We start from the raw sequence: 72089 nt of genomic DNA, 5'->3' as shown, positions 1-72089 counted from the left end.
CAACCGAAAGCCCCAAGGTACAGTCAGTTTGTTACGGATCAGTAAAGCCCTGGCTCGGGGAAGACTGTAGAACAAACATTTCCGCAATTCAAATTTCTGTTTTTCTTTGATTACTACCTATGCAGAAGAAACTGTTTTTCTTAAATTTGCACTGAGATCATATATACCTTGCATGATGTAATTCTACATTTTAAGTACTGTGCCAGCTGTTACCAAAATATATATCTACAGGATAAGAACCCATTACGACAACCTTTATTTTTACCTTCAGCGTATGAATTTGGACTTGGGCCAGTGGTCCTGTCTATGCTGGCCAATTCTGAGGCTAACCATGATTCCAAAATGTAAATTCTGTTCATTATGTTCACAGCGTGGCACCGGTTTTATTTATTTTGCCTGTTCTGCCTTTTCCTCTACAAGATCTTCTTGACGATGATGACTTAAACTGCTCATTGTTGATTTAAAAATGGAAATGGGACAATTGAGGCTGGATTCACCCTCATGCGTTACGTTGAGTGCATTTTTGAGGTGTCCTTTTGAATTACCTGATGTGTTGACAGATATTGTCATATCTATCCAAAGCCCTTATAATGCACATTGATTAATGAAAGAAAAGAACAGTGCTTTTTTTGACTAATACATGTCAATGTGCTGCATACTGTATACATGAACAAACACCATTACAAACATTGGAAAACCTCTACATATGCATTAATGTGTGCTAAATTGCACATTTTGAAACACAAAGGTGTAAATGGGCCTCAAGCCAAAAAAAGGGTTAGAAAGATCCCTGAAGGGTTTTCCAAAACGATGATTTTTTTCATGGATCACCTAAAAAGGGAAACAGAGTAGGAAATAGTCAGACACATTAGGGTAAAATAAGAGGTTCTTTAGGAGTCCTAGATGTGAGCATGGGAGGAGGTGACGAAGAAACTAAAAAGCGTGAAGTCTTGGGAGGAGTGGGGGGATTGTTTAGGTGATATTTTCCTTGGGGAAGGGGAGGGAGATAAAGTTGTAGGTGACACTGAAGGAACCCTTAGACCCAGTGGTGGCCGGCAGAGGCGGCTCTCTAATTAGGCAAATTAGGTCTTTGCCTAAGGCCTCGCAATCCAAGGGGCCTCGCAAAAGCCTAATTTGCCCGTAGCTCAATGTCCCCAGGATAGTCCTGGCGAATCAGAGTCCCGGAATGCCTGTGGGGTGTCTTGGTTCCCACGTGCAACGCTTCGTATGGCAGCCGCAAAGTGGCATCTCTCCCCGGCTGACACACACATACGGAGCTCTGTGCACTGACCCGGCCCCCTCCTCCTCCTGCTTTGATGTTTTCCTGGACACAGAGGAGGAGGCGGGGAGGAAGCACGGCCATGCAGCTCTGCGGGACAGCGCTGATCTGAGGTCTTTATTAATGGGCTAAAAGTGAGACTTGGGGGGGGGGAGATAAACATACAGTACACTTGGAGTGGTTTGGGGGAGAGGATATATGGACACGTTAGGATTGTAGAAGACTTGGTGCTATAAAGGGGGATGGATATGAAATCCATCCCCCTCACACCCCAGCACAAGTCTGTCCCCCTCCCAAAGAACCCCCTATCACATATCATCCCCCCCCAATCAAAGAGATGCTGTAGTGCTTGGTGGCTGCTGCAGCAATGTGAGAGTTTGCTTGTCATTACCAATCTCTGACTGTCTCCTGTTTCTATCTCTGCAATCTCTGACCGTCTCCTGTTTTTATGTCTGCAATCTCTGACTGTCTCCTGTTTTTATCTCTGCAATCTCTGACTGTCTCCTGTTTTTATGTCTGCAGTCTCTGACCATCTCTTGTATCATGTCTTCAGTCTCTGACCATCTCTTGTATCATGTCCGCAGTTTGACCATCTATTGCATAATGTCTGCAGTCTCTGACCATCTCTAGTATCATGTCTTCAGTCTCTGACCATCTCTTGTATCATGTCCGCAGTCTCTGACCATCTATTGTATCATTTCTGCAGTCTCTGATCATCTCTTGTATCATGTCTTCAGTCTCTGACCATCACTTGTATCATGTCCGCAGTTTGACCATCTATTGTATAATTTCCGCAGTCTCTGACCATCTCTTGTATCATGTCTGCAGTCTGACCATCTCTTGTATAATTTCCGCAGTCTCTGACCATCTCTTGTATCATGTCTTCAGTCTCTGACCATCTCTTGTATCATGTCTTCAGTCTCTGACCATCTCTTGTATCATGTCTTCAGTCTCTGACCATCTCTTGTATCATGTCTTCAGTCTCTGACCATCTCTTGTATTATGTTTGCAGTCTGACCATCTCTTGTATCATTTCCGCAGGCTCTGACCATCTCTTGTATCATGTCTTCAGTCTCTGACCATCTCTTGTATCATGTCTTCAGTCTCTGACCATCTCTTGTATCATGCTCGCAGTTTCTGACCATCTATTGTATAATTTCTGCAGTCCCTGACCATCTCTTGTATCATGTCTGCACAGACCTTTTTCTGTATCATATCTGCACAGCCTCTGACCATCTTCTTTATTGTGTCTGCAGTCTCTGGGGGGGGGGGGGGGTTACAGAGGAGTCAAGAGCTGGAGCACTGCTAGGATGGGGGTCACAAGAGGAGTTGGACTTGTGTGGAGTGCGTAGAGGATACTATAGGATGAAACTAGAGCCACCAAGCTGGAGCCCAGAGAGGACCGTCTGGCTGAGCCCTGTATGGTGCACCTAAGAGGAGGTCAGTGATAGCGCTGCAAGGATAGTCTAATGGGGGTCAGTGATGTAAGGGGGAGTGAATACAGTAAGGTAAGGGGGCACTGATATAAAGGTTCCCCCTTATATTAGTAAGCCCCATTTTAACTTTGTGAATTCACTCTGCGGGTGGTCTGTGGTCACCAGCGTATTCCCCACATTGGAGTTCTCATTTTAAATGCAAGTTGGAACTCCACGGACCCTGATAAAAAGGGGAACTCTGATGTAAATGGGAATGCTGTGCACTCTAATATAAGGTGATCTCTGGTCACCAGAGCCCCCCTTACTTTGGAGTTCCCCCTTACTCCAGTCTGCAGCATTGCCCCTACATCAAATTTCCCCTTGCACTGTAAGGGGGAATCTTGCAGACTCTGATGTAAGGTGGAACTCTGTGCTGGGTTATATTAACATGAGCTTTATGTGAATGAAGAAATATGATTTTTTACTTTTATTCTACTACTACACATTACTAGTAGCAGCTGCACAAATTGTATTTATATGTGTGTGCATGTAATATATATGTTTAATGATAATTTGCTAGAGAAAATTCTAGAAACTGTGAAATTATAGTTCATAGTGTTTAAGGCTTTTAATATATACAATTTATACAGTTCATTTTTATCGCTTGAATTATTTTTCCCATTATGGGTGTGAGTGGGGCCTCACATCTAGGTTTTGCCGAAGGCCTCACAAAGTCTAGAGCCGCCTCTGGTGGCCGGGCGCTGTTCCCAAAGTTAGTTTGCAAATAAGAAATCTTAATCATAGAACAATTTATTTTTAAATAACTGATAAAATTACTAATATTTTTTAACATCTTAATGTTAAAAAATGTTAGTCATATTATCATTTATTTAAAAAAAAAAATATTTTGTACAAGCATGTGATTCGAGCCTGAGGCTCTAATTGGCTTGTTTTAGGTTATCCCCTGCGCCTCCAACCCTCCCACTTCTGATTTTAGCAAATAAATATTCACAATCACTTCTGGTTTCCGGCTTCTCATCCCGGCCAATCAGGAGGCTGAAGATTTGGAACCCGGAAAGAATACGAGGTTAACACGGAAGCCACCGGGTATCAGGGGAGCCGTGACAGCTGGAGGGCTCCGTTTGTGGGTAAGTCTCAGGGCGTCCTCTGGTGAGTGCGGACCTGGAGGGGTTTGTTTGTGCCCACCCCCCCAAAACATTTTTAGCACCAGCCGCCACTGCTTAGACTTCAGATCTGAAGGCGCAGGAGAAGAACCAGTAAAGAGTCTTGGAGATCAAGGGAATGGAGGGATTTGAGGAGGAGCAGGTGGTCAACCAGGGCTGGACTGGGAGACAAAAATTTGGCCCTGCACTTCATCCAGACTGGCCCACTTTGACAGGTCTCTCCCATGCTGGCCAGACAAACCCCCCCCCCCCCCCCCCCACTAGTCATTAGCTGCTCTACATTATTTCTCTTATAGGCAGTACCAGTGGGGAAGCTAGACTTTATTTCACCCGGGGCAAAGAATCAGTTTGGCGCCCCTCCCCCCAATTGGACAAGATTAGGCAGGAAAGTGAGAAACTCCCAGGCCATAGCTGTTAAGTCAGCTGTCTGTCCCTTCCCCCATGCTCCTCTGTTCCCCCCAGTGCCCCTCTGGTCCCCCCCATGCTGCTCCTCTATTTCCCCCCATGCTGCTCTGGCCCCCCCATGTGCTCTGCTGGTCCCCCGCAAGATCCTCTGGTCCCCCATGTGCTTTGCATGCTCCTCTGGTCCCCCGCATGCTCCTCTATTCCCCCCATGCTACTCTGGTCCCCCATGTGCTCCGCTGGTCCCCCCATGTGTTCCGCTGGCCTCCACGTGCTCCTTTGGTCCCCCACATGCTCCTCTCCCCCCGCATGCTGCTCTGGTCCCCCATATGCCCATCTCCCCCCCATGCTGCTTTGGTCCCCCACATGCTCCTCTCTTTCCTACCCCCCCATGCTGCTTTGGTCCCCCATATTCTCATCCCCCCCTCATGCTGCTCTGGTCCCCCATATGCTCCCCCCATGCTGCACTGGTCCCCCATATGTTCCTCCCCCCCATGCTGCTCTGGTCCCCCATATGCTCATCTCCCCCCCATGCTGCTCTGGTCCTCCATATGCTTCTCTCCCCCCCCTGCTGCTCTGGTCCCCTGTGCTCCTCTGCCCCCACCCCCACCCCCACCCCGACGGCGCGCACCTCCTCTCCCTGGCTAGTTATGCAGCGCACCTGAATACAGACATGATGCTCAGGAGTCGTCACTGAGAAGCTCATCATACAATCGGGAAGGAGGGCTGCCAAACACAGCCGTAACATAACCTTCCTCGGCACTCGTTCTCCTGCTCTTTCCTTCCTGCGCTCTCCATCTAGATTCTCCACGGCAGCAGACAGGATGGAGAGCAGGGGAAGGAAAGAGCAGGAGAACGAGTGCTGATGAAGGTTATTTTACAGCTGTGTGTGGCCGCCCTCCTTCCGGATTGTATGATGAGCTTCTCAGTGTCAACTCCTGAGCATCATGTCTGTATTCAGGCGTGCTGCATAACTAGCCAGGGAGAGGAGGTGAGCGTCGCGGGGGGGACAGAGGACAGGAGGGAGGCAGCGGTCCGCTGTCACTGAAACCGGCCCACTGAGCCGTCGGCCCACTGGGAAACTCTTGGTAGTCCTGACGGCCAGTACATGCCTGTGGTCAACTATATTAAAGACAACAGAAAGGTCTAATAGTATGAGTATTGCAGCTGGCAGCACATATTTACACTGCTATGGGCCTGCTTTGACTGAAACATTGATCTGTTCATACTGATGTAAAACTGTCCTGCCACTGGGCAACTTCTATCAAACTCTCATAACGATTCAGGAGACCACAGTGTAAAACTGGACAGCAGTAGGGCATTTTTAATGAGCAAGAACTGGCCAAAATGTACTAGAGACAGGGGCGGACTGACCATTCGGGCACTCGGGCACTGCCCGAGGGCCCCATGCCACTAAGGGGCCCCATCAGGGTTGCCAGCCTCAATAAAACCAGGGACAGTATGTAAAAATCTGTGTTTTTTTAAAAATCCCAAGATTATAGCTACCCCGCCTCTCCAGTACCTTTTCAGTATGTGTATTCTGTGTGTGTATACTTTATGTGTGTGTGTATACTGTGTACCCCCATAATCCATTGCCTGGGGTCCCCATAATCTCCTATTGCCTGGGGACCTCCATAATCTTCTCCTATTGCCCGGGCCCAAATTTAAGAAAAAAAGTCCATTCATGTGTGATAAATCATATAGCAGTCCACAGAAACTGGAGGTTCATGGGCATATGGGGTGCCCCATCTACGCATAAAGCAGAGGCTGGGACAAACTGTGTATAAGGAGGCACTTTGCACACAGATCTTCTACAATTCCAACACAAAACTGCAAACGACGGTGGAGTGTCATACGAACTTGAGGGATCACACGGTCCCAAAGGTGTCAGGCTGGAGAAGTCCTTAAATTTGGTTATTTGTGATATGCCCTCTGACCGCACACACTGCTTACATTGACACAGGATTTAAGCTATGTATTTAGTATGTTGTCACTTATTCATGAGATATGATGATGCTATACACGTCTTAGATGTAAATGCACATCTTTATCATTTATTTTAGCACTGCATGTGTTTAGTACCTATTCATTTTTACACTGTGTACCACATTGTTACATGCTCGCAGCTACCACCTGCACTACCTTTTTGTAATAGCGCAATTATTTTTTGATTTTATCAATTTTACTAGAGACAATAAGCACAAGCAGGGAGTTCACTACAAGAATTAATATGCTGCAGAATATACAGCAGTGTAAAACTGGCCAGTAGCAGGACATTTTTAATCAGATATATTAGGTCAACATGTACTAGAGACAACTAGTACAGGCAAGACAATTTTAAAGGGCAACTCCACTTTCTTGGGAAAAAAAATACTGCAAAAAAAAAGGGTGCATATACAATTGCGGTACAAGCCATATTGTAATAAAATGTTGTTAAAAATTACCTTTCTTTTTCAATCTGTAGAGCTGCAGTTTTCTATAAAATACAGATGGTGTGTGGAATGCTCCCAGAAATGTAATTTCCTGCTTGTGTGATTGGCTGACTAATTTTCCCACTGTTTTCCCACTGTGCAATAAGATACAAATCAGGTTTTGGTCATCCTTACATCCTGTGCAACAAAAATGTCATTTTTGGTGAGTTAGACCCAAAGGAATCCAAAGGGATTCAAACACTGCTACTTTCCTTATTAGAACCCAGCAAGTTCAGCAGCTGATTGATAATTTTAAAGTCACTATGATTCACATTTGCTTAGTACATGGACAAAGACAAACAAACAGCTATTTCCTCAGAATAACAAAAAGTAGAAATCTGCAGCAAAGTTTGTTAAAATCTATTTTAATATACATAGATCACCCAGAGGGGAATGTTTTTTTCTCAGCAAAGGTGGAGCTACTCTTTAATCAGCAAGGCTAGGGTCAAATTTACCAAAGACAAAGAGCACAGGCTGGGGTGTTACTACAAGAAGATGGAACAGTGTACTGGCTAGTAGCAGGTACCATTTTTTTTTCAGGAATAATAGGCCCAACCAGTGTAAGCCTAACAATTATTTTTACTGTAGCGTTAATGGTGTGAAAATATTATGACTGATATAATTTGAGGTGGTTTAGCTGCACACTGCTTTTGCACTTATAAGTAAAATTTTTCTTTCAAATGATGCAGGTAAGTGATGTGAACATAGCCGTGGGCACAGAGTGTTCTGGGGCACACCTTAATCGCCCTGTGTGGCGCAGATTCCCCCTGTATAAACCCCTGATGTTTCACCAAAGTCCCCTAACAGACCTAAAAAAAAAAAAAACAAATAGCAAAAATTAAATTGTAAAAAATAATAAAAATAAAAACTACTGACACCAATCCCTGCCCTACTGACACCGCCAGTATAAATACACATGCACACACATGTGTGTTTGAGCTTTGAGGTGCACATCCTAATGAAATAGGCTGTGCACACCTGTGGATGTGAACAAAAGGCAGCTCTGGGAATAGTATTAAGTGAATGCTGCGCTTGTAGCACCCCAAACCTAAAATGAAGCTCCCAACATATAACAAAAAAATTGAGAAAACTTTATAAAAAAAAAAAATGAAGACCCCAAAACTCTACCTCTGGAAAAGCCTATTTTTTTTTAAAAGGAAGTCTTGCTGAAAAAATATTTATAAAGTTTGCTGTGGATGGGATAGCAGCTGACCATAAACCAACCACAGAATAAAGACAACAGCTATGAATAATAAGAATAAAAAAGCAGGAAAGGTTTTGATTGCCCAAAGAGATAGCAATCAAAATTAAAGTAATTTCCTAACTGAATATAATCTCTCCTTTGACAGCTGTTTCTACTGTGCCTTGAAAAAGTATTCATACCCCTTGACATTTTCCACATTTTGTCATGTTACAACCAAAAACGTAAATGTATTTTATTGGGATTTTATGTGATAGACCAACACATAATTATAAAGTGGAAGGAAAATGATAAATGGTTTTCATAGTTTTTTACAAATAAATATGTGAAAAGTGTGCCGTGCATTTGTATTCAGCTCCCTTTACTCTGATACCCCTAACTAAAATCTAGTAGAACCAATTGCCTTCAGAAGAGTCCACCTGTGTGTAATTTAATCTCAGTATAAATACAGCTGTTCTGTGAAGCCCTCAGAGGTTTGTTAGAGAACCTTAGTGAACAAACAGCATCATGAAGGCCAAGGAACACACCAGACAGGTCAGGGTTAAAGTTGTGGAGAGGTTTAATGCAGGGTTAGGTTTTAAAAAAATATCCCAAGCAGCTTTGCACATCTCACGAAGCACTGTTCAATCCATCATCCGAAAATGAAGAGTATGGCACAACTGCAAACCTACAAAGATGTGGTCGTCCACCTAGACTGACAGACAGGGCAAGGAGAACATTAATCAGAGAAGCAGCCAAGAGGCCCATGGTAACTCTAGAGGAGCTGCAGAGACCTACAGTTCAGGTGGGAGAATCTGTCCACAGGACAACTATTAGTCGTACACACCACAAATCTGGCCTTTATGGAAGAGTGGCAAGAAGAAAGCCATTGGTGAAAGAAAGCCATAAGAAGTCCAGTTTGCCGTTTTTGAGAAGCCATGTGGGGGACACAGCAAACATGCAAAAGATGGTGCTCTGGTCAGATGAGACCAAAATTAAACTTTTTGGCCTAAAAGGAAAACGCTATGTGTGGTGGAACACTAGCACTGCACAACACCCTGAACATACCATCCCCACCGTGAAACATGGTGGTGGCAGCATCATGTTGTGGGAATGCTTTTCTTCAGCAGGGACAGGGAAGCTGGTCAGAGTTGATGGGAAGATGGATGGAACCAAATAAAGGACAATCTTAGAAGAAAACCTGTTAGAGTCTGCAGAAGACTTGAGACTGGGGCGAAGGTTTATCTTCCAGCAGGACTACGACCCTAAACATACAGCCAGAGCTACAATGGAATGGTTTAGATCAAAGCATATTTATATGTTAGAATGGTCCAGTCAAAGTCCAGACCTAAGTCCGATTGAGAATCTGTGGCAAGACTTGAAAATTGCTGTTCACAGACGCTCTCTATCTAATCTGACAGAACTTGAGCTATTTTGCTAAGAAGAATGGGCAAAAATGTCCCTCTCTAGATGTGCAAAGCTGGTAGAGACATCCCCAAAAAGACTTGCAGCTGTAATTGCAGAGAAAGGTGTTTCCACAAAGTATTGACTCAGGGGGGCTGAATACAAATGCACCCCACACTTTTCACTTATTTATTTGTAAAAAATTTGGAAAACCACTTATCAGTTTCCTTTCTCTTCACAATTATTTGCCACTTTGTGTTGGTCTATTACATAAAATTCCAATAAAATACATTTACATTTTTGGTTGTAACATAAATGCATAGCTCCCAACTGTCCCTTATTTCGAGGGACTGTCCCTGATTTGGAGCAATGTCCCTCATTCCTCCTCATTTATTCCTCATTTTGGTCTGATTCATATAGATGTATAAAAAAATGCACTTTTTATCTATCAAAAAGTGTTTTCCATCGCTAAACCTTTCATCTGATTTCTAAATTGCTGCATTTGTAAATTCCAAAAGCCAATATAAATGAATGATAGTGGTAAAAAAAAGCCCTTGTGGGTTTAACCAATTTTGTTTTTTTGTACAATTTTCCTTTAAGGGGGCGTGGCAAAGGGGTGTGTCCTATGCCTGCATACTTTTGCTGATAGGTGTCCCTCATTCCCATCTCAAAAAGTTGGGAGGTATGCAGAATGTAGAAAATTTCAAGGGGTATGAATACTTTTTCAAGACACTATATCTTTTCCTAACGTCAAAAAACAGCCAAGGAAAAATCCAAGGAAAAATCCAAGCTCTACTTACCAACTAGCTTGCGACCAACCAAATTATCCTTTCTAACAGTATGCGTTAAAACACAGGGGTTTAGTCTGCATAGTGAGAGCACATGCATTCTGATGGATAGATGAAGGGCAGATGAGCTGGAGGGAGCCCACCCCTCCTTAAATGTACAGGGACACACTGAACACCCAGCAGTAGCACCATGGCTGCAAAGGTGTCAGTTTGTTACCTGACCTAAATCAAGCATACAAAAAGTGAGCCGCTGCCCCCATCTATAAGGCCCCTTTCACACTGGGGCGGTGGGGGCGTCGGCGGTACAACAGCGCTATTTTTAGTGCTGCTGTACCGTCGTTCTTGTAGCGGTATTCGGCCGCTAGCGGTTCGGTTTTAACCCCCGCTGGCGGCCGAAAAAGGGTTAAATTTGCTCGTACAGCGCGGCTATAGCCGCGGTATTACCGTGGTATGGCCGCGCTGTCCCATTGATTTCAATGGGCAGGAGCGGTTTAGGAGTGGTGAACACACCGCTCCTTCCCCGCTCCAAAGAAGCGGCTCGCAGGACTTTTTTTACCGTCCTGCGAGCGCACCGCTTCAGTGTGAAAGCCCTCGGGCTTTCACACTGAACAAACAGCGGAGGCTGTTTAGGGGCGGTTTTCAGGCGGTATTTTTAGCGCAATACCGCCTGAAAACCGCTCCAGTGTGAAAGGGGCCTTACTGGCCTATACAGAAAGGAGCATTGGAGGGCTGTATAGGCCAGTTACAGATGGGGGCAGCGGCTCACTTTTTGTATACTGTATTTTTTCCTAACAGCATCTTCCAATGCACTGACACTATGGCTGCTCTGTGCCCCCTTTTATAGCGAGTAGACTGGCTTATCCAAAATCCCCCTTATTGGTCCTTCTAATGCTGCTGGCCATAGTTCAAAGGTCATGCAGTGCAATATGGTTTTAAAAATTCTCCTAGTCAAACCTGCACATGAATTGACAAACTCGGTGCAGATTTGTCCAACTACAGCTGAGAAAGAAAGGTCTTGGATAATCTAGTCCAGTGATGGTGAACCTTGGCACCCCGGATGTTTTGGAACTACATTTCCCATGATGCTCATACACTCTGCGGTGTAGTTGAGGTGGGGGGGGCAGATACCCCCCACCCCAAAGCACCCTTCATGTTGAGGGCATGTAGCCTGGTATGGTTCAGGAAGTGGGGCGCTCGCTCGCAACCCCCCCCCCCCTTTCCTGACCTGCCGGGCTGCATGCTCGGATAAGGGTCTGGTATGGATTTTGGGGGACACCCCCATGCCATTTTCTTTTTTACATTTTGACATGGAGTTCCCCTTAAAATCCATACCAGACCCAAAGGGCTTTGATATGGATTAAGGGGGGACCCAACACTGTTCGTTTTTACATTTTTGTATTGCTGGAAATGATATTGTATTGCCGGGATTTAAATTTCATTTTTTGTTCTTTACATATGTCAGTTTTGCTGCAGCAGGCTCTATACATCGTATAGATATGCCACTTTACAGGCAGACTAAGAGGACCCCCAGGCACTATATTTAAAGCAATTTTTCATTTTTATTGTTTAATTTCAAGCAATATTAAAATCACTTCTGTAAAAACATACTAATTGGGACTGAGACATCACCTCGACCCACCTCACCCCAGCTCCTTCTTTCTTGTCTCTCCTGTAAAAACAATCTTTTTAAAAAAATCAAAACTGTTTGCATTGATACATGTCCCCCCAGGGCAGTACCGGGGCCCCCATACCCTTTTTTATGGCCAATAACTTGCATATAAGCCCTTAAAATGTGCACTTTTGATTTTTCAAGTTTGGGTCCCATAGACTTTATTAGGGTTTGCATACTTCCCAACTGTCACTGATTTTGAGGGACTGTCCCTGATTTGGAGCAAGGTCACTCTGTCCCTCATTCCTCCTTATTTGTCCCTCATTTTGGTCTGATCTATATAGATGTATATAAAATGCACTTTTTATCTATTAAAAAGTGTTATCCAGAGCTAAACTTTTCATCTGATTTCTAAATTGCTGCATTTGTAAATTCCAAAAGCCAATATAAAGGAATAGTAGTGGTAAAAAAAAAACACTTGTGGGTTTAACCAATCTTATTTTTTTGTACAATTCCCTTTTAAGGGGACGTGGGAAAGGAATGTGTCCTATGCCTGCACACTTTTGCTGATAGGTGTCCCTCATTCCCATCCAAACTTTTGCGATGTTCGAGAGTTCTGGCGCAAACCTAACCGGGGGGTGTACGGCCCAACTCTAGCCACCATTTTTGTCTTGGTGTCAGGAAAACGTGTCAGAAGTGATTCATACTGATAACAGAGGAACAAAGCTGCAGACATAAATCACACTTATGCCGCGTACACATGGTCGGATTTTCCGACAGAAAATTTTTGATGGGAGCCTTTTGTCGGACATTCTGACCGTGTGTAGGCTCCATCGGACATTTTCCATTGGAATTTCCGTCGCACAAAATTTGCTGGTTCTCAAATTTTCCAAAAACAAACTCAGTTGTCGTAAATTCCGATCACGTGTACACAATTCCGATGCACGAAATTCCACGCATGCTCGGAATCAAGCAGAAGAGCAGCATTGGCTATTGAACTTAATTTTTCTCGGCTCGTCGTACGTGTTGTACGTCACCGCGTTCTTGACGTTCAGAATTTCCAACCAACTTTGTGTGACCGTGTGTATGCAAGACAAGTTTGAGCCAACATCTGTCGGAAAAAAAACATGGATTTTGTTGTCGGAAAATCCTATCGTGTGTACGGGGCATGAGTGCTCTTAATCGAGTACACACTATGGAGGGATATGCTTTGTTCATATTTCATGTCTGACGTTTACAGCCACTTTAAATAGTGAAAAGGTATGCGTGAACCAGGACAGCTTCTGCTGGAGATCTGAAGTTTGGTGCTATTTGTGATCAGTTTCATATTTGTAAAATTAGATTTCTTTTCTAATAATGGAAAAGAATAAGACAAGTGTTAAAGGGGTTCTTATATTTTTTTAAAGAATTGTTCAAGAATAAATATACTGTAATAAAAAAAACTAAATCTGTCAATATGAAATGCTAGCCCAGTTTAGCATCAGGATTGGTGTGCGCATGTAACTGAAATTATTTGCAATGTATTTGTGTGGAAGGTTGTCTTTTTACACTCCTTTTAGCTTCAAAATTGTGTGTTTTTTTGTTTTTTATTAGTTGAAACAAGCAAAATTCAAGCCAAGGCAACAGCTTTTTAAAGTCTCATTCAATACCTTTTGCTCTGAAGATCAAGGAGATCAGATTACACATCCTGCAAAATCAATCACACAGGGGGGACACACACTTTCTCTCAGTACACATGAAAGGAAGTAGCCGAATTCCACTTCACTCCAGTGTTTTCTCAAAAAAAAAAAAAAAATGTATTGACCTTAGTGCTTGTGAACAAAGCCTTGCCTGGATCCCCCCTCTCTGAATTGCTGCACCCAACAATAGGGTTTAAAGAATATGTAAACCCAACATTTCATACAGTATATCTGATATGTGCCTGCTGTACCATGCACTTGTATGAGAATGTATCTTGTACTGACATGCCCCTGCCCCCCTCCCCGAACAGCCATTTACTGGGAAGATGAGTGTACTGCTGTTTCTCCCTCTCCAGCTCTCTGAGCTCCTTATGCTGAGGGTATGTGATTATTTAGAACTTATTTTTATTTATATACAGTATCTCATAAAATTTAGTACACCCCTCACAATTTTGTAAATATTTTTTTATATCTTTTCATGTGACATCACTGAAGAAATGACACTTTGCTACAATGTAAAGTAGTGAATGTACAGCTTGTATAACAGTGTAAATTTGCTGTCCCCTCAAAATAACTCAACACAGCCATTAACCACTTGGTGTCCGCGCTATAGCCGAATGATGGCCACAGCGCGGACCTGAATTTCCGGGAGGCCATCATATGACGTCCTCCCCTTTGCACACTCCCCGCGCGCGCTGTGATCACCAAGTCACTGAGACTCGGGTGATCACAGATCCGAGTAAGGGGCCGATCCCGGCCCCTTACCACGTGATCAGCTGTCAGCCAATGACAGCTGATCACATGATGTAAACAAAAGCTCGGTAATCTTTTTTTTTTTTTGAGAAAAAAAAGCCGATCACCGGCTTATGTGCAAGGGACAAAGGTCCCGAAGAGGAAGAGGCAATTCTGCCTCATGTGTGCCCACCAGTACCCCTTGCCAGTGCCACCTGCCAGTGCCCACCAGTGCCACCTATCAAAGCCCATGAGTGCCACCTATCAATGCCCACAAGTGTCACCTATCAATGCCCACCAGTGGTGCCAATCAGTGCCACCTAGCAGTGCTGCCTATCAGTGTAACCAACCAGTGCCGATCAGTGCCCATTATTGCCACCCATCAGTGTCCATCACTGCCACCCATCAGTGCCCATCACTGCCACCTCATCAGCGTACATCAATGAAGGAGAAAAATTACCTGTTTGCAAAATTTTATAACAAAATATAAAACATTTTTTTAAAAATCTTTTAAATTTTTTCTAACAAAAAATAAAAACTGCAGATGTGATCAAATACCATCAAAAGAAAGCGCTATTTGTGGGAAAAAAATGATAAAAATTTCATTTGGGTACAGTGTTGTATGACCACGCAATTGTCATTCAAAATGCATCAGCGCTGAAATCTGAAAATTGGTCTGGACAGGAGGGTGGTTTAAGTGCCCAGTAAGCAAGTGGTTCATGTCAAAATCGCTGGCAACAAAAGTGAGTACACCCCTAATTGAAAATGTCCAATCTGGGCCTAAAGTGTCAATATTTTGTGTGGCCACCATTATTTTCCAGCACTGCCTTAACCCTCTTGGGCATTTTTATCATGGCTGTACGTTTATTACATTTTTTATTTTTTTTTTTTAAGTAATTAAAACAATTCTTTTAGTTTTTTTTTATCAATAATTAAAACAATTCTTTTAAAAATTGCCTCAAAATGATCAAGTTTTTAAGAGACATGACACAAAATTATTATACTTTATCTTTAACGTTTGATTTTAGATAACACAGAGTGATGAAATGAAGGAGGCAATCGGGTGGAGGGAACAAAACTGCAACCTACTTTATAGCTTCAGAGTATTACATCAAGCCTGGTCAGTTAAGAAATCCTGACAATTATCAAGGGGCTGTGATACAAAAACTAGTGGCTTCCATATGGTCATCAGTCTGCAACACATGGATATAATTACTTTGGTCTCTGCCCTACTGAAATGAAAAACTTCAGCAAATAATGTCAAAAATATGACCTCATGGCAAATTTCATTTACTCAACCTGGTGAACTCCTCATAACCTTGAGATGTGTTCTAGATCTCGGGGCTGATAGTTTTACACAAAACATGTTTAAAACCCATAGTCATCAGAGGGGCGACCATTATCCAGGCGCTCTAAGCAAAGGACTATCTGCCACTTATCACTTTGTGGTCATTAATGAATGGATCCTCTACATCAAAGAGTTAAGAGGAAGTGACTTTTTTGACATTACAATGATTTACTTTGATGATGTTGCAGTTACGTCTTTATGGCTTATCTCAAACCTTCTGCTGTAAGCACGCCTGACGGTGTTAATGGGTCCTTGTTATTAATCAATAAGGGCTATACAAATTAGGCTTTAGGCTATGAAAGATGTTTAACACATGTACCTGTACATTTCACACCACAGCTATTTTATTCTTCATACAGGATCATTTTGCAATTTTTCAAACAGGTTTCACCCTAAGTGACAAAGTTTGCTTTTTAAACCTCATGCCAGTAGCAGCCAGACATATGTGGAAAATAAACCCAAAGATTAGAAGCTATGTGGGATCTTTAGTCCTATGCATGCCAAGGCTGATCAGATCTGAACTCAGAAACTTATCTCTATGACCATGGTGCAAAAGGACCATCCCTTGTTTACTCTATGTAATATGAACTGCCATGCCGTAGAGCAGGTAGGCAAAGACATAACATTTCTGAGTGTATAAGACACCAGCTTGTATACTAGTTTGTCCATAGCTCCCAACTGTCCCTGATTTTGAGGGACTGTCCCTGATTTGGTCCCTCTGTCCCTCATTCCTCCTCATTTGTTCCTCATTTTGGTCTGATCTATATAGATGTGTATAAAATGCACTTTTTATTTATCAAAAAAGTGTTTTCCAGCGCTAAACCTTTCATCTATATTCAAAATGTTTGCATTTGTAAATTCCAAAAGCCAATTTAAAGGAATAGTAGTGGTAAAAAAAAAGCATTTTTTGGGTTTAACCAATCTTGTTTTTTTGTACAATTCCCCTTTAAGGGGGCGTGTCCTATGCCTGCATGCTTTTGTCGATAGGTGTCCCTCATTCCCATTTCAAAAAGTTGGGAGGTATGGTTTGTCTACCATTGGAAAGAGAATTGGGTAAAAGTGGTAATTCTTTGTATTGTATCATTTCAGCAGTGAACCTAAATATAAACCATGGCCCCCTTATCAAATCAGAGTACAGTTCTTCATGCTTAAGGGTCAAACAAATCTTAATGTCTAAGCCCAATTTTGCAACTTTGACATGTGTTAGTAAAACTGTACATATCATCACAACTACTTTGTGCATCCAGGTGGATTATACCTTGTATTTTTCAGGACAAATTGGGCTTTTATTTGGTGGTAAATGGTAATGGATACCTCCTGATTTTTTTTTTAATTATCAAAGGAAAACTGGCTCAAAATAGTAAAAAAAAATGAAACATTTTTATTTTTTAATCACTTCCGGACTGCCCGCCGTCGTTTTACGTCGCTACTTTGAAAAGGAATACCGTTGTTATGGTAGCAACTAGCTACCTTAACCCCAATATCCTCTTCAAGAGCGGGCAGTCCGCTTCAAGATAAAAGTGGTCTCTGCGGCGGATTCGCCGCGAGATAACTTTTATCGGCAGCGGGAGAGGGCCGCTGCCCTCCGACGCTTACCGGAGCCATCGGTAGCGGCGGAGGCGATCGGATCCTCTCCCTAGCCTGACATGGAGATGAGTGAGGGGAAGATGGCCCCCCACCCGTCTCCATATCATTGCAAGGCGGGAAACAACGTCAAAACGTCACTTCCGCTGATAACTCTTAAAGGGACTTTTTTTTTTTTTTTTTATTGCATTTTAATGTAAATTTGAGATCTGAGGTCTTTTTGACCCCAGATCGCATATTTAAGAGGTCCTGTCAAGGTTTTTTCTTTTACAAGGGATGTTTACATTCCTTGTAATAGGAATAAAAGTGACCCAATTTTTTTTTTTTTGTTAAAAGAACAGTGTAAAAATGTAAAATAAAAAGGAAAATAAATAAGAAAAAATGTTTTAAATTTTTTAACGCGTCCCGCCGAGCTCGCATGCAGAAGCATAGGTGAGTAGCGCCCGCATATGAAAACGGTGTTCAAACCACACTCATGAGGTATCACCACGATCGTTAGCACGAGAGCAATAATTGTAGCCCTAGACCGCCTCTGTAACTCAAAACATGCAACCTGTAGAATTTTTTAAACATCGCCTATGGAGATTTTTAAGGGTAAAAGTTTGTCGCCATCCCACGAGCAGACACAACTTTGAAGCGTGACATGATGGGTATCAATTTACTCGGCGTAACATTATCTTTCACAATATATAAAAAAATGGGCTAACCTTACTCGTCTTATTTTTTAATTAAAAAAAGTGATTTTTTCTTTTCCAAAAAAAGTGCGCTTGTAAGATCGCTGCGCAAATACGGTGTGACAAAAAGTATTGCAATGACCGCCATTTTATTCTCTAGGGTGTTAGAAAAAATATATAATGTTTGGGGTTCTAAGTAATTTTCTAGCAAAAAAAAATGTTTTTAACTTGTAAACACCAAATCTCAGAAAGAGGCTCAGTCCTTAAGTGGTTAAATTAATTAGTATATTTCTTCCTATTGCCATAACTTACCACCAAAGAACAAGGCAAAATAAAGTCTCCCACTCCTGATGATCGCAGCGATACCACATATGTGTATGTTAGTTGTTGTTTGTACCTGTAGTAGAGCCCAGAAACATTAGTGTCCATTTTGCTTTTTTTATATCCTACCTAAAACACACTGACACAAATGCCGCGTACACACGAGCAGACTTTCCGGCATACTTGGTCCGGCGTACCGGAGTCCGTCGGACAATTCGATCGTGTGTGGGCTCCAGCGGACTTTTTTTTCTCAAAAGTTTGACGGACTTAGATTTGAAACATGTTTCAAATCTATATGACGGACTCGAGTCCGGTCGAAAAGTCCGCTCGTCTGTATGCTAGTCCGACGGACAAAAACCGACGCTAGGGCAGCTATTGGCTACTGGCTTTGAACTTCCTTGTTTTAGTCCGGTCGTACGTCATCACGTACGAATCCGTCGGACTTTGGTTGATCATGTGTAGGCAAGTCCGTTCATTCGGAAAGTCCGTCGGAAAGTACGCCGGGCAAAGTATGCCGTAAAGTCCGGTCGTGTGCATGCAGCATAACTGACACTGATACGAATTAAAAAAAAAACCTGTCCAAAAAATACTGACCCTGACCTTTGGTCCTGATCTTGACCCAAACACTAATAGGGCTTACACACGGTCGGACTTTGTTCGGACATTCCGACAACAAAATCCTAGGATTTTTTCCGACGGATGTTGGCTCAAACTTGTCTTGCATACACACGGTCACACAAAGTTGTCGGAAAATCTGATCGTTCTGAACGCGGTGACGTAGAACACATACGTCGGGACTATAAACAGGGCAGTGGCCAATAGCTTTCATCTCTTTATTTATTCTGAGCATGCGTGGCACTTTGTCCGTCGGATTTGTGTACACACGATCGGAATTTCCGACAACGGATTTTGTTGTCGGAAAATTTTAAATCCTGCTCTCAAACTTTGTGTGTCGGAAAATCCGATGGAAAATGTGTGATGGAGCCTACACACGGTCGGAATTTCCGACAACAAGGTCCTATCACAAATTTTCCGTCGGAAAATCTGACCGTGTGTACGGGGCATAACTCTGGCACTTACCTATATCAAACCTTAATCTAGTGATTTTTAAAATTTCTTTACATTTTTTTTTAATTATTATTATTATTTTTTTTTTCTACACACATTTTTTTTTTCTATCTCTGCAAGGAGTCCATTCACAGAGACAGAAAACATGGGGGCAGGCTTCAAAATGACTGATGACTGCGATAGCCAATAAGAGGCATGTTGTTAGAACGGGGCCTCTTGGTGAGACCCTGGTCTCTGTGCTGGGAGCAAAAGGGTAAAGAAAGAGGTGCCTTCTAAGTATGAACTGTAGAAACTTTGTGGTACAATAAATAAAAACACTCACATTGAGGTTAAAAATGATCAACGTGAAGAAAATCCTGCAGCGGTGCGTATCCTTTCTCGCTGGATCAACAGGCTGTGTCACTCAGCAACCCATAGAAAGCCGTCCGCCGGCTCTGTACACTCTGTGGCTCAGATGGTAATACAGAGGAGAGGTCTGAGGCACTTGTGGACCGCAGCGGCATCTGCCATCACTGGAAGTGTTTGCAACGCGATTTCTGAGCCTGCGCACTGTCAGTGGAATGGACAGGCGCGCTCCTTTGTCAAGCAGGATATGCAGGAATTCAACATGCTTTATATGGAGTCCACCATCTTGTGGTGATAGGGGGAAATGGCAGGTGATGATGAAACACAGGTGAAGAATAATATGGTCATACAGGTGGACATAATGGAAATAACATACTGGAAATAAGAATAAAAACAACAATAACCAATGTAATATACTACATATTGAGAATGGGAAAGACCACGGGAAAAAAAGAGAGGTATGGAACAATAAAAGGCGGCTAAACTAAAAATAAAAACAATGATAAAATATGTGTGATAAACCTTAAAATATTGGGAAAAAAGCATTTAGACTTGATATAAGTATTGGACATTCAGCCCATCATTGGGGATCATGAGGGGATACTAATGTGCTGCTAATTTAAGAAATAGGGACGAGGGGGCCGAATGGTGGACAGGTTCCATGTATAGTAGGGTGTTTCATTTTCTAATGGAAAAAAATAAACTGTAACATTTTTGCAGACTTTGATTACGCCCGAGTCTGTGATAGATAAAGATATATATGCTAAATTTCAAGAAGATTGGATAATATTTAGAGGTTGCACACTTTGATCTGTTTTGTAAAAATAGGCAAAAAAATATGATTTTCAATGTTAATTACTTTTACTGGGAAAACTAGAAATCACAAACTTAAAATATTATTAAAACTATACACTAAGATTAATAGGTAATATGATAGGCAAAACATGTGTTATATTAATCAACTTTGAACGATGCAATCCCTTGTTTTGTTCGCTTGGTGACGACTTTTCTGTGATGCTTGACTACCCTCAACAAGAATTGTTTTTGTTGTTCATCCCTGACCGATTCGTTATACTTCTTTATCAGAGCAATTCCTCTTTCTGCGGTATCATCGACAACCCTAAAGTGGAGTTCCACCCACTTTTACAACTCTTCAGCATCCCTCTCTAAACTGTGCACTGTAAACGAATTGGATATTTTTTATTTTTTTTTTCTCAGCACCTACTGTATATCTGCTGTATTCATTTTTTACTTCCTCCTCCCTGGCTGTGGCCCATCGCATCATTTCCTGTTTGCAATGCCTTCTGGGAAGGGACAGCAACTTCCTCTGACACTGCCATTGCTATGGAAACCTGACCTGAAACCTATTACACTGCTTGTGCTGCACTGAGCATGTGCAAGATCTGCAAGGATGAGATCCAGGAAGAAATACAGTCTGGCTTCAGATGCCCACACTTAAGATGGCCACGGCCTGCTGTAAGTTTATAGAATAACAAACTACTGCTATAAACTAACAAAACAGACCTTAGTTTACAGACTAAATTTTCTAGAATACATTAAGCTTGTGTATTATAGGGGTATTTTTATTTAAAAAGTATAATTTCAGCCGTAACACCACTTTAAGAGCGTTCACATGGCTTCTTAGAGACTCACTGCAGTATTCTATCACGTCGTGGATCCCAAACAATTCAAAGAACGTCTTTGTTTTATTAGTAACAAAATGGCTCAAGTCTTTTCCTTCAAAAAACATGTTTTTACCCTCTAATCGTTTCACTTCCTTTTTCTTTGCAGGTTTGGTTTCTAAATTTTTAGTCATATTTTCCTTAACAGCCTGAGTAATAGGTTCATCCAAAAAAGCCAATCCTACGTTTGTTTCTGACAGATATGAAAGGTGTCTCTTAGCAATTGTGAGAGAACATTTTTTGACATCTGCATCTGGGTAAGTGCTCAAAAGCTGTAGCATATCCAAATCATTCTTTGGAGCCCATCGACTTATTATTGCCTCATGCCAAAAGCGAACATACAGTATATGAGGCTGACAAAATGTGCAACCCGTTTCATTCCTTCCAATTGTCGTTGAGGAATATTAAACTGTTTAGTGAAGAGGACAATTTTAATTGCATATATTGCCTTTGCCATCCACCTTGCTTGATGCAGTGCCCCTGGGATCCTGAAACTGAAGTCGTTTTTAGACCAACCTTCTAGGTACAGGAGTGAGAGTTGTAATAACTCTTTGTAGTCTTCTCTTGGATGACTTCCGTCTTTTAGGACATTTTGGATGTAGTTAACCATTTTCACTCGTTTTCTTCTAGAAAGCCTTAAACGGGACTTTCTTTATTCAGCATTGTTGTATATGACTTCTTATCTAGTGAAGCTCACAGACTTGGCTTTGATAAAAGTGATCAATGTGTGCAACCCCTAAATATTATCCGATCTTCTTGAAATTTGGCATATATATCTTTTACATCACTGAGACTCGGGGCATAAGCAAAGTCATATGAAAATCACATCTTTGGAAAAATGAAACACCCTAATGTATAGGCAATAGCAACATGATGATCTAGAGTCATGTGTATGGGTAAATAAGGAAATGTAGGGATCAGTATATATATAAAAAAAAAAAAAAAAACTGACAGGGGCACTGGGCATGAGATTAGTAAATAATGAACTGTCTGTGGTGTACACATATATTGATGAGAGTATGTGTGATGGCCTGAAAATAGTTAAAGATCTAGACTGCTAAAGAGAGAAATGATGTATGGCAAATATAAGATAAATGGTGAGAGGGACCACAAACCCATGGTGCCAGCCCAGTGGTGTATTTAGGTCTTGTGCTGCCCTAGGCCTGACTAAACTCGTGCACCCCCTATTTTAAATATGACCCACCCCTTCCTGTCAAGGCCACACCCCTTGCTGTTTAAGACCCGCCCTGAAATTTTCAAGTGGGGACACTAGATCTGAGGGCCTGGGGGGCAATGGATTTCCTTAAGTTGCATAGATTTCCTCTCACTTCCTGTTTGGCTATGGGGCAGGAAGTGAAGGGAGATCTCTGCAATGGGACAGGGATGGTAAAAAAAATAAGCTGACAGGAGCTGTAACCCTCTCTTATTCTATCCAAAATAAAAAAAAAGTGTTGCCTATAGTTCTACTTTAAGCACAAAATTCTGATAATTTTAGGAGAGGACTAAGAAGATATAACCATGCCAATGGTGTAGCAGAAACATATAGCACAGTGAGGAAGGTTTGTGGTCAAAGATGATAGGACAGTTAAAATTAGAAGTGGCGCCCCCCTCCCACAGTTGTGGAATGCCGGCTGCCCACATAATGGAAGCAGTGCGGCTGCTTTGTAGGGGCACTAGACTAGTTTGACTCTCAGCCCAGTCTGCCCCATAAGACTGGTGCTACACTAACAGTGTAGCGCAAGCCGGCGGGGACTCTTTCCGTGCTGCCCCCTGCAAAGTGCTGCCCTATGCCTGGGCCTTGTTGGCCTAGGCCAGGATACAGCATTGTGCCAGCCGCAAGCCTGGCTTGGCAGCATGGAGACAGGTCTCTTGAAAACCATCAGGTGGGGAAAGGAGGGGGGGTTGGAGGGTTAGGGGAGGGGAAGTGAAAGGGGAAGGAAAATTACATTTAACGTAAAAAAGTGTATCCTGGACAAAATACTAATGCCCTGTACACATGAACGGACATTCCGACAACAAAACCCATCTAATTTTTTTCAGACGGATGTTGACTCAAACTTGTCTTGCATACACACGGTCACACAAACTTGGTCGAAAATTCCGAACGTCAAGAACGCGGTGACGTACAACACGTACAACGAGCCGAGAAAAATGAAGTTCAATAGCCAGTGCTGCTCTTCTGCTTGATTCCAAGCATGCGTGGCACTTTGTGTGTCGGAATTGTCTACACACAATCGGAATTTACGCGAACGGATTTTGTTGTCGTAAAATTTTAAAGCCAGCTCTCATACTTTGTGTGTCGGAAATTCCGATGGAAAAAGTCCGATGGAGCCCACACACAGTCGAAATTTCCGACAACAAGCTCCGATCGCACATTTTCCGTCGGAAAGTCCGATCGTGTGTACAGGGCATTACAGGTACCGAACCTAAAACACCCACCACCCTAGTGGCGAAGATCACCCAACCACCTAAAAAATTTTTATATACAATATCAAGGTTATCTGGAACAAAAATGGAGAATAACGGTTAGAATGGGGAGGAAAAAGAAGCTGAGGTAGTATAATAGCGAATATGTATTATAAGATGGTAGAGACCTCTAGTTCCTTATTTACTAATCTCACAGCCAGTGCCCCTATCAGTTTTTTTTATATATACTGATAACTATATTTCCTTATTTACCCATACACATGACTCTAGATCATCATGTTGCTATTGCCTATACATGGAACCTGTCAACCATCTGGCCCCCTCGTCTCTATTTCTTAATTACATTAAGCACATAAGTATCCCCTCATGATCCCCCATGATGGGCTGAATGTCCAATAAACTCTGAGCCACAGAGTGTACAGAGCCGACGGATGGCTTTCTATGGGTTGCCGAGTGACACAGCCTGCTGAACCAGCACACAAGGAGATGCACCGCTGCAGGATTTTCCTCATGCTGATAATTTTTAACCTTAATGTGAGTGTTTTTATTTATTGTACCATAAAGTTTCTACAGTTTTAGAAGGCACCTCTTCCTTTACCCTTTTTCTACATGTTTTGGAGCGTGCTCCTGCTATCCTGAAGAGGACTGCCCTGAGTTATGGACCGTTTCTTCTTCACCCCTGGATATCACCATCCATCTTGCATGGTTTGTGCTCTCCCCTGATCCACACCCATTACAATAACACAGACTCAGGTTCTCTGGCATCATTTGAACTACAGTTTGCGCCAGAACCACCCCCATTTCCTCTGTGCTGGGAGCGCCCGTACGGCGCTCTCCCAGCACAATGGGAGATAAGCAAATATGCCCCTCCAGGGCAAAAAGGTCGGTCCAGTGAGGCCGCATATTTGTGATACGTCAGTACCAAGGGGTTAACATGTATGTCTTAGCAAAATGTAAAAAGATATTGAATAACAGGCATGTACTGGCCATTGGGACTACCGGGAGTTTCCCGGTGGGCCGATGGCTAAGTGGGCCAGTCAGGCACAGTCCTGGAGCCACTCCTCACTGAAAGTGAGTGATCGTGATTTCACTCCTGTCACCAAGGAGCAGCTGCCTACACTTGCTGGAGAGATGATTAGGCTTTCTGCTTCAGCTGGCAGATTTCCCTTCCTCTCTCCCCTTATCACTTGTCACTTATCACATGACTGCAGAGAGGAACGAGAAGCTGCCTTCAGAACTGTGAGAACACATGGGAGGGGGAGGAGAGGGGGGGCATGCTGATGTAAATGGGTGCTGATGGGCCCACTCTAATGTAAGGGGGTGCTGATGGGGACACTCTGATGTAAGGGGGTGCTGTTGGGGATACTCTGATGTGAAGGGGGGTGCTGATGGGGACACTTTGATGTAAGGGGGTGCTGATGGGGACACTCTGATGTAAGGGGGTGCTGATGGGGACACTCAAAATTAAAGTGGGCCGGTCTGGTTGAATTCCAGGGCCACATTTGTGTCCAAGTCCAGCCCTGTTGAATAATCAGTATATTCCGGCAATACATGCACATTTTCTCATGTTTTGTCTACCTAAAAATGCAGCAGTTACAAAAAAAAAAAAAACAACTTTTGATCCTGAGGGATATCCAGTTAGCTCTTAAAGTGATACTAAACAGAGAAATGTTATTTGCCATAATTCCTCTAAGTACCTTATTCCTGTAGCGCTGTTGTGTGGTCACATGATCTTTCCCTGTTCTTTGGTATCTGCAGGGAAAGATCTTTGGGAGGGGCTTCTATTACTCTGCTGATACAGTGTGAGTCTAGTCTGTGTCTTCACAGCCCTGATTGGTGCTGTGCCAGTCACGTGATTTAAAAAAAAAAAAGTTTCAGAAGAGCAATTCAAATTAGATTATAAATGTCAAAAAACTGCTCTTTTAGCTCCCCATACCAATCATTATTGAACATCAAATTTTTTGTGCATTAACCACTTCAGCCCTGGAAGGATTTGGCCCCTTAATAACCAGGCCATTTTTTTGCGATACAACACTGCGTCACTTTAACTGACAATTGCGCGGTCGTGCGACGTTGTACCCAAACAAAATGTATGTCCTTTTTTCACCACAAATAGAGCTTTCTTTTGGTGGTATTTGATCACCTCTGTGGTTTTTATTTTTTGCACTATAAACAAAATAAGAGCGACAATTTTAAAAAAAACTGAATATTTTTTACTTTTTGCTATATTAAAGATCCAAAAAAAAAAATAAAAATTTCTTCATCAATTTAGGCTGATATATATTTTTCCACATATTTTTGGTAAAAAAAAATCACAATAAGCGTATATTGATTGGTTTGCGCAAAAGTCATAGCGTCTACAAAATAGGGGATAGATTTATGGTATTTTTATTATTATTTTTTTTTTTTACTAGTAATGGCGGCGATCTGCGATTTTTATCAGGACTGAGACATTGCAGCGGACAAATCTGACACTTTTGACACTTTTTTGGGACCATTGAAATTTTTTTACAGCGATATAAATAGCATTAGTGTTTAAAGTTCACTGGAAGGGAAGGGGTTAACACTAGGGGGCGATCAAGGGGGCAATCAAGAGGTTAAATGTGTTCCCTATGTGTGTTCTAACTGTGGGGGGGAATGTGGCTGACTAGAGGAGGAGACAGATCGTTGTTCCTACTTGGTAGGAACACACGATCTGTCTCCACTCCCCTGACAGAACCAGGATTTGTGTGTTTGCACACACAGATCCCAGTTCTCGCTCTGTCACAAGCGATTGCTGGTGCCCGGCGGTCATCGCACCCGCCGGGCACACGCATTGGATCTGGGGACACGCTGCGGGCGCTACAGCATCTTAAAGAGGCGACGTACAGCTACAATGGCTCACGCAGGAAAGCCAACCTGCCACAGTATAACTGCGGCGTCTGGTCGGGAAGGAGTAATATGGTGTTGGCCGAGTCAAAGATGACTAGCTTTCATTTTGCTCATATGGCATCTGTATCCAGGGCTTTTATTTTATTTTACAGGCATTATTAATTACATTTGATATATTTACTGTCCCTGATTGGAGGGACTGATTTGGAAAAATGTCCCTCTGTCCCTCTTTCCTCCTCATTTGTCCTTCATTTTGGACTGATCTATACAGTTGTATTTAAAATGCAATTTTAATCCTTCAAACATGTTTTCCAGAGCTAAACCTTTCATTCAGTTTTTAATTTCTGTATTGGTAAATTAAAAAAAAACAGCATAAAGGAATAGTGGTGTTAAAACAAAAAAAAAAGCTTGTGGGTTTAACTAATCATTTTTTGTAATTATTCTCCTTTAAGGGGCGTGGCAGGGGGTGTGTCCTATGCCTACCTACTTTTGCTAATACGTGTCCCTCGTTCCTATCTCAAAAAGTGGGGAGGTATGTATTTAGTACTGATTTATATTAAAAATAAGCTTTTTTTGTGAGTCTCTTATTGAATGTAATCATTCAGCAAACTATATTCCACCCCCATAAGGGTGTCACTGTGTATACACCAACATGTGTGACTGTATACTCATATGGGTTGCACAGATAAGAAAAAGGAGAAAATGAAGAGCTTAGAAGGGAACTGAAATATGAGCATGCTCAGTGGAGGACACCAGGTATATTTACTGTTACACAAAACAAATGCTTTAGTGGCTTCGTGAGTATGATCACTGTGTTATATAGCATGTCATGAGAGATTTTCATAGTCTGGGTTTAATTATACTAACTTTCAGTATGAGCTGAAAACATGGCCTGTGCTTTCCTGAAATCCTAAGCAGTGTTGTTTCTGAGTTCTCCCAGCTGGACTAAAGAACACCCTCTTTTTATGTTATGGGGAATAGGAGAAGGGTTAACACTTCAGTGCGATTAAAAATGCATTGATTACTGTAAAAATGTTACTGGCAGTGAAGGGGTTATAACTAGCTGGCAGTGAAGGGGTTAAGTTTGTGTTCTAACTGAAGGGGGATGGGGACTGTGCAGGGAAGATAACAGATCGCTGTTCATACTCTGTATGAACAGACGATCTGTTTGTTTTCCCCTCAGAGAACTGGAAACTTTGTGTTTACACACACAGTTCCGGGCTCTCCGTGTCTCAGCGGCGATCGCGGGAGCCCCGGTGGTGATCGAGACCGCCAGGCACTCACATCGGCTCGGCACGCCCCCTAGTGGCCACAGGGCGAACCAACGTTACATAAAGTCGTTTCGCCCAGCCCTGCAATTCTGCCGCAGTACAACTGCGCTGGCTGGTCGGCATGTGGTTAAATGGGAATCAATTTAACTGCAATTCTGCCGCAGTACAACTGCGCTGGCTGGTCAGCATGTGGTTAAATGGGAATCAAAATAAATTGCTGGCGGAAGAGAATTTACATCTCCAGTCATTAAATGAGTTTTTTTTTTTTTTATCTAGAACAGTTATTTAAATTCTCTCTTTGCACTACAACATCTAAAGATGTCCAAGTGTTTGAGCACTATCCATTTCAATGTGCCTTTCAAACTACAGTAGTTTCAGGCTAAACTACAATGGCTAAAGGTCAAGTGAGACTAGCGATCTTGTTGCTGGCAGTAACTTGGTCAAAACAGGATTGCTAAGGAGAGCCCTTATCTTTTCCCAGTGTCGCTCCTTCACTGAGGCAAACAAATGCTATAGAATCTGGCCAGTAAGAGAGCAGTGATGGAGTGGTACCTCGCTGGTTTGACCAGCAAAAACTGCAGGAGTAGATAAGCGTTCCCTCTTAGCAATCCTGACACTGGCAGGTTGACACTGGCAATCCTGACACTGGCAGGTTGACATCAGTGCAAGGATCACCAGTTTGACATGGTCCTAAGGTTGCTTACTTCACCTTCATCCTAAACTGGTGGCCCTCCAGCTGTTGCAGAACTACAAGTTCTAGCATGTGTACAAATGTGTTACTCTCGCGCTACCACTGTGTGCAAATTATGTAAGACAGCTGCTCTCACTAATAGCTTATCCGTGGCTAATTTAGTAAAGTGTAAAGATAGGTAGTGATGCGCTGTCAGCCAAAACCAATAAACCAACTTTACATATATTGAGTGACAATAATTCCTGTGCAATAATATAAATAATAAAACCTTGTGTCCTAAGGATGGACACAAATAAATCCACACACAGACTTGAAATGTATACAATATCCGTGAAAGGAACAAACATGCAATTCTTTCAGTTGTAAATGTCCTTATTGAAGTTTATATGACTATGTGTGATGTATCCCTTCACCATTGTTTGTGAATATCCGTGGTGTATGGTGACTGTATCCCTTTCTTCCCGTGTCACCTCTGTGCTCTCTGGCCTCTCACCGTAGATATGCTTGGTAAAGCATATAATGATATCTCTCATGAGTGGTGTAATGTGGTCGGGTCACCTCTGGGGGTCCTCTGTGTATTTTCCCAATATTCTGCTCTCTATGATGATGATTTAGATCAGGGGTTCTCAACCAGGGTTCCATGGAACCATAGAGTTCCTCCAGAGGTTACCAGGGGTTCCTTGAGCAATTAGCAATTTCTGCCTCTCAAATAAGTTCCCACTGACACCTTTCATCTTTTAAGCTATCTGTAAGAGGGAAATTCTTCCAAATGACCACAAGTGTAAGGAGCATTCTTCCCACTGACCATCACACCAATGTATCATGAGATGTAGATATAGTAATTTTTAGCAGAGGGTTCCCTGAGACTGGAAAGTCATTTCAAGGGTTCCTCTGCTTTGAAAAGGTTGGGAAAGGCTGATTTCGATTTTATGATGTTCTCGTGGGGTCCTTCTCCTGTATCCTCCCAATGGGAATGTATGGAAAAGAATACTCTTGTAGTGAGATAACATTCCAACAAAGTTATTAAAAACAAAAAGCTAAAAACTCACATTTAAAAGCTGTGAAACTACGAAAATCCACGAGGGCCAAACTCGTTTCCTTAACAGTGTCTCTTCCAGAATAACTCCGCTCGTGCCCTACGTGTTACGTCACGCCCACGTGATTAAGAAGATGACATTATATGCTTTACCAAGCATATATAAGGTGAGATGCCAGAGAGCACAGATGTGACACGGGAAGAAAGGGATACAGTCACCATATTCCACAGATACTCACAAACAATGGTGAAGGGATACATCACACATAGTCATATAAACTTCAATAAGGACATTTACAAATGAAAGAATTGCATGTTTGTTTATTTCACAGATATTGTATACATTTCAAGTTTGTGTGTGGATTTATTTGTGTCCATTCTTGAGACACAAGGTTTTGTTGTTTATATTATTGCACAGGAATTATTATCACTCAATATATGTAAAGTTGGTTTATTGGTTTTGGCTGACAGCGCATCATTACCTATCTTTATACAAGTCCCATCATGTCTCTGCCTGAGAGAGTCATGCTGGTAACTGTCAGCCTTGCAATACCTCATGGGACTTGTAGTTTTGCAACAACTGGAGGGCCGCCAGTTTGAGACCCCTGACCTAGAGCATGTGTGTAGGAAGCTTTAAAGACATGAGTGATGAACAAAGTCACTAAACTACCCATAAGCAATGACAATTGTCCAGTTACCTATTTATTTACTGAGTACAAAATTTTATTGCGGATTAATAGTTAATTGGTCAGACCTTCCTATATATCCAAAAGGATGTGAAAACCCTCACATTACTGAATTCAGGTGTTTTCAGCACTGGGTACTGTTAATACTGCAGCATACAAACTTTAACAATTTAGAGCTCATGCTGACTACAGCGTAGCAGCAACACTAAATTTAATCTAGGACAGGGTTTGTACAATAAGTACCAAAAGTGCTAATTTTAAAGGCTTATATGCAAGTTATTGCCATAAAAAGTGTTTGGGGACCCGGGTCCTGCCCCAGGGGACATGTTTCAATGCAAAAAAAAGTTTTAAAAATGGTTGTTTTTTCGGGAGCAGTGATTTTAATAATGCTTAAAGTGAAACAATAAAAATGAAATATTCCTTTAAATATCGTGCCTAGGGGGTGTCTATAGTATGACTGTAAAGTTGCGCATTTTTCCCATGTTTAAAGGAAAAAAAGTCATTTAAAACTGCTCGTGGCTGTAATGAATTGTTGGGTCTCGGGAATATAGATAAAACTCATTGAAAAAAATGGCATGGGTCCCCCCCCCCCGTCCATTACCAGGCCCTTTGGGTCTGGTATGAATATTAAGGGGAACCCCGAACCAAAACCCCAAACCAAAATTAAAAAAAAAAATTGCATGGGAGTTCCCCCAAAATCCATACCAGGGCCTAACACTGCTCCCGAAAAAAACGTCCGTTTTTAAAACTTTTTTTTGCATTGATACATGTCCCCTGGGGCAGGACCCGGGTCCCCAAATACTTTTTACGCCAATAATTTGCATATAAACCTTTAAAATTAGCACTTTTTAATTTTTCATGTTCGTGTCCCATAGACTTTAACGGTGTTCGTCTAAATTTTTTGCCTGTTCGCAAGTTCTGGTGCAAACCAAACTGGGGGGGTGTTCGGCTCATCCTTAATATTAGCATGAACCCTATCATGAATCATAATAATCAGCTAGGGCCAGATAGTAAACATGCCTTCATATACTATCCAAATGGTATCAAGGGAAAAATAAAACAACTGAATAATGATCCCAGAGTCAGGAAGTCAGGATGTAATGCCCTGTTCAGAATCTGATATCACTTGAACATTTCAGATCATAAGTACAGTTAGGAAATTTTTTTAAAAATACCCCCGCGCTTGTCATGTCCTAGAACTGAAACTAAAAGTGCTCCCAGTACCTGCCCAGCCCACTTCCAGTATAGATAGGCCCCTAAGACCCAGAGGCCTTGTGCAAATTTACAGCCTGAACAAACAGTTTGCTTTGAGGTGTATATTCTGCAAACTAAGAACTCTGTGCTTAGTTAAAAAGGGAACTGCAGTCTGCTCACATAATTTGTAATAAAAAGATCTTTGTCATTCTGAAAAAATGTCTGAAGGTCCGCTTTAAGTTCTTTTTCAGAAATTCACTTTCTGTACAAAAAAAAGTGAAATCCTAACTGAATACCAACACTTCCAATTTGTTTGAAGTTTAATTCAAATCAAATCCTTTGTGATCACTTTATATTAGTTAGATTCAACATACACATCTTTCTGAGCCTGTCAACTTAATGTGCTTCTGATTTATAAGCTCAGAGTTACATCATTTTCCTTTGCCAGCCTTGCTTTAGGAAGTGGGAAGATAGAGAAGAGAGAGTTTACTGTGCTTCTCTTGGCAGAAAATGAAACGTTTATACAGAAAAATAGGAAAAATGGACTGATAATATTTGATTTTGTTTATATTAATGTGCATTTATAGAAGTCTATTCTTCAAGAACATGGACGGGTTGTTAATACTGCGGATGAGCCAAACTGCCTTGGGTGCGGTTCGAGCAGGGTTTGGCGGACATCAAAGAAGTTCAGATGCTGAACCCAAACTCTGTTAAAATCAATGGAATACAAATCTGTCAAACAAAACCCGTCTCTGGGTTAATAAGCAAAGGGTTATCAAAAAATAGCATTGGGGTGGGAGGGGGAGAGAAGTGACACTGCCCTGGGGAAGATGTGGCAATGCAAAAAAAATATTTTTGGCCAGGAGCAGTGACTTTTTAAAGTACTGATATTAACAAAGGAAACATTTTTTAAAGTGGTTGTAAACCTAGTTACACCACTTGTACCTACAGGTAAGCCTACAATAAGGCTTAACTGTAGGTACTGGAAATATCTCCTAAACCTGCACAGTTTAGGAGATATTTACCATATACGCTTGCGCCGACCCTCCGAGCCATTTCTTCCCTAGCAAGTGCCCTGACTGACGACTCCAGCACGCATGTGTGGGAGTGACATCAGCGGCCAGTCACATTTCTTTCCCCCGGAAGGAAGCGGACTGAAGATGGATGTGGCCACCAGCAGGGACAACGCAGGCTTTGTTTGCAGGCAAGAGGCACATAATGGGCAAGTATGCAATGCATACTTGCCCATTATGCTTTAACTTTGCAGGGGAAAGCAGGGGGAAAAACGGAAGTAAAACCCATCAGGGTTTACTTCCTCTTTAAATGCTGCGTAAGTCCCTTTCCCTGCTGGCTGAAAAAAAAGAAATAAGTAGCACACAGACCCCTCCGTAAGGTCTCCCTAAAAATCCATACCATAACCTTGTGTGCAGAGGCTATCTTAGCTTTCTCTCTCCTCATTGACTCAGACACAGTCACTGTCAATCACAGCCAGTGAGGAGGGACCGGGATGGACCCGAGCCACACTCTGTGTGTCTTATGCATGTACGGGTGCCCACATAGCAAGCGGCTTACTATGGGGTTGATAAGCGTGGTGGAGGAGCCAGAAACGCTGGAGGGGGACCCAAGAAAATGAGAATCAGGCTATTCTGTGCAAAACCATTCCACAGAGTAGGTAAGCATAACATGTTTGTTATTTTCAAAAAATTTACAGTTTCCTTCCCAAACTTCATCTCCCATGATCAGGGCTGGACTTGGAAACAAATGTGGCCCTGGAATTCAACCAGACCGGCCCACTTTAATTTTGAGTGTCCCCATCAGCACCCCCTTACATCAGAGTGTCCCCATCAGCACCCCCTTACATCAAAGTGTCCCCATCAGCACCCCCCTTCACATCAGAGTATCCCCAACAGCACCCCCTTAAATCAGAGTGTCCCCATCAGCACCCCCTTACATTAGAGTGGGCCCATCAGCACCCATTTACATCAGCATGCCCCCCCTCTCCTCCCCCTCCCATGTGTTCTCACAGTTCTGAAGGCAGCTTCTCGTTCCTCTCTGCAGTCATGTGATAAGTGACAAGTGATAAGGGGAGAGAGGAAGGGAAATCTGCCAGCTGAAGCAGAAAGCCTAATCATCTCTCCAGCAAGTGTAGGCAGCTGCTCCTTGGTGACAGGAGTGAAATCACGATCACTCACTTTCAGTGAGGAGTGGCTCCAGGACTGTGCCTGACTGGCCCACTTAGCCATCGGCCCACCGGGAAACTCCCGGTAGTCCCAATGGCCAGTACATGCCTGCCCATGATTCAATGCTGCCAACCATAAAGTCTATTGAGCTCCTTATGCTTGTCAACTCACCCTAGTGGATGGAGCTGACATAGGTTTATAAAATTCAGCTGAAGTTAATTGAGAGCACAGAATGCACTGTAGCACAGTATCCTAAATCACTCTCTGTCTCTATCCAAGCACATGGCTACAGTTGTACTTTATATACTCCTCGCCCTGCTGTACGCTATTTTACATTACATACCGCTTATCACTGCACTTTTGTGCATTACATTCTATGTTACATTCTTTACTGTTGTATACTGTAAGTTTTTCATTTTTGTAATTAGGGAAGCCTCAGATGAAGTGTTAGCTCTATGTCTATATTGTGTTCATAAACAAATATTAAATGGAAGAGTTAAAAATAAATATTTGTCCACATGTTTATGCACTTTTGATTTTTCCTGTTCGGCTCCCACAGACTTCAATGAGGTTCGCCATTTGGGTTAGAACATTTCCCATGTTGGGGAGTTCTGCTGCCAACTGAACAGGGGGGTGTTCTGCCCATGCTTACTGATGTGAAAAGGTATTTAGCAGTTTATATTTACTAAAACTATTGCATTTCCATGTTCTGTGTACTGTGGGAGATCAGATATAGTGAATGCAGGGTCCAGTGCCACTTTATTTTCAATAAGTTTTTATTGGTTTTTATCATAATACAGAGAAAATTGAGTACTGTCCGTGATACTTTTTTTATTTGCACTAACATACAATTTTTCAGGACAAGCTTTCGGGGTATGTCCCCTTCTTCAAGGTCCAAGCAGTACTGATTCACAAATTTTTAAGCAGAATGTTAAAGAAAAAGAAGAAAAAAAAAAAAAAGAGAGAAAACCAAACACATACAAATCAATGGTAATAAAGATAGCAGCAGAGTTAGTGAGATAAGACAGAGGGAGAGCTAGGGGGGAATGCAAGGGGGGGGGGATACTAATCACAGAGCGGTCGTAAAACTTTAGCATAATGTGTAAGGAAACCAATATCTAAATTCAGGCCATTATTCTTTGTGTCAAAAAGAAGTATCATTCTTAGTTCAAACGTTTTCCTTTCCTGGATAGTTCTGAAATTCCCTTTAAGAACTAAGACATTGAGGTCTTCTATGGTGTGGTCCGATTGTGAGAAATGATGTCCCACAGGTGTGCATAAACTGTCTTCTTTATGTTCTTTGATGGTATGTCTGTGCAAATTCATCCTCGCTTGCAACTTCTGTCCTGTTTCACCAACATAAGATCCTTTGCTGCACCTTTTGCATTGGATGAGGTACACAACATTACTTGAGGTACAGCTGTAAGATCCCATGATATTGAAGGTCCCATTTGTGTGTGTAACACTTTTGGATAGATTTATCTGGTTGCATAGTTTGCAGCGTTTTTTATTGCAGGGTTTGCTACCATTATTTGTGACTTCATAATCAGAGTGAAGTTTCCTGCTGATTAGTTTGTGTCTGAGGTTGGGTGGTTGTCTGAAAGCCAATAATGGGGGTTGTTGGAATATTCCTTTCAGAGTTTCATCCTCTGTTATAATGGGTTGTAAATCTTTAAATATCTTTTTGATCCCTTCAAGTGCTGGGTTGTATGTGGTGACTAGAGGTACTCGGTTATTTGTTTTTTTCTCTGTGTATTGGAGGAGATTTTCTCTTCGGGTTTTCAAGGCTGTGTTTATGCTGTTGTTTATGGTTTTGTCTTTGTAACCTTTCTTATGGAAGGAGTCTGCCAGTGTTCTGAGATGTTTATCTCTGTCTTCTGGGTCTGAACAAATTCGGTGGTATCTGATGGCCTGGCTGTGTATGATGGCCCGTTTGGTGTGTTGGGGGTGAAAACTGGAACTATGAAGATAGCTGATAGTGTTACACACACAAATGGGACCTTCAATATCATGGGATCTTACAGCTGTACCTCAAGTAATGTTGTGTACCTCATCCAATGCAAAAGGTGCAGCAAAGGATCTTATGTTGGTGAAACAGGACAGAAGTTGCAAGCGAGGATGAATTTGCACAGACATACCATCAAAGAACATAAAGAAGACAGTTTATGCACACCTGTGGGACATCATTTCTCACAATCGGACCACACCATAGAAGACCTCAATGTCTTAGTTCTTAAAGGGAATTTCAGAACTATCCAGGAAAGGAAAACGTTTGAACTAAGAATGATACTTCTTTTTGACACGAAGAATAATGGCCTGAATTTAGATATTGGTTTCCTTACACATTATGCTAAAGTTTTACGACCGCTCTGTGATTAGTATCCCCCCCCCCCCTTGCATTCCCCCCTAGCTCTCCCTCTGTCTTATCTCACTAACTCTGCTGCTATCTTTATTACCATTGATTTGTATGTGTTTGGTTTTCTCTTCTTTTTTTTTTTTCTTCTCTTTCTTTAACATTCTGCTTAAAAATTTGTGAATCAGTACTGCTTGGACCTTGAAGAAGGGGACATACCCCGAAAGCTTGTCCTGAAAAATTGTATGTTAGTGCAAATAAAAAAAGTATCACGGACAGTACTCAATTTTCTCTGTCACAATTGCACTAATACGGCTACAACAAATCAAGTATCATAATACAGAAATTAAAGCAACTAATCAGGTAGAGTAGTTATTGTTACCAATGACCATGCATATTATTACATAAAACAAATTTGTCATGAGTACCACAACATATAAACACTCAGTTAAGAAAATATAGGTAATGCTTAGTACCTTTACATAACATTACAAGAGAGCTAAATACAGATGTTACTTTGAAACCATTCAATACAATGGGTCCAACTTTTGTTGGTGGAAGTTATTCTATTTATTGAGGATGCAAACATACATTCATAAGAGCTATGTGTGTGAACTAAGGATATCACCTCTTCTAGTCATAATGGGTCCTCTGTTTTCTGCTGTTTGTCACCATGTCTGGTTATGGTGAGTCTTGCGGCTAATAGGATGTGAGTAGTCACACATCGAAGCTGGGGGGGGGGGTAAGTGATCAATTCCTATGTTTAATAAGGCAAGCTGTGGTGATGGGGTTATTGGGGTTTTGATAACATTACCGATTAGTGCAAAAACATCTATCCAAAATGCCAGAGTTTTGTTACAACCCCATAGGATGTGCAGAAGATTCCCTATCTCCCCACAGTTCCTCCAACATGTAGGTGCTACAGATGAGTCGTGTGCGTTTGGTTTGGGGTGATGTACCATCTAAGGTTTACCTTAAATATCAGTTCCCAAAGATTGGAAGCCCGAGTTGCATTGTAGCCAGATATCAGTGCTATGGACCATTGGGAGGGGCTGAAAGACCTACCAATATCTCTTTCCCATTTTAGCATTCAGGGTAGTTTGGTGAAGGTGTTTTTGGTGTCTAGAAGATTGTAAAATATTAATATAGCTTTGGTGTTCAATGAGGTGCTGGATAGGTATTTCCATATGTTTTCATGGACATACATTTGTAGACGTGGATTACGTAGTAGATAGTGTGTTATTTGGATATACTTAAAATAGTCAGTAGGAGGGATGGAGAATTCTTCTCGTAGCACGGTAAATGATTTAAGCAAATCCTTAAGGTATAAGTCTGATAGCTATGTAATACCCTGATTTTGCCAATTTCGTATAGGAAGATCAGGGATTAAGTGAGGTATTACAGATATGGGCACCTGGATTTGGAAGGATTTTTCACCTTTGTAGGCCTTAGTAATGCAGTAATTAAATGCTGCCACTGATGCATAGATGGTAGGGGAGTATTGCAAGTTACTGGATTTAAGATGGGGGTTGCTTAGTAGCCAGACCCCAAGGACAGATTGCATTGCTTGTAACCCAAAATTTGAGTTGTGATAGCATGGATGAATAATAGTAGTCTTTGAAGCTAATATATTCTGCTCCTCCTACTAATCTGTGTTTTATTAGATTGGCCCTGACGCTTCTGACTTGAGCCTTGTTCCATACAAATTTACCTAGAATGCTTTGTAGAGATGCGAAGTAGGATATAGGTACAGATATGGGAAGGGACCTAAATCTGTAAAGGAGCTGTGGTAATTTAAGCATCTTGAAGGCAACCAGCCTGCCTGACCATGTGAGGTGGGATTTGGAGATTTTTACGAGATCCTTAGGGAGGTTATTAAGAAATGGGATGTAGTTAGCTTAAAATAAGGAGGATGCTTGTTGTGTTAGTTTGATTCCTAGATAAGCTATTGAGTGTTCAGGCCAAATGTATGGATGTTGCCTACTTGGAGAAGACTGCTTTTTTGATGATATTCCTAGGGGGAGTATGAATGACTTAGTGGCATTCACTTTAGAATAGGATATTCTGCTAAATGTTTCAAGGGTGTTCCTTACCAAAGCCAAGGAAGAACTGGGACTAGATAAAATGAGTATTACATAATCAGCAAACAAGTTTATTTTATGTTCTTGTGGTCCAATTGCTAGTCCTTTGATTTCTTGTGTAGATCTAACTTTTTCTGCTAATTGTTCCATCATTAGGTTGAAAATTAGGGGTGAGAGGGGGCACCCTTGTCTTGTTCCGTTTGTGATGCTAAAGGTTGTGGATAACATAGAGGAACAGTAAACTTGAGCTGAGGGACAAGAGTATAATGCTAATATTTCCAATAGAATATGGCCTTAAAAAACAAATTTCTTCAGTGCCTGATTTAAGTATCCCCAGTGAACTTTATCGAATGCCTTCTCCGCATCCAAAGATAGGAGCAGAGAAGGCACCCCACAGGATCCAGCATGGTGGATAATATTTATCATCCTCCTAGTGGTGTCAGAAGTTTGCCGCCCTTTTGTAAAACCTGACTGATCCAGGTGAACTAGATTTGGGAGAAGATTGAATAATCTGCTGGCTATTACCTTCGCATACAGTTTAGTGTCATGGTTAAGGAGAGAAATTGGACAAAAATTTTGGGGGGTAGAGGGCTCCTTCCCTGGCTTCGCCAAGGTGATGATCAATGCTTTCAACATTTACTGAGGAAACGAGGCAGAGGAAGCAGCTTCGTTGAACATAGGAGTAATATGCCCAACAAGTAGGATTTTGAACTGTTTGTAATATTCCCCTTCAAAACTGTCAGGTCCGGGGGCTTTGTTGTTTGGTAAGAAATCAATGGCTTTTCCTATTTCTGAAAATGTGAATGGGGCGTTTAGGGTAATCAGTTGGGCATCAGATAATTTGGGGATTTGGACGGAATCTAGGAATTCCTGGATAGAGGAATTATCAGGTTGAGCTGTAAGCTTGTAATCCTTCAGGTTATATAGGTTGTTGTAAAATATACTGAATGTGTTTGCAATAGCTTGTGGGTCAGTTAGCTTTTGCTTAGTGGTAGGGTGATAGTGGAAAGGGATATGAGTTTTGGAGTGATGTTCTTTAATTTGGTGGGCTAGTAGTTTCCCTGATTTATTACCACAAGCATATGAATGCATTTTTAGACGCTTTTGGGTTTTCTCAAACCTCAAAATCTAAAAGGAGTGAACGAAGTTTGATAGTTTTAAGTTTCATGTTCTACTGTGGGACTCTGTTTATTGAGGGAGTCTGTGGCCTGAATGTCGGATAATACTTCGTCAATGCACTGCCTCCTCTGCCTTTTATCCCATGCTCCCAACTGTATAAAGAGACCCCGCACAAAAGCTTTGTGCGCAGCCCATACCATGTGAGAGTTCTTTACTGAGCCTGCATTATTTGCAAAAAAGTCTTCCATACTCTTATGTAATGAGGCTAAATAAGACTTGGTTTGTAGAATGCGGGTGTTCATTATCCAAAGGTAGGCTGGAGATGATGAAGGGTTGTCTTTAATGGTAATGCATATTGGGGAATGATCCGACCAGGAGGTAGGGAGGATGGACGATCATGAAACTTTTGTAAGGTCCACTGGTCCAGCAAAAAGAGATTGATGCAGGAGTACAAGTTATGACAGGGGGAGAAAAACGTGTAGTCACACTCTTCCACATGTTGACATCTCCAGACATCGAACAATCTTAAGTTAGACATCATTGGGTTTAAGGCAGGTTTGCCACACTTAGGGTGAGATGTGGAATCCATGTGGGAGTCCAGTGTGATGTTGATATCACCGCACCACACAATTGCACCTTGTTGAACAGTGAGAACTTTTTTGTGTAACTTGCGGATAAATCTCAATTGGTGGATGTTGGGAGCATAGACAGATACAATGGTGTATTGGGAGTTGTTGATAGTTCTTACTACAATAAGGTAGCGTCCTGCTGGATCCTTAATGCAGGAATGTAGTTGGAAGGAGTTGGAAGGAGAAAGAGTTTTTGAAGGCTATCAAGGTGCCTTTCTTTTGATGTGGGGCATTAGCCGTAAAGATGACAGGGAAGTTTCTGTTATTACATGAAGGAGGATTAGACTCACAGAAATGGGTTTCTTGAGCACAAATAATGTCACAATTAGTATGTGATGCTAACTTCCAGAAGGATGATCTTTTAGCCGGGTGGTTTAGACCATTGACATTGATCGACAGGATTTTTATGGTCATGTTGAGGAGGCAGCTGTTACGGAGAAGAAGTTAAGAGTTTGTAGGGTATGATAATTCTTGGTACTTAAGCAGAACAGATGCCTCAGATTATTGGGGTATAGAGGCACTTTATGTGTCTCGTGTGAGTGATGATCTTAAAGTACAGAATTTCAATTGGTAATGCTTAACAACCTAATGCAGTTGCTATGATGAACTGATGAACGTAAAGAAAAAAAAAGTAAACAAGAACAACTCTAGGTCAACGCCTAGATATCGCTTCCTGTGAATAGGCACAACCAGTGCCAAGGAATGCGAGGTTGGGGGTAAAGAGTTCACTAGACTGAGTGTGAGCAGGAAACACGTTAGGCTACTTTGTGCAGACATCCCTGTGTCGGTTAGATAGTTTGACGGTTTCTGTTGGATCTTTGTGGTAACGGCTGATTTTGCCGGTCCCTTCTATTGCTTTGATCCATAGGAGTTGCTGCATATGTATCAGGGATAATGCCCCAATCTTGCAGGAGGCTTAATCCATTTTGGACCGAGGTTACCATATGCTTTGAACTGTTATAAGTAATGGAAATTTTAGCTGGTGCTACCCATTTGTACTGGACGTGATTATTGCGTAATGCCTTGGTGATGGTGTTGAGTTGTCTGCGGCGGCTCAGAGTGTGCTGGGATAGATCCGCAAAGATTTGCAGTTGGCCAAAAGGGTCGGGTAGGGTGCCTAGTGCTCTTGTTTTCTGCATAAATTGCTCCTTAATATGATAGAGGTGAACATGGAGAATTACATCTCTAGGCACCGCCTCCGCTAGAAATGTAAGTTTAGGTAACCTGTGAATGCGGCCAATGACCAGCTCAATATTTTTTGCTTCAGGCAGAATAGCTTTAATTAGGCCTTTGGCGTATGGGGACAGATCTGCTGTTTGTAAAGATTCCGGTATTCCGTGGATTTTAACGTTATTGCATCGCAACCTGTCCTCAATATCCACTATTTTATCTTTAATCCAGATATTGTCGTGAGCTTGATCTTCTTGGGTGTCAATGATGTCATTCACAGTATGAGTGAAATTTCCTATGTTAGCTTCAATGTGGGATACTCTATCCTATAGCACCTCTATGCTGTGGCCAAATCTATGCATAAGACAGAGCATGTCAGCCTGCAGGGAACTCCTTAAGGACATTAACATATCCTTCAGTGTATTGTCCAGCACAGGTTGGATTGTTTGCAGAGGTGCTGTATTTGACAATAAGGGAATGTGACTCACCTCATGAATGGCTGTAGAGGCATCCAGGTGCATTTTAGCTTTTGCAGGGCTGCTTGAGATCGGCGTGCCCGGGGGACATGGCTGGGGTTCCATCCCTGTGGGCTGGGAGGTGTCCTGGTCCTTTGGAGAGCGATTGGAATGCTCGGGTTTCAGGGAGAGAGGAGCCGCTGGCGCTGCATTCAGTGTTCCGGCCGCGGTGCCATTTTGGCTGTGCTTCGGGGTAACCCATTCTTCCTTCCTCTCCTGCCTCTCGGGTGCCACGGTGGTGGAGGATGGGTTCAGATATGCTGTGGGAGACAGCGGGGAGCCGATAGACGCTGGTAGTAGTGGGCCGTTGTGAGGAGCTCACTTTAATGTGTGAGTTAGTACCCCTTATATCCATAGGCCAAAGTACTACACCGAGCCCCACACCGGAAGGATAACATCTTTTTTACCTGCCAGTGGCAAGTTTCCCAGCACTGACTACAAAGTCATTTTGAGGGAAATAGCACTGAACATTGTTCAATGCTCCACTGGTTCTTTACACTTTTTTCTTCAGCCCGAAGGCATGGATTGAAACTGCTATATAGTTCGTAAGTACTCGCAAATCTGTGCTCCAGGCCCTGTTCATAATGAGGCTGCTATGCCTTAACCTAGGGTCATGGCCGCTTAGAAAGGTAGCCCATACAGCCACCAATCCACCCCCCGACAGGACATCTACCACCAGAAACCACTGCCTCTACTCCTGAACTTGTTGCTTCTTCTACCTTCTTACCTCTTACTCTCCATCATCCATAAGGTTAACATGGAAGTTTACACTTTGTTTCCAATGATTAAGCACAGGCATGTGAAATGCATTTGCTGACTTTCCATGAGCTGTATGTGCATGTCTTGTCCCTGCATTTAAAGGGAGTCCCAGAGCAAAAAGAAAAAGAAAGAAGAATGAGTGGAGGGACAGCATGACAGGGGTGGACAGTAGGACAGTCAAGAAAAGAATAGGGTCAGTAGCTCTTTAAGGCAGGGGGAGAAGTTTAGGGGGAGGGGCGATCAGTATGGGGGGCCAGTCGGGAGCGGAAGGAGAAGAAGCAGCTTGGGACCTGTCCTGTTCCACGTTTTTCCCTGTATGACACATGGCAGACTTAGAACGATTGATCTCACAGCTGTGGGCTGTGGCGACCTCCCAGGGCACAGACTGGCTGCAGGCTCAGGTGGCTATGTTAGTGGTGGAGCAAGACACAGCAGTGGTCGTGGGGGGGCAGGGGCTCCCACATGCTCGGTCGTTGCAGCCGCCGGTGCGCTTCAGTCCGGACCCCTCCCCGGAGCTCAGCGTCACTCCTGGAGACCCAACAGGGACCTTCCGGCTCCATCAGCCCCGTGTGCTATGGTTTTGGCAGGGGGTGAGGCCAGGAGGAATCCGCGCCGTGGACAGAGCTTAGCAGGAGGGGAGTGCTGCACATGGCTCCTCCCCTCCAGCACGTCACTGGTGTCCGGAGCACACAGCCGCTGCTACAGCTGCAGTCCAGGGCAGGCAGGCGGCTTGATGAGGGAGAGTGCAAAATGTGGATACCGGCCAGGCTTCAGAGGTGGCCGGCGGTCCTGCGGTGCCCAAGGGGAGGAGTCTGAGGAGCGCTGGAGCTGAGAGGAACGGCGGTGGAGGTCGTACAGCGCACGCCCATGCCAGGGGGCGTGCTAGGAGTCCATCCAGGAGGTCGGTGAGTGGGTCTGGTGTTCCAGGCGGGAGAAGCAGGAGGGACCAGCAACACAGACCCACGGCAACCAGGCCAGGAGCCCCTGGGGTGCAATCAGTGATCGTGCGGCCAGCGGTGAGTGACACCAGGTCAGAAGGAGAACTGTCCAGGTCAGAGGTGGACGAGGACCAGGGACATCTTGCACCGAGGCATTCTGGCACGGCAGCTGTTGTGCCTAGTCTTGGGCAGCCCGGTGAGTGTATTTCTTCTTTATCTATTTGTTCTTTGTTGCAGGATTTGCTGGGTCAGGGAGGCGGGGGGGCCCTGTGACGGGTAGGTTGGCGGTGGCAATGGGACTCCTGCTAAGCAGTCAGCAGATGCTGTTTCAGATACCGGGGGGCGGGGGTGTTTAGGGATTTGTTGTCTGGTTTACAGGACTTGGTCCAGTGGTTTGAGCCAGGCGATGGAGCCAGAGCATCCCCAGTAATGGCGTGGACGCCGCCACAGGGGATAGAGGTGAGTATAGCTGTTTCCCCCTTGCCCGTCAGCGGAACAAGTGGTTCGGGCAGGTTTCCGGCGGCATCTGCTCCGGGGGAGGTTCAAGGGGGGTTACCAGCCCCGTGATCCCGGCTAGTGCTTCAGCGTCAGAGAAACAGGAGAAGGTCGGGGGACAAAAAGGCGGATTCCGTTAGTTTGGCTGACTCCGCAAAGTGTGAGGTCTACGTTTGTTTTGAGGGTCCCCTGGGGTGCCCATCTCAAAGCGGAATTTAAGGAAAAAATTTGGAAGGGTGAGTATGTGGAGATCTTCACGTTACTGCCACTGAAAAAATTCTATCTGGATAGATTGAAGCTGGAGGAGAGCAAGAAGGAGGACAAGGAAAAATGCCGCCATCGGCTGATTCCACGTACTTTTGCTAACTGGTTGCAGGCATTTGCAATTCTGGCAAGTGTCATTGGAGAGAAGACCCCGGAGCATTGTTCCGCGCTGTTCGTTTACCTAGAGGCCGTCAGTGAGGCATACAAGACTTATGGCAGAGTTGCTTGGCTACGCTACAATGAGCAGTTTCGACAACGGATGGCCATCAAATCATCACTGCTCTGGGACCATAAGGACATCAGCTTGTGGATGAAACTTATGACGTCGGCGCAGGCTCCCAACCAGTTTTTTCAGGGTGGGGGTCGGATGTACCTCTGCCTCAGGACAACCGACCGAGAAACGATGGGGCTTCTGCTGGCAATACAATGAAGGGGTCTGTAAGTTCGGTTGAGCCCGTTATTTCAAGCATGTATGTTCCGTCTGCAGGGGATCCCACGCGCTGTCAAAGTGCTTCAAAAGAGGTAAGGGCTGTGCCGGAGAGTCAGCGAGTAAGAGGGATGACGCTGGTGCGAGTAGAGAGGATGCTTCCTTTCCTCAGTAGGTATCTCGACCGACACGCTGCGGCTTTGTTGGAGAAAGGGTTTTCGAATACCGTGTTCCCTTTCCTCTGTCCCGCCCATAGCAAGGAACTTGCGTTCCACCTTGCTACAGCCATCAGTGGTTACTGAAAAACTACTGAAGGAGGTTACATTGGGCTGAATGGGTGGCCCTTTTACTACGGTTCCGCTGCAGGACTTGGTGGTCTCTCTTCTGGGAGTAGTTCCCAAGAAAGAGCCACACAAGTTTTGGTTCATTCACTACTCCATTCCAAAATGGGGTTTGGTCAATGATGCTATTGCACCTGAGGAGTGTGCTGTGAGCTACACCTTTTTTGATGCGGTGGTATCCTGGGTGCGCCGTTATGGGCGCTGTGTGCTTATGGCAAAGGCGGATATTGAATCTGCTTTCCGTCTGCTGCCGGTCCATCCAGACAGCTTTCGCTTGCTGGGCTGTACTTGGAATGGGGCGTACTATGTTGATCTTTACCTGCCTATGGGCTGCTCGATCTCCCTTGCTTTGTTTGAAACCTTCAGCTCTTTTTTGGAATGGGTGGTCCGGGATGTCTCCGGGTTCAACTCTGTCATTCATTACATGGATGACTTCTTGTGTGTGGGTCCACCGGCTTCCAACATTTGCTCTGTTCTGTTGGGAATGTTTCAGTATATAGCCGATTGTTTTGGGGTCTCATTGGCTGCTGAAAAAACGGAGGGCTCTACGTCATCCATTACTTTTCTGGGCAATGTTGTAGATTCGCAGATTTTGGAATGTTGCTTGCCTGCGGATAAGCTTGAAGCCCTTAAGTCTGAGGTTCGCGGGATCATTAGTAAGTGCAAGATTCAGCTACGCCAGTTGCAGTCATTGTTGGGTAAGTTAAATTTCGCTTGCCGCATAATGCTTATGGACAGGGTTTTTTGCCGCCGGCTGTCAGCATCGACGGCCGGGGTTAAAACGCTCACTAATTTTGTGCGTTTGACCAGGGAACACAGAGAGGACTTGCTGGTGTGGCATGGCTTCCTTGAATCGCTCAATGGGCGTGCTTTATGGATGTTTGGGCCCATCAGCAATTTCGATTAGGAGCTGTTTACAGATGCAGCGGGTTCTACGGGTTATGGGGCTTTCTTTTGGGGTAAATGGAGTGCTGCACCTTCGCCTCCTGCATGGGGGGAGGCTGGGTTCTTGAAGAATCTGGTACTCCTTGAACTTTTCCGGATCGTGTTGGCGATGGAACTTCGGAGTGACTCCTTCCACAATCTGAAGGTGCGCTTCAACTGTGATAACCTTGGTGTTGTCCAGGTTGTTAACTGTGTCTCATCAGCTTCGCAGCTGGTGATTCGGTTGCTCCGTCATCTGGTTCTGCGCTGTTTGCAATTGAATGCTTTCATTTATGCTGTACACTTTCCTGGGTTGGAAAACACCTTGGCTGATGTTTTGTCTCGATTTCAGTGGGACAGGTTCCAAGAGATGGTGCCTGACACAGAGCAATGTGGGATTTCCTGTCCCGACTGGCTGTGGAGCATTGCTTTGGAATTGCAGCAAGGTGGATTCAACACTCAGTGAGTACGGCTATGTGGTCTGCCTATTCTAAAGTATGGCGGGAATGATTAGCATTGTTGCACAGGCTGGGGATTGACCCCAGGGGTCAGGAGGTGAACCATGCAGTCCTCTATGGAGAGTGGGGTCTCGGCATCCACTATTGATCGTAAGTTGGCAGGTTTGGCCTTCCTCTTTAAACTACACCGCTGCAGGGACTACACAAAGGAATTTTGGGTTAAGCAGGCAGTCAAGGGGTATAGGAGAGCCGATAAGCACAGGGAGGGGCGTTGCCCGGTTTCCTTTTCCATTTTGCATGACCTGTTTATTCACTTAAGTTCACTTTGTAGTTCAGATTATAAGTGTTCCTTATTTTGGGCAGCATTTGCACTTGCCTTCTTTGGGGCATTTAGGGTGGGTAAGTTGTTTAGCTCTTTCAAATGGGTCCACGGGGGCTTGTTGGTGCATGAGGTGGCATGTTCACAGGATTCGGTTAGTTTATGGGTATGACGGTCCAAAACCGACCAGAGAGGGAAGGGCATGTGCATTGTTGTTTCGCATTCGGGATTTGCTCATCTGTCCAGTAGGGGCAGTGGAAACCTTCCTTTCGGTACGTACAGGATTGGGGGGGTTCTTTCCTGATACATTTGGATGGGTCTGCGTTGTCCCATTTTCGATTCATAGTGGTTTAGCGTAAGTGTCTAATGGCTGCGGGTTATGGCCCTAAGGGCTACGCCTCCCACTCCTTTCGCATCGGAGCGGCCGTAGAGGCTGCGCGGGTGGGTTTGGATGACGAGGCGGTCAAGCGCATTGGTCGGTGGGATTCTGACAGGTTTAAGCTCTGCAAGCGTCTCCTCCGCTGGTTGGGTCCCTGATTGATCACCGCCTGAAGTTTCCCGATTCTCCACTGTGTCCTTCGGTGAGAATATGGTTCCGGTACTTGCTTCGGTTACTCACTGTGGTCCCTAGTAAAGGCGATTGGTCCCTTCATGGCTACAGCTTTCCTTCTACCTCGGCAGAACTGTCACTTCTGGTTGGACAGCAAGCCGCAATCCCAACCCTGTGCTGCTCTCTCACTTCTGCATAGGCCCTCACACAGCCTAGTAGCCCAATGCCCCCGGCATAGGCCCAATCTCCGGCCTGGGGCGTACAAAACCCGTCCACCCAGACAGTCGTCTGGTTGGCACAGCACACAGATCACCTGACCTCACCCGAATATTTAGCAGGCCAAGGGATTAAAGAAAACCCCTGCCCATTAGCTGGGGCCCCACATACCTATAACCTGACCTTGGGCTGCCCTTCTTGTATCTAGTACCACCAAGTACCCAGTCACCTAGTGACAGAAGAGAAAAGTGCAACAAGGCCAAGCTTAGGGAGAAATCAATAGATCCCTATCAATCGACCAAGATAACTAGTGTTGGCAAGTAAATTTGTGAGGAGCTCCCTGACTAAACTCCAGGGTGCTACATCATTTACACATGCCACTTTAAATGTTTCCTGCCCTGCACCCTGCAGATTACCATTCCCCAACATGATGTCTTATGCTGAGGAAAATTTAACCTAGGTATCATTTTGTAATCATTTTCTGGCCTCCTCGTTTCAAGACTGTATTGTAATTAACATAATTTGGTCTTGTTGGTCTTGTCTAATGATTGGTAACCACTTGATCACATGATTCTTGATCATGTGATCACTATGACTGAAAATTATAATGATCACATTGGTTTATTTACAAACAGGCCTACTGGCTTAGTCGTCATATGGCTTGCAATGAAAGAGGTCTCCATGCCTCCTACCTTACCTCCATTATCTGCACTGCAATGTCCATAGAACCCTTTGCCCTTCAAGACTTTTTTTTCAAGACAGACTGTTGGATGCCTGTATTTCATGCTACAGTTCTGTCCTCTGACCCCTAAATCACTGCTGAGCCATTGAGTTACATAGGGGTGGGAAGATGGAACAGCGGAAGACACAGACATCCAACACTTCCGGAACTGATGAATGCCAAAGAGGCTTACGAAGGCTGTAGACATAGAATGGAGGGAAGTGTAAACCTTCTTCTATAGCATGGACCTTTGGTATAGCATGGTTATAGTGCTTAAAGTAAAACAGTGTTGCTGGGCACCTCCCATTGCTGCTGTGGTTACCAGTAGGACAGGCTGTCTGTAAGCCTCCGGCCGGCGCTCCGGACTCTTTCTAGGCGCTTACTATTGACTACTAGCATGTGAGTGCATTCTTTTTGATTATTTTAATAAAGTTAATGATTTTACACTATTGGAGCCTCTCTATTTTACATGCCACATCCACTCTGCTGTGGGCTGATGCCCTAATACCTGTCATTGTGAATACCTCCATCACGGCACCAAGGTCTTTGATGTCTCATCCCAATGCAAGGCTTCTGATCCATTGGTTGTGATCCGGATCACTATATACAAACAGCTTTCTCTGATCCTCTGTAGCGGGGGATCATGAATTTCTGGTAAGCGGCCAGTCTTTATTCATGGTGGTGGATCAAGCACTTTTGCCTTAACACAGTGGGAATTTCAGATCATTTTGATATTATTCATCACTCGGGTGGTTTATATACACTGTATATGCATGGACTTTTGTTTTCACTGTTGCATATTAGTAATGTACATTTGATGGACTATTGTTTTCTAATATGTTTTAGTTTTCAATTGTGTTTTATGTTATCACTTTGTTCATTCACATATTGCATATTACTGTTGACTGGTGATCACATGCATGGTCACTAGTCCCTTCCAGCACGATTCCTTTATTTTCCAATTTTTTACTTCTACTGTGTTTGTGTTACATAGAGGAATTGCAGCTTTATATTTCACATTGTTATACTTCACCTATGCGCAGTTTCTTCCCCTTTTTTTCTGGTTTTAACCCCCGCTAGCGGCCAAAAAGGGTTAAAACCGCCCGCAAAGTGCCGCTGCAGTGGCGCTTTGCCAGCGGTATAGCCGCACTGCCCCATTGATTTCAATGGGCAGGAGCGGTGAAGGAGCGGTGTATACACCGCTCCTTCACCGCTCCAAAAATGCTGCTTGCAGGAGTTTTTTTAACATTCTGCAAGCGCACCGCTCCAGTGTGAAAGCCCTCGGGCTTTCACACTGGAGACACAGCGGCAGGTGTTTTAGGGTGCTTTGCAGGCGCTATTTTTAGCACTGTAGCGCCTGCAAAGCGCCCCCAGTGTGAGAGGGGTCTAAAAAAACTCCTTCAAGCAGCATCTTTGGAGCAGTTAAGGAGCGGTGTATACATTGAAATCAATGGGGCAGCGCGGCTATACCGCCGGCAAAGCGCCACTGCAGCAGCGCTTTGCGGGCGGTTTTAACCCTTTTTCAGCCACTAGTGGGGGTTAAAACCGCCCTGCTAGCGGCGCCCGCACTGCCCCAGTGTGAAAGGGGCCTTAACGTCCTGCAAGTGCACCGCTCCCTCGGGCTTTCACACTGGAGACACAGCAGCAACTGTTTCAAAGCGTGCCTGCAAAGCGCCCCAGTGTGAAAGGGGTCTTAAGGAGGAGTAGAAGTTAAAAACAACACTAACAATAAATGTATTTAGTTGACATTAAAAAGCACTTCAACAAAACAAGAAAAAAAAGAAAAAATGGTAAAGAAAAAAATAGACATATGATGAAATTCTTTGCTTTCAAAATATTGTGGTTATAAAGGGAACACAGAAAAAATGACTGGAATGTGGCTGATGATAGGACGGTTAGGCCCCCCAACATCTCTTCTCAGCATTTGGTGCCAGTTCCACCATCCCACTGAGCAAGCAGGGTCTCCACAGAACATTAAATAACCATGGGAGACGGTGTGAACTGGTCATTCTTGGCAAGAACTGAAGTCTGTGGGCATATGAAGAATGCCACAGGCTCATCTTTTTTGCTGAGTTAGTTTGAGCTTAATACAGCTCTTCAATTTGTTTAGTTCCTCAAGTATTATTTTGGCTGATCCCCTTTCTAAGGATTTACTTGCACATTAAAATAAAATCAGAATTAAAAAAATACATACATAGGTAGATACTAGAGATTATATATAAAGGTAGTTGCGCGCTGTCACTCAATAAACAAAACTAAAAAATTGCTGCTGCTGTCACCTATGTGTTTCCATAAGAAAAAGGATAAAAGATAAGTGAATGTGACAGTGCTGTATTAACGCTAAAAGCTAATTGTAAACAAACTATCACAAAATGAAATAAATTAAAAGTGCTCAAATGACAAAGTCCATTAGTGACATATAAGTGACGGATCTTCTGCTAAAGTGCAAAGAGGGTAGAATTTTTTCCACGTGCTTCACTGAACTTTCACAACAACAGTGCTCCCACCACCGCGTGCAATGCTCGCTCACCTCCTTGTAAGACCCTGCAGGGGGTCAAACACACCTTGCACACAGTCCAACTCTCCTTTAAGGAATAATCCACACTGGTCCTCAACAATTCCTATTAGGCTCTCAAGGGACAAAAGCCACTCTGCAGCAGGTGCAGTATCCTCTCAATATGCTGCTTCAAGATTGACTCCACATTGTTTGCTGGTAGTTCCACAGTAACATAAAAGAAAGAGAAGTGCCTCCAATAGTGCAGTATTCAGGGGATTAAATAGAACCTCACCACCCCAGCTAATATTAAACTCACATTTATTGAGAAAGTAAAAGCATTGATACAGATTCCATTAAACAGATCTCACTTGTTGCGAAGGGTTCCACCGCCAGGCTCCACCTCCATGGTCTGATGGTGACATACAGTCTTGCTCATTGTCGGTGGCACACACAACCCATATACGTATTTGATTTCATTTTTATATATTGATAGAGGTTCTTATTATGGAAGTGTGATCGGCTATGGACAGCGGTGTATGACTTATGCCCTGTACACACGGTCAGACATTGATCGGACATTCCGACAACAAAATCCATCTGATTTTTTCCGACGGATTTTGGGCCAAACTTGTTTTGCATACACACGGTCGCACAAAGTTGTCGGAAAATTCGATTGTTCTGAATGCGGTGACGTAAAACACCTACGTCGGGACTATAAACGGGGCAGTAGCCAATAGCTTTTGTCTCTTAATTTATTCTGAGCATGCGTGGCACTTTGTGCATCAGATTTGTGTACACACGATCGGAATTTAACCACTTCAATACAGGGCACTTACTGTATACACCTTCCTGCCCAGACCAATTTTCAGCTTTCAGCGCTGTCGCACTTTGAGTGACAATTGCGCGATCATGCTACACTGTACCCAAACTACATTTTTATCATTTTGTTCCCACAAATAGAGCTTTCTTTTGGTGGTATTTGATCACCTCTGTGGTTTTTATTTTTTGCTAAACAAATAAAAAAAGACCGAAAATTTTGAAAAAATAAAAGTTTTGCTTTTGTTTCTGTTAAAATTTTTTGTAAATAAGTAAGTTTTCTCTTTCACTGATGGGCACTGATAAGGCGGCACCGACAGGCACTGATAAGGCGGCACCGATGAGGTGGCACCAATGAGCGGGTACTGACGGCACTGACGATGGGCACTGATTTGCGGCACTGATGGGCACTGGTAGGTGGCACTGATGGGTGGCACTGATATGCAGCACTGATGGGCATTGATAGGCGGCACTGATGGGCACTCATGGGTGGCACTGGTGGGCTCTGATGGGTACTGATAGGCGACACTGATGGGCACTGAAAGGCTGCAAAGATGGGTTCTTATGGGTGGCACTGATAGGCGGCACTGATGGGCACAGATAGGCGGCACTGATGGGCACTGATGGGCACTGATAGGCGGCACTGATGGACACTGATACGTGGCACTGATGGGCACTGATACGCGGCACTGATATGAGGCACTGATAGGCATCCCTGGTGGCACTGGCAGTGGTAGGCATTGGAGTGGGCGCTGATTGGCAGCTGCCTGGGCATTGATTGGCAGCCGACTGGGCACAGATTGGTATTTCCCTGGGGGTCTAGGGAGCATACCTGGTGGTCCAGTGTGGATGGCCATTCTGGTGGTCCTGGGCAGCTTCCCTGGTGGCCCTGGGTGGGATCCGAGGGGGGCTGTGCTGATAAACAATCAGCACAGACTCCCCTTGTCAGGAGAGCAGCCCATCACCGGCTCTTTCTATTTACATCGTGATCAGCCATTTATTGGACACGGCTAATCACGTGGTAAAGAGTTTCCGTCAGAGACTCTTTACCTAGATCGGAGTTGCGGTGTGTCAGACTGACACAACGCAACAACAATCGCCGCGGTGCGCGCCCCCGGGTGCGCGTAGCGGCTTAATATCCTGATCACGTCATATGACGTCCGGTCAGGATATTGAAACCACTTTGCCGCCGTCATTTTGCTATATGGCGGGCGGCAAGTGGTTAAACGATCGGATTTTGTTGTCGGAAAATTTTATATCCTGCTCTCAAACTTTGTGTGTCGGAAATTCTGACGGAAAAAGTCCGATGGAGCCCACACACAATCAGAATTTACGACAACACAATCCGATCGCACTTTTTCCATCGGAAAATCCGACCATGTGTACAGGGCATTACATTAACAACTAGGTGTTTGGGTATACACTTATACAGTCATTGTTTTTATTATGCAATGGATCTACATTTATCATTTACTTTCATTATAATCTATTTATATATAATTTTTCATTTTGACATTTTGCTTATTTTGTTTGATAGTTTGCTCATTTTTTGTTTATATATTACATATGTTTTCATGTAAAGATATTTTATTGCTCTTTTCTCTTCTTGTTTCTTTTTGGTATAATTATTTATACGTTTTCCATTATTATTAGTATTTTATTTATTAATATATTCTTTGAATAATTATCAATTATACTTTGTTTGCTTCATGTATACAAAACGAATGGTTTTATATAATTGTTTCCAAATGATCAGCAGGAGGGTGTCTAATATCATTAAGTGGTTACATGTGTGTGGTCGTTTGACTACCTATTTACATATATTACATACTGTATTTCTGACACTCCCCTGGTTATGAGTAGGCATGTGATCTTAGTGTGAAACGCGTCAACAGCATGTCCTGCTTTGGTTCCCTGCCTGTGAGGACAATAAAGGATTTTATTTGCATCGGTCCTGTGGTGGTATGCAGTCAATTTTTTTCTTCATTCTGGTCTGTACCTTCTCATGTTTGTATGTTTTTGGCTTCTATATTTAATACATTTGGTGGTGGTAATGCACTAGGAATTTGCACCCTCCTGTGTCTTTTTACACCAAAAGTAGTGTATGCATTATTTTTCAAAAACATACTTCACCAGATTGCATGGTACCACCCAAGGGTCCAGGCAAACGCACTATGTTTGCGATTGATGTTTGAGGTGTCATTAGGAATATATCGGCACCCACAGCAGATTGCACATCCAGTGCGTTTTAAACGTAGTGGAAACGTGCACTAAACGTGGGTTTCCCGCACCGCGTTTCAGTGTGAATGAGCCTTTGAACACATTATTTTATATTTTAGTTAAACAAACAGGTAGCTTTGCAGTTACAAAACTTATTAGTCAAGCGAAATAAAGTGCACGTGACCCACTAATCAATCAATCAATCAATAACTCACCTCATAAACCACCATGCTTGTTTCCAAAATTTAATTATGGTCAAAATGTAGAATCAAATATTAATTTCCACATTGTATTTCAAATATTTCTAGCCTGCTCCTTTTACTCTTTACTCCTTTTACTTGGGGGGAGCCTGTGTATTCTTTAATTTTGGTGTGGGGCTTCCCTTAAAATTTATTCCAGACCCAAAGGGCCTAGTATGGATTGGGGGGGACCCCCACTCTGTTTTTTTTTAAACTGGAATTTGTTTTGCTTACATTCTGCTGACAGTGGGGAATTACTCTTTTTAATGAGTCCAATCTGCTTCCTGGGTTGCAATATTGCATAGCGAGACCTTCACTCTAACAGGCTTGTGTAAGGTTGCTTTCACACTGGAGCCTTGATGGTAAAACGCCTCTAGTTTTAGTGGCGCTTTACTGGATTTCACCCAAGATGTCCCCATTTTTCTAATCAGAATTAGTCTGAAAATTCTGGGGATCCTGGGTGAAATTTGTGTGAATCTTTTGTGAAAACACTTATAAATAAAACCTTTTTGTTTTTTTCCTTTAAAATTGAGGCTCAATTACAATTAAAAATATAGTTACCAAAAAAATACGCAAAAAAAAAAAAAAAAATACAAAAATTCCTACATTTCTTAATGCGAACATGCTTATATATGCATGTAGTCTTTTGCTGAAACATATGCTCATATCTTGACTTGTAAAAATTCTTAGAATGTCAACTCGGTCATGACTCTTGCCAAGAGGAAGGTATGTAAATTGACCATAAAGGTGTCACAAACATTCAACATTCAACAGATGTTTACTGGATGCTAATTGGATTTGTTGCTGTTTTCATATGCCAACTCCCAGGATTCTTTATGCCGGTCCTGATCTTTGTTCTCATAAAGAGCATAATAGGAGATTGTAGCTGTTATTATCACCAGTATCATTATTAATTCTATCTATCTTCTAGGAAGCCCACTTCCCCTTTGTCAGAGTATCTTTCTTTCTTTCTTTCTTTCTTTCTTTCTTTCTTTCTTTCTTTCTTTCTTTCTTTCTTTCTTTCTTTCTTTCTTTCTTTCTTTCTTTCTTTCTTTCTTTCTTCAGACAAAGCTTGTTTGGCAGCACTTCTCCTGTGGATCACAAGAGTGCAGTTTGTTTTGCACTCCTGTGACACATTTTCAGCAGACAGCGGGCTGAAGTTTGCTCTCTGCTGAAGTTGCAGAGTCGGTCCAAGCTCCGCGTCATCGTGACCAAAAAGTTCGGATCCGCCCAGATCTCTGGACCGGCACCCGGCTCAGCCTCTCAGTGAGCCGCTGAGAGCCTGAGCTTGGCGCTCCCGCCCCCTCCACAGCCCAGTACTCCAGTGAGCGTGGGAGGGCATGCAGCTCTCTGCTCACGAAGCTGTGAGAACCGAGCGATCTGCGGTGTTCAATTGCTCGGTTCTCAGTGTTAGAGGCGCCGGGGGACAGATGCAGCATCAGACTGATGCTGCACCCACCTAGGTAAATATGATTCTAAAAAAAACAAAAAAAATACCCCATACTTCTCTTCTAATAAAATCAAATTGAAATTGACCAATCTTGAAGCCGGGTACACACTATTCTTTTTTTTTTCAACCCTGCGGGTTGAACGAAAAAGAATTGTCAACTGTGACGTAAGTACAGCGATCTCCCCTGCTGAGCTGTTATGTTCTGATCAGGAGTCGGTTGGATGCTGGTTTCCAGCATGCTCATCCGACAGAAGCTGGCGAAAAAGCTGAACTGCCCAGTGTCTCCTGACATTTGCTGTGACATCCTGACATTCCCTGTGTACCCGACTTTTAAAGCAGTTGTAAGGTCCTCCTTGTGATTTTTACCTACAGGTAAGCCTATAATAAGGCTTACTTGTAGGTAAAATGAAAATCTCCTAAGCGGGCACCGTTTAGAAAATATTCACCCTGGATGCAGCTGGTGACATCACCTATGCATGCATTCTGAAAGTCCGGCTTACTGTGCCAGACCTTCAGAGCTGCGTGCCAGAGCTGAGGGCGCAGGAGTGACGTCATTGCGGCGCCAGCTCCGGCCACTCATACAGCCGGAGTCCGTGAACCTGCAAGAAAGACCGGGGCAAGATGGAAGCCCTGTCAGTGGTGACAGTGTGCCACTGGAGGGCTTCGTTCTAAGGTAAGTATTTCATAATGTGCTAGTATGTGATGCATACTAGCACATTATGCAAATGCATTACAGGTGTTTTTTTTTTTTAAACTGTAGCAGTTTACTACCACTTTAAAGCCCATCTCTAGGGAATGTAAAAATCCTCTCTTTGCCTTGAGGCTGTCCCCGTACCACAAGAGTTAAATGCTTGTTTAGGTCTAGGGGGCCTAGAAGATCAGGAAAAGGCGTTTCACTTACCTACTGCCCCAGCAGCTTACGCTACCCTACATTCCGTCAGCAGACGGTCCCTTGGTTTGGGCTATGGGCCAGGCATTGCACTTAATGGCATCAGAGGACCCTTAACCACTATTGCATACTGGAGAAAAGACTGCAGGGACAGGTCTAGCATCATGGAGGGAGCCTGCGAGAGCAGAGATTCAGGTAGGCAAAACTGCTTTTCCCGGTCCCTATACAAAAACAAAAAATTAACCCTTGCAGTAAGGGCAGCAGCCCCACTGCAAGCAAAGATTTTTCTTTCCCAGGTCAGCTTTAAGGATTCTTCTAAATGTCTATGATCAGAGTATTATTGTACCTTATGCGTTGTAATATTTTTTAAGAGCTTCTTTAGGTTCAGTGGTATCTATCTATCTATCTATCTATCTATCTATCTATCTATCTATCTATCTATCTATCTATCTATCTATCTATCTATCTATCTATCTATATATTTATCCTAACTTTTGTTCTGCACAGGTTCTCATTCACTTCAGCATTGTAGTCCATTTATAAATTACACTTCTTTCATTAAACCCCCTGTATTGTGCTCAGCCCAGAGATATGTTCCCCTTATGGTTACCAGATGGCTCCTGGCCATCATAAGAGGGGTGGTCTGCTTATGTTTTTCCTAGAAATAGAAAGTAAAGGGCCTCACATAGATAAAATGCATATAGCCTTAATTGTACTACATATTTCTAGCCATGCACTCAAGCAGACACTATTAGCCTCACATGAGATATATAAATAAACCCTACCAATGTAAGCCATCATAGAAGAAATATAATGGATGCTGTGCTTCATAGGGAGAGCACAAAACTGGTACTGTGTATGTTTTCTTTATGATCATGTGAAAATAAGCGATTAAGGTCAATTCTGATTAACTAGATAAACACACGTTTGATTTCACTTATGTATAGCTTCTTAAAAAAAAATCTCAGTTTGGTCACCTGCCAGCTGAAAGCTGAAAGTTGGCTTGCAAGATGCTGTATGCCCCAGTAGATGCCAAGTAGGTGGTCTCCCCCTCCGTGATAATTTTTTTTGAATAGAATGTGGGACAGTGAAGTAAACTGGAATCTCCCTAATCGGACAAAAAAAAACTTGGCAAGGATCTTAAAGTGACACTAAACTCATTTTTTTCACATTAATCGTCCTAAAATATACCCCAGCTCTGTTTTTCTTTTCCTATTTTTTATAAGTCTCTTACTGTTTTTTCAGGCTTTTTTGTCTTGTGAACACTCCCTATCCTCACCACCTACTAGTGTAGAGAGAGCAGTGTGTATTATTTCTGGTCCCATGCTTCACTCTATGAGGTTGATTTACGAAAACTTGAGAGTGCAAAATCTGGTGTAGCTCTGCATAGAAACCAATCAGCTTCCAAGTTTTTATGTCAAAGCTTAATTGAACAAGCTGATGTTAGAGGCTGATTAGCTACCATAGAGCTGCACCACATTTTGCACTCTCCAGTTTTAGTAAATCAATCCCTAAGTGTACTACAGTTCCCATAGTGCTGAATGAGTCCACATGTACAGTAGATGCATCTGCTCGAGGGGCGAGCTGGAAAGGGTGGCTATGTTCACATGCACGGTGGACATGAAGAATGATTGTAGCCACCCTAGAACAGGAAGGCTGATATTAGCAGAAACATAGTTTGCATTTGAAAAAAGAAACAAAGGGAAACGAGAGATAGCAGGTACATTCTACTTATATGAAAGCATCAAGTTGATACAAGATCACTTCTACTCTAAGATATGGCACCAGTCCTTTTACAGGAGGCCCTCTCTAGATTCCAGGTATCTCCAGTACGTAACCAAGGCCATGGTCTTCTAAAATCCACTTGGTCTTGCTGCCCACCTCAGGCTGGAGAATCCTTAAGCACTATGCATGAAAAAACAAAAGAAGTGGATGCACGAACCTTGTGCATTAACTAAGACACCATTTATTTAAGAATAAAAAGTAATGTACTCACACACAATATAAAGCATCATGCCCATCACAAATATCCAACAGATCAACCAGAACTCTGTTACACCCTCTAGGTCCATCTGGAGATGTTCTACCAGGGGGCACCCTTGAAATACATTAGCATCTGCAGAACTCTGGGACATCCTCTTGGTCCAGCTAGAGGTGCGGTACCAGTTCTGGTCAATCTGTTGGATATTTGTGATGGGCTGGATGCTCTATATTGTTTGTGAGTACTTTTTATTCTTAAATACACGGGGATAGATTTCATAACACTGGAGAGTGCAAAATCTGGTGCAGCTCTGCATAGAAACCATCAGCTTCCAGTTTTTTTTTTTGTAAAAGCTTAATTGAACAAGCTAAGGTTAGAAGCTGAATGGCTACCATGCATAGCTGCACCAGATTTTGCACACTTCAGTTTTAGTAAATCAACCCCATGGCGTCTTCGGTTAATACACAGTGCTGGTGCTCCCCCTTTTGTTTTTTTTTAATTAAAACATAATATTTATTAAATTTCATTAAAAAAAATGTTACTTTGACCCTTCCCTAATCTATCCAAACCTAAAGAAAAAACTTTGGCTTTGCATACACATTAAGAAAAATCATATTTCCCTCTTGTTTCTTATGCCGTGTACACACGGCCGGACTTTTCGACCGAACTGGTCCGACGGAACGAATCCGTTGGACAATTCGACCGTGTGTGGGCTTCATCGGACCTGCAGCGGACCTTTGCGGTCGAAAATCAGATGGACTTTAGATTTAAAACATGTTTCAAATCTTTCCGACGGTCGAAAAATCCATTTGTCTGTATGCTAGTCAGACGGACGAAAACCGGCACTAGGGCAGCTATTGGCTACTGGCTATCAACTTCCTTATTTTAGTCTGGTCGTACGTCATCACGGTCGAATCCATTGGACTTTGGTGTGATTGTATGTAGACAAGTCCAATTCGACAGAAGTCCTTCAGAAGTCAGTCGAAAGTCGAAAAGTCCGATGTGATTCAGTCCGTCGAAAGTCTTGAAGGTTTGACTACCTTTTGGCAAGACTTGAAAGTCTGTGTCAGAGAATAGGGTGCCTCTCCTTCGAGCAGCATCCTTTGTATAATGTATACCTGCCTATGTTTTTAATAATTATGTTTTGTTTATAAAATATAGATTTTTATATTACAACTGTGTAAGTCTATACTGTACCATGAAAGTCCATATTGCCTTTCCAACTGCCAATTTTTTTATACAATGTTAGGACGAAGGTACTTTATCCATTTCTTATTTAGTAGCATTCTATATTTCAAGACTTGAAAGTGGACAAGTAGATGGTTCAGGTAACACTGGTTTTATTGCATGCAAGCACAGTGATAGTTGTGATATATTAACTCCTGAAAGAAAATGTAACGTTTCACAATTACTATAAACATTACTTTGAATAACTTCATTAATATGAAAACCATGAGCGCCGCTTTAGTTAATGTAAACTGTTACAGTATGAAATTCAGCACGTGTTTGGGTACAGTACAAGGTTTTACTTGCTTGTATGGAGTTTGACCTTCAAAGGTTAATTACTTGACATGTATCTCCAGTATATAAGGGAAAAAATTAAACATTTATTGGTCTAGACTTCTGCTGTAAATACAAGTAAATCACAACTGTGGTCTGTCTCTATGAAACGGGATCTCACAAGCTGATAATATAACATTTTCAGTTTCTTCTTCTAGTCTGTCCTTTACAGTCAACCTAGATTAAATATATAGAATATACTATAATATATACAGTAATAATATAACATACCCCTATGTACAGTATATATACACACACTATATTGCCAAAAGTATTGGGGTGCCTGCCTTTACACACATGAATTTTAGTGGCATCCCAATCTTAGTCCATAGGGTTCAATATTGAGTTGGCTCACCCCCAAGGTTTAGGAGTGTGTCTATGGGTACATTTTACCATTCATTTGTGAGGTCCGTCACTGATGTTGGACGAGAAGGCCTGGCTCGCAGTCTCCACTCTAATTCATTCCAAAGGTGTTCTATAGGGTCGAGGTCAGTCAAGTTCCTCCACCCCAAACTCACTCATCCATGTGTTTATGGACCTTGCTTTATGCACTGGTCCAAATTCTTTGGTGGAGGGGTTATGGTGTGGGGTTGTTTTTCAGGGGTTGGGCTTGGTCCCTTAGTTCCAGTGAAGGGAGCTCATAAGGCGTCAGCATACCAAGACATTTTGGACAATTTCATGTTTCCATCTTTGTGGGAACAGTTTGGGGATGGCCCCTTTCTGTCCCAACATGACTGCGCACCAGTGCACAAAGCAAGGTTCATAAAGACATGGATGAGCAAGTTTGGGGTGAAGGAACTTGACTGGCCTGCACAGAGTCCTGACCTCAACCCGATAGAACACCTTTGGGATGAATTAGAGCGGAGACTGCGAGCCAGGCCTTCTCGTCCACATCAGTGCCTGACCTCACAAATGCGCTTCTGGAAGAATGGTCAAACATTCCCATAGACACACTCCTAAACCTTGTGGACAGCCTTCCCAGAAGAGTTGAAGCATGTATGTATATATGTTTGAAATGACCCTGTCGTTATATCAAACTAAGCCATTAAACCATACCTGTAAAAATGAATGCATATTCTTACCTTTGCTGATGGGCATACTGCTAAATAGGTATGGGCCAAACGACCCCCTGTTTGGTTCGCACCAGAACTTTCGAACATCGCAAAAGTTCTGAACCAAATAATGAACCCCATTGAAGTCTATGGGGCTATGGGTTCCATCGAGTCTATGGGACCTGAACTGGAAAAATCAAAAGTGCCTTATATGCAAGTAATTTGGCATAAAATGATTATGGGGGTCCGGGTACTGCCCTGGGAGACATGTATCAATGAAAAAAAGCTTGTAAAAAATGTCATTTTAAAATGAGCAGTGATTTAAGTAGTGCACTGAGAACAAGATTAGAGATTTTTGGGATAAATTTTGGTATCTCTACCACAGACATTAGAGAAAAGTAACGGGTGCCGGTGGTGCCTTCATACCGTAACCCTATAGAGGTACTATTGATGAAAGCAAGAATTGGCCTTGCTGTTAAAAATTGCAATGATATGCACCTGTCAAACAGGTCTTTGGGGGTTAATTGTGCCCATGAAACCTTCACCAAAAACATTCTTCTAGATAGAATCAACACCAGTGGTGGCTGGTGGTCAAAATTTTAGGGGGGGCGCAAAACAGACCTGGCCCCATCACTCACCCCCCCCCCCCCCAGGCAGGCTCTTGCACTACATAGTAGATGGCAGATCTATAGGAGATTGCACAGACTGTATTGTGCATGGTCTGATGAAAAAGGGGATTTGACAGAGTATGGTCAGCTTTAGGACAATACCAAGAAATAAACTGCTTTCATATAGGAAAGAGGAGGGATAGACAGGATATACACAACCAGCAGGAAGGGGTGTGCAGGAATGGATGGACAGGTAGGTGAGTAGGTGGGTGGATGGATGGATCGATAGGTGGGTGGATAGGTGGGTGGATGGATGGATAGGTGGATGGATGGATGGGTGGGGTGGATGGATGGATGGTTGGGGTGGATGAATGGGTGGGGTGGATGGATGGGGTGGATGGATGGGAAGGATAGGTGGGATGGATGGGGTGGGTGGATGATGGATCGATAGGTGGGTGGATGGGTAGGTGGGTGGATGGGTAGGTGAGTGGATGGATAGGTGGGTGGATGGATGGATAGGTGGGTGGGTGGATGGATAGGTGGGTGGGTGGATGGATGGATAGGTGGGTGGGTGGATGGATAGGTGGGTGGATGGATGGATAGGTGGGTGGATGGATGGATGGGGTGGATGGATGGGTGGGGTGGATGGATGGGTGGGGTGGATGGATGGGGTGGATGGATGGGGTGGATGGATGGATGGATGGGTGGGGTGGATGGATGGATGGATGGATGGATGGGGTGGATGGATGGGTGGATGGATGGGGTGGATGGATGGATGGGTGGGGTGGATGGATGGATGGGTGGGGTGGATGGATGGGTGGATGGATGGATGGGGTGGATGGATGGATGGGTGGGGTGGATGGATGGGTGGGGTGGATGGATGGGGTGGATGGATGGGTGGATGGATGGGTGGGGTGGATGGATGGGATGGATGGATGGATGGGTGGGGTGGGGTGGGTGGATGGATGGATGGGTGGATGGATGGGTGGGGTGGATGGATGGATGGATGGATGGATGGGGTGGATGGATGGATGGGTAGGGTGGATGGATGGGTGGGGTGGATGGATGGGTGGGGTGGATGGATGGGTGGATGGATGGGTGGATGGACGCGGTGGATGGATGGATGGATGCGGTGGATGGATGCGCGGGATGGATGGATGGGGTGGATGGATAGATGGGGTGGAAGGATGGGATGGATAGGATGGATAGGATGGATGGGTGGATGGGTGAATGGATGGATGGATAGGATGGATGGGTGGATGGGTGGATGGATGGATGGATAGGATGGATGGGTGGATGGGTGGATGGATGGATGGATAGGATGGATGGGTGGATGGGTGGATGGATGGATGGATGGATAGGATGGATGGGTGGATGGGTGGATGGATGGATGCGGTGGATGGATGCGTGGGAAATCCAGGACTGATTCATTTTGATAAAAGTCAGACGGTCCACAGAGTCTGTGGATAGACGTGTTCTATGATCAGTAACAAAACCTCCAGCAGCACTGAATGCCTGTTCGGAAAGCACGCTGGATGCAGGGCAGCCCAGTAGCTCAATAGTATACTGGGCAAGTTCTAGCCAGTGGTCTATTTTCATGACCCAGTAAGCCAATCGATCATCGACTGGAAAGCTCTCAGTCTGTTTTCGCCCCTAGATAATCGTCCACAATGTGATGCAGACACTGCCGATGGGATGTGGAAGCTGACAGCCCTTGGCGACGAGGACTAAAAAAGTTTTTGATTTGAAGATAACGGAATAATTCTAATTGCGGTAAACCATAAGATTCGCTGAGAGTTGGGAATGGAATAAAGGACTTAGCAGAAGCAAAATTGTAAAATCTTAGAACGTTCAAGGAGGTCCACATTTTGAATGATGAGGAAGAGACCCATGCAGGGTAAAATGTGGGGTTTTTAAAGAATGAGAGAAGAGGATTGTGTGGAGATTGTAATTTGTGTTGAAATTTAAGTTTATCCCAAAGAGAGAAAAAGTGTTTAGTAATGGGATTACGTAATTTGTGATGATCTTTGGTTGGGAGCCAAAGTAAATTAGAGATCGATTTAGGGTCACATTCGGTGGCCTTAATCATAACCCATAAAGGAATTTCATGTGTTGCATGGAATTTAGATAGATTAGCGATATGTGCTGCTTTATAATAGGATGCAAAGTTTGGGAAACCAAGGCCACCACTGGTTTTAGAGAGGTATAATGTGTGTAAAGATATGCGTGGTTTAGAGAGGTACCAAACAAATGGGGTAGCTTTTTTCTGAATTAATCTTAGATAGTAGGCAGGAACTGGTATCAGTAGTACTCTAAAGAGACACAAAAGTATGGGCAAAAGTGTCATTTTTATTGCACTAATTCTTCCTAACCACGGTAGTGGGAGATGAGTCCATTGTTTTAACAAGTTTGTTGCCTTTCTTAAGTTTTGTGGGTAATTGGAGAAAAGATCAGATATGGAGGCTGTAAGATTAATCCCCAAATATGGGATTGATTTCTCAGCCCAGGTAAAAGGAAGTGCTATTTTAGCAGGATCCATTTCCAGTTTGGTAAGAGAAATATTTAAAACCAAGCATTTCTTATGATTAATAAGACCTGAGAGGGCAGCAAACTTGTTAAGAATAGGTAAGAGGTTGGGCCCTGAAACTTGCGGGGATGAAAGAAATAGCAGGATATCATCTGCAAAGAGACCATGTTTATGCTGATATCCCCTTATTTCTATTCCGGTAATAGTTGGATTAGATCTAATTAGTTGAGCAAGAGGTTCTAATAATAGGGCAAACAAAAGAGGGGAAAGAGGGCAACCCTGCCGTGTACCTCTCCCTATATTAAAGGAATCTGATTTATATCCAGCGTATTTTATGTATGCCCGTGGATTATCATACAAATCACCAATCCATCTCATGAAATGCGGCCCGCAACCCCACTTCTGAAGGGAATAATTTAAGTATGACCAAGAAATGGAATCAAAGGCTTTCTTGATATTGAGTTAGAGAAAGTAAGATGGGATGTAGTTTTAGCAATATGGGCTAATAGGACAGCTCGACGAATATTGTCATTAGCTTGGCGTGTAGGCATAAATCCTACTTGGTCGCGGTGTATAAATTTACCAATGATTTTATTGAGGCGATTAGCTAAGATTTTTGCTAGTATTTTTATGTCGAGGTTTAAAAGAGAGATAGGGCGATAGTTTGAACAGGAGGAATCATCAGAATGGGGTTTCGGGATCATGCAGATGGTTGCCATTAGTGATTCCTGTCTGAAGGAGTGGCCATCTAATAGAGTATTGAAGGTGTTCGCCAACATAGGGGATAATGTTTCTGAAAAGGTTTGGTAATATAAGGCCGAATTTCCGTCAGGTCCAGGTCTTTTGTTCTTTGTTAACTCATTAATTGTTTTGGCTACGTCGTCCACTAAAATGGGTTCGTCGAGTTGTTTTTTTTGGTCATTGGATAACTCGGGTAGATGTATTTGGGAAAAGAAGGTGTCAGCTGCTTTAGGGCAAAAATTGTTTGTTGCCTAGTATAAGGATGCTAAATGAGACCGAAATTGATGTACAATTTTGACCGGGTTACATGTGTAGGTATTATTTGATAATTTAATTCAAATTGGTTTGGTTGGTTTATTAAATGATTTTAGAGCTTTAGCCAGTGGGGTGCCTGTTTTATTGGACTTCATATACCATAGAAGGTGTGTTTAGACCTGTTTAGAGACTTTACAGCTGATTCTGTGAGGAAGAAGTCATATTCCAAGCGGGCTTTTTCTAATCGGATTTTAGAAGTTTGGGTTGGATTATCTTGAAATGATGCAAAGGAAGCATTAAATTCAGATTCTAGCTTACGAGCAAGATTTCTACGTTCGCATTTGAATGCGGCAGAGTGTCCTTGAATTATGCCACGTATTACTGGTTTGTGCGCTTCCCAAAGAGTCAGTGGTGACATGTCAGGGTTATTATTATGTGTTAAAAATTATTTCAGGGCTTATTCAATGATTAAGCAATAGGATGGGTGATTGAGTAATTTATCAGGGAGGTACCAAGTGGGGTCTTGAGCTTTAGGGATAGTAGAAGCTATTTTGGTTAGGACTGCATTGTGATCAGACCAAGAAATGGGGATTATATATGAATTAAGTATTTCAGGTAACATCCCTGTGGTTAAGAAGATATGATCAATGCGTGTAAGGCCTCATGTACACTGCTGCTGGTAAACGGACGTTCAGAGGCAGTTGGATGCTTTTTTCAGCTGCCCCTGAACTCATGCAATGTTATCTTATGTGTACATGTACACAGGTTTGTTTAATGGCGTTTTTAGGCAGTTGAGTTTAGAGGCCTTTTTTGGAAAGGAAAAAAAATGAGTTCAGACGTTGAGTTTAGAGGCATTTCAAGCGCCAAACGCTTCTAAATGCGGCTAAACGCGGTAACGTGTTTATCCACGTTACGTTTACAGGCGTTTTTCATTTTTGATTTTTTAAATCATTCAGTAGAGGTTGTAAAAACGTCCCGTTTACATTAAGCCAAAATGTTTGGTGAGGGTGCGAGCAATATATGAATCCTCTTTTAATTGGATTATTTTCTCTCTAAGTATCAACTAAACTGTGTTTAGAAAGATGCTGAGAAAAAGATAATTTGTTTGGAGTTTGGGTTAGATGATATGGTGATTTATCCATTAATGGGTGTAATACTTGATTGGAATCACCACACATGAATAATTGATCCAATCATGTGCGTAGTAATTACTTGCATTAGGTGTGTGAGGAAAGGTGTGGGTTGTTTTGGGTGCGTAGTAAGACACTATAGTAACTGCTGAGTCTATAATGTGTCCTGTGAGTATTAAGTAACATCCCTCAGGGTCTTTAATTTCTGATTGGAGTGTGAATGGGATGGAGCGGTGGAACGTTATGAGAGTACCATGTTGTTTGGTGGTGGTTGAGGCTGTGAAAATTTGTGGATAAAAAGAACTCGTAGACGTAGAGTTTACTGTGAAATGTGTTTCCTGTAAGCACACAATGTGTGCTTTTCGAGCCCGAAAAAAGCGGAACACTTTAGTTTTCTTCTGAGGAATATTGATACCCTGAAGATTCAGAGAATAAATGTTTAAAGGTGTCATGGTAGTTAATCTAGGAAATTAAACTTACAGATAGTCATAAAATTCTGGATGGCCGAGCCTGTACGAATGACCATGAAGAGGAGGAAGAGAGAAGAAGAGCCTGAAAAAAGAAGAAGGTACAAAAGAAATGTGGTTACATAATTCATTATAAAAAGCAATCTAAAATAATCTTCAAGCATTGCCCATGATGAGGAAAAAGGATTCCCATCAGGGGAAATAGGGCCAACGTCGAACTCCCACATATTATGAGTGGGTGAACGAGGAAGGTACAGTGGAGCACATGGGAGTACCATGGGTGGGAGAAGAGCCTTATTAAAGTGGTTGTAAACCCTTACAGACCACTTTAACCTACGGGTATGCCTAGATTAAGGCTTACCTGTAGGTGCTTGAAATACCTCCTAGACCTGCACGGTCTAGGAGATATTTGCAAATCGCCGTATGGCGATTTCTTCTGCGCATGCGCCAGAGTTAGAAGGTGCACGCTGTGCCGTTTCTAGCTCCGGTCATGCCGTGACTGGCGGCTCCCACGCGCATGAGGTCACGCGACTCCGGCCAGTCACAGAGCCGGAGTTTGCGGCCCCCAGAAGGAAGAGGGGTGAAGAATGGACACTCGCTGCTAGCGAGGAAGACGGGGACATCGTGGTCTTCTCCTGCAGGTAAGTGTCACATAATGGGCTACTATGCGATGCATAGAAGCCCATTATGCTTTACCTTTGCAGGGAAACAAAGAGGAAGTAAAACCCATCAGCGTTTACTTCCTCTTTAAAGAGACATCCTGAGGATGCAATATTGTTTAAGCCGCCAGGTTCTCTAAAAATGTAGTGCTATTTTCCAAGAAAAATCCTAGAGGGAAAGGATATGGGTGTTTAAGAGATCTGCAATCTGAGAGCAGTTTGTTATATTAGAGAACTTTTAGGATAATGGGAGGGGGAGGGAAGGGGAAAGGGAGGGGGATATACACCAGGGGGAGAGCAAATATAAACATTCTTACAAAGGTAGCCAGAGTAGGTGTGAGTTCTCTAATCAAAGCAACCCATATAATAAAGGTGAGGGGGTTACATGAATGATATCTTAAAAAAAAATTGCTAATAGAAAGTATATCATCAAATAATTCAATAATAACAAATTGATCAAGCTATAAAGGAAAACTAGCTACTATCATCGGTAAAGAGGACAAACGATTTAGGAGGATTATGATTGGAACAGATTAAGATTTTGATTCTAAGATAATAATCATTTGAATAGTAGAGATAAGGAGCCTAAGGTATGAAACCTGAAGAGTAGGCAACGTGTCCACTAAATGTGGAACAGATAGACCAAACTTTGAAGGTTTATAGCTAGGTAGAGAACTATGGGACTTAGTTGGAGCCTAAAGAAGACCCTTGGCATGCCCAATCAAGTTTCATAAAAACTGTCAGAGAAATCAATCTCAATGAGAAAAATTGGAGGTCTGTTCAGAGTAACAGAACGCTGTCAGTCCATGGAATCTTCTTGGTCCAGGGGAGGGGATCAAAATCGACCTCTCTTGTGAGAATGTTGGTTGTCAGTTTTCCCTAAAGATTGGGAAGAGTTATGAGTAGAAGAAGATGATGTGTATGCTGATCTTCTGCGTGACCCGTTAATGGAGGATCCTAATTCTGTTAGATGGAGGTCATGAAGTGTTTGTTTAAGCTCCTCCGAGGTTTTACTATAGTATTTAGTATTTAGAACCTTTATAACTAAAGCGAATGGAGAATGGAAAGCCCCATTGGTAGTTGATGCTATGGCATTGAAGCTCCATTAATTGTGGTTTCATTGCACGCCGTTTAGAAATGGTTAGTTGAGATAAGTTAGTGAAAATCTGATAATTATGTCCCTGAAAGGTTAGGGGATTTTTATCCCGAGCGGCTGCAAGAAGTTGCTCTTTCGTTCAGTAATAATGGAATTTTGTGATTATATCGCGTGGGGGGCCATCAACTTTTTTGGGTGAAAGGGCTCTATTAATTCTGTCCATTTCAAGGCGTTCAATTGGTATGCCTGGTTGAAGTTCTTGAAATAATGCGATTATTGTAACATGAATGTCAGTAATAATTTCAGGGATTCCTCTGATACGCAAATTAGAGCATCTGGCTATGTTTTCAAAATCTTCCAATCTGGTTTGCAGCGTTAAATTCTCTTCTTTTAAGTTATCAATTTCAGTCATAAAATCTCGTGCTGTGTTTTCTATCTCTTCTACTTTGAGCTCCAAGGCTGCAGTACGATTGCTCAGCTCTCTAATTTCCTTAGTGTGACTATTAGTGATGTGTTCAGAATTCTGCTTCAAAGCTTTGTGTAACATTTGTTCAAATTGTTTTAACAGAGCAGAGGGTGTTAAGAAGTCTTGAGAAATATCTTGTGAGATGATAATTTCTGTATCTGACTCACCTACAGAGTCAGGCCTGGTGTGTTTTCTGTTTGTGGGAATGTGCTGAGGTAAAAGAGGATGAGGGGGGCCGACACCATTTTGGCTGAAGCCCGCGTCTGTCCCACCTTATTAGAAGTTCTTTTACCCTTAAAACGCAGTGGCGACTGGTGCTCCACTTTTTTAGGGGGGCGCAAACAAAATCTCAACCAACCCGACCCCCCCCCCACGTCACTCGCCCGTGATGGGGCCGATAGATAGATAGACAGATATGTAGATAGATAGATAGATAGATAGATAGATAGATAGATAGATAGATAGATAGATAGATAGATAGATAGATAGATAGATAGATAGACAGTTATACAGATAGATATACAGTTATACAGATAGATATACAGTTATACAGATAGATATACAGGTAGATAGATACTTAGATAGAGAGAGATATGCAGTTATACAGATAGAAGAGAGAGAGAGATGAGATGAGAGAATGTACAGCATGACTCCAGGACGCAGTGCTGGGAGCCCCGTGATATACACATACAGCAGATTGTAGAGTAAAGGGCTGGAACGGAGGTTGATTCCAGGCAGGGCAGAGGTGAAGCACGGCTCCCTCCACGCTCCGATCGCAGACTAAGAAGAAGAGTATAACACGGTGGACAGACAATTAAAGGCTGTTACTAGTAACACATTACCTTACCTTGCTTCTCCATTCACGCGAGCCGAAACAGGAAGTGACACGCCGCCCAGTTACAGCACCGCCCAGAAATGAAGACATGAAGGAGAATGCCCCAATCAGCGTCTAGAGGCGCACTGCACAGCGCCACAGGGCATCAAAAAACACCGCAAATGAAGCGTCTTGCCTGCAATCACGGGATTGCATTGGCACGACGCTTCCATAGTGCACCGTGTCCGGCGCCCGCCCGGAACACAGTGCACTTCTCAAAGGAACTTTTTTTTTTTTTTTAAAGGGACTTTTTTTTTTTTCGACTGGGGGGGGGCGGCGCCCATGCGCCCCCTATGGACAGGCCGCCACTGTTAAAACGGCTTCCGCCCAGCATCATTATCCTTCAGAAGGCTGTTCTGTCGTCTCAGGGACAAGCAGGAGAGAAATAAGGAGTGTGGAAGCCGGCGGGGATATTTGTTACCGTGGCTTTTCTCCCTCACGGAGCAGAGCTCTAGCAAAGCACAACCGCCATGCTAGGCTTCGCGAATGCGCCCCCCTGCCTTTAGAATATCAACCCCATCATGTCTCCTGTCCTCCCAGGCAGGGCTGTACTGTGTGGTAGAACTGTGTAGATCTCAAAACTGGATGGATAGTAATATACATTCTTTGGTAGGTAAAACATGTCCTCTTCATGTTTTTCATCCTACATTTCATGTATTTCAACTTTCAACTATATCAAAAGCCAAAACTTTTCTTTTCTTCTTTTTTTTTTTTTTTTTAGCGTATCGGTTGCAAAAATAAGCATTTTTGCTTTTTGACTCCTGTTGGAATATGTTTCCTTCTCTTCCCCTCCCAGACACATGACAAGAAACGTATCATCAAAGTGAGGGGAAGCTCCTTCTAAAATATTGTCACCAGAACAGGTTTCTCCCTTGGAAGATTTTTCCTCCTGTTTCTATTCTGGTGACAACTATAACATTTTGGATCCCCCAAAACATGTTTGGGGTTGATTTACTAAAGATAAAAAAGACGGTTTACTGTACAAGGGAATTTTGCCCAGAGCTTAGTAAATGAGGTGAAGCTCTGCTGTCTTCCATCATCCAATCATTTCAATCAAAAATGCTGTTTTTTTTATTTTACGTTGCACATGATTGGGTATTCTTTGCAAAGTGAAATTTCACCTCATTCACTAAGCCCCAGGGAAAACTTCCTTGCAAAGTGCAATTTAATTTGCAAAGTTAATTGCCTATTTGCCTTTAGTAAATCAACCCCTGTATTTTGGAGACAATGGTCACCAGGCCAAATAAAGCAGGTGAATCTCTCCAGTGAAGATGCATTGGGGCTGATTTACTAAAACTGGAGAGTGCAAAATCTGGTGGAGTTGTGCACAGAAACCAATCAGCTTCCAGTTTTTTTTGTCAAAGCTTAAAGGAGAAGTAAAGCCATAGCTGGCTTGGCTGTACTCCCCCTGTGGATCACAGGAGTGAAGATCGTTTTGCACTTCTGTGACCCGTTTTCAGCAGACAGCGAGCTGAAGGCTGACGTCACAGAGCCAGTCCAGCCTCGGGAAAGATCGCAACCACATGGTCGGAATCCGCCCACATGCCTGGGACGCAGTGGCCGCTGGTAGTTCTTTGTTTGGGGGGGTGACAAACAACCACCCCCCTGCAGCACCTCAACCCCCCCACCCCCCTCACTGTCTACCCCATCTAGGCAGCGGGCACATCGGGCAGCGGTGGGGATTGGGCATCAGCGGGCACATCGGGCAGCGGCTGGGATCGGGGCATCAGCGGACATCAGGCTGCGACGGGCATTGGGCAGCTCCTGTGTCTTCTCCTCCTTGCTTCCACTGTGCATCTCCTCCCTTCCTCTTAGGCATCCAATAGGATTGCCTGTCCTTTCAGCCAATCAGATGACGGTATCAGACCCGCTTCCTGATTGGCCGGGAGGAGGATCAGTGTTGCAACAGCGAATATGCATTCGCTGTTGCAACACAACTGGGTGGGCTCCAGACGCAATGCTCTGCAGCCTGAGGCCACCCTATTTTGAAGCCTATTAGAGCCTCTGGCTCTAATCAGGTGCTTCAAAAAACACACCCCCACCCACCCCGCCATAGGAATTCATGCGCCTGGCATCCTGAAAGGGGCTGGGCACATGGATAGGGAGGGCGGTGGCAGTGAATATAGGAGGCGGCGCCCATGCGCTTTCCATGGACAGGCCAACCCTGCTGAGACAGAACCTGGCTCAGCCTCTTAGCCTGTGCCGGCTGTTCCTGCCCCCCCATCAGCCCAGCGCTCCAGTGAGTGAGGAGGGGCTGAGCAGAGCAGACAGCGGTAACTGACAGTCAGCAGCTCTCTGCTCAGGTAGCTCTGAAAACTGAGCGATCAGCGGTGTTTGATCGCTCAGTTAATAGCCTTAGAGCCAGCGGGGGAACAGATGCAGCATTGGATCGAGTAAGTATGATTAAAAATAAAAAACTATTCCCATACTTCTCTTTTATTTGAACAAGCTGAAGTTTGTATAGCTGATTGGCTACCATGCACAGCTGCACCCAATTTCACCAGTTTTAGTAAATCAACCCCACAGAGTAAAAACCTGGCAGGGGTTTGAACCATTTCCCATTGTGTTAAAAAAAATAGTTTTGGATTTTTATTCGTTTCAAGTTCAGTAGTGTTTAGCCAACACTTCATCATCATCATCATCAACAACAGATCTGTTGAAAAGACGTGTAGAGTCTTTGATCTCATATAATCTCATTTTTTTCTCCAGCAGTAAGAGGCTTGTTAAGGGGACATGGAGTTCCTTTTTATCTGCATGTGTGG

This window comes from Aquarana catesbeiana, linkage group LG05, assembly GCF_042186555.1.
Source record: "Aquarana catesbeiana isolate 2022-GZ linkage group LG05, ASM4218655v1, whole genome shotgun sequence".
Taxonomy (NCBI): Eukaryota; Metazoa; Chordata; class Amphibia; order Anura; family Ranidae; genus Aquarana; species Aquarana catesbeiana.
This window is presented reverse-complemented; position numbering follows the sequence as displayed.